The 70,576-nt window shown below is 48.7% G+C and overlaps 4 protein-coding genes and 1 long non-coding RNA gene across 5 annotated transcripts; 3 read left to right on the top strand and 2 right to left on the bottom strand.

Moving 5' to 3' along the window:
• Window positions 1–5,750: 5,750 nt before the first annotated feature.
• LSM14A (LSM14A mRNA processing body assembly factor) lies at window positions 5,751–11,791 on the top strand. Its single transcript, XM_053449654.1, has 10 exons — window positions 5,751–5,988; window positions 8,083–8,246; window positions 8,394–8,526; window positions 8,797–8,916; window positions 9,007–9,168; window positions 9,251–9,325; window positions 9,417–9,596; window positions 10,658–10,838; window positions 11,002–11,248; window positions 11,505–11,791. Exons 1-10 carry the CDS (start codon window positions 5,868–5,870, stop codon window positions 11,526–11,528), a joined length of 1,407 nt encoding a protein of 468 aa, XP_053305629.1. The 5' UTR covers window positions 5,751–5,867; the 3' UTR covers window positions 11,529–11,791.
• Window positions 11,792–15,215: 3,424 nt separating this feature from the next.
• SS18L2 (SS18 like 2) lies at window positions 15,216–18,287 on the top strand. Its single transcript, XM_053449662.1, has 4 exons — window positions 15,216–15,317; window positions 17,223–17,299; window positions 17,531–17,654; window positions 18,099–18,287. The coding sequence occupies exons 1-3, from the start codon at window positions 15,249–15,251 to the stop codon at window positions 17,616–17,618; spliced, it is 234 nt and encodes a 77-aa protein (XP_053305637.1). The 5' UTR covers window positions 15,216–15,248; the 3' UTR covers window positions 17,619–17,654; window positions 18,099–18,287.
• A 3,103-nt stretch (window positions 18,288–21,390) lies between these two features.
• On the bottom strand, window positions 21,391–32,710 carry GARRE1 (granule associated Rac and RHOG effector 1). Its single transcript, XM_053449641.1, has 13 exons — window positions 31,875–32,710; window positions 29,977–30,177; window positions 27,828–27,968; window positions 27,634–27,729; window positions 27,122–27,283; window positions 26,870–27,028; window positions 25,266–25,363; window positions 24,982–25,107; window positions 23,744–24,786; window positions 23,010–23,175; window positions 22,640–22,777; window positions 22,299–22,377; window positions 21,391–22,092 (listed from the first exon to the last, which is right to left on the bottom strand). The coding sequence occupies exons 1-13, from the start codon at window positions 32,364–32,366 to the stop codon at window positions 21,787–21,789; spliced, it is 3,207 nt and encodes a 1,068-aa protein (XP_053305616.1). The 5' UTR covers window positions 32,367–32,710; the 3' UTR covers window positions 21,391–21,786.
• Window positions 32,711–32,894: 184 nt separating this feature from the next.
• Window positions 32,895–43,520, bottom strand: LOC128467921 (uncharacterized). The gene is made up of 2 exons (XR_008345770.1): window positions 43,334–43,520; window positions 32,895–33,150 (listed from the first exon to the last, which is right to left on the bottom strand). It is a non-coding gene; the product is annotated as an uncharacterized LOC128467921 (long non-coding RNA).
• Window positions 43,521–46,097: 2,577 nt separating this feature from the next.
• On the top strand, window positions 46,098–55,612 carry GPI (glucose-6-phosphate isomerase). Its single transcript, XM_053449651.1, has 18 exons — window positions 46,098–46,286; window positions 48,228–48,318; window positions 48,543–48,611; window positions 49,518–49,637; window positions 49,884–49,967; window positions 50,051–50,197; window positions 50,952–51,023; window positions 51,799–51,843; window positions 51,933–51,986; window positions 52,516–52,576; window positions 52,810–52,853; window positions 53,368–53,520; window positions 53,611–53,740; window positions 53,962–54,038; window positions 54,251–54,379; window positions 54,671–54,746; window positions 54,832–54,898; window positions 55,154–55,612. The coding sequence occupies exons 1-18, from the start codon at window positions 46,168–46,170 to the stop codon at window positions 55,275–55,277; spliced, it is 1,662 nt and encodes a 553-aa protein (XP_053305626.1). The 5' UTR covers window positions 46,098–46,167; the 3' UTR covers window positions 55,278–55,612.
• Window positions 55,613–70,576: the final 14,964 nt, after the last annotated feature.

Below are 70,576 nucleotides of genomic sequence, written 5' to 3'. Positions count from 1 at the left end.
TTAATTTTGACAATAAATATTTATATATTGAGCAGCCCATTTTTATTAAAAAAACATATGTACATACATATACATAATACTTGGTCATTCAACATGGGAATTCTGAAGCCGCAATTTAGTACAACTAATCCTTTAAATAATTATAGAGTAAATAACACAATATCTTATCCACTAAATGATTTCAGGGCCTTGAATGATTTGTCCACTGAAGTCACTACAAAGTCAGGAGGGCATTTTATCTCTGGATAAGTAAAAATTAAATAGTTCCTACTGTAAATTAAGGAAACAGATAACCAAACACACCAGGACAGGCGCTGCCACACCAACACCCAAACACACACCAGGACAGCATCTGCCACACCGACACCCAAACACACCCCAGGACAGGCTCTGCCACACTGACACCCAAACACATCAGGACATGCTCTGCCACACTGACACCCAGACACACACCAGGATAAGGCTCTGGACAGGCACACCAACACCCAAACACAGACACACCAGGACAGGCTCTGCTACACTGACACTGACACCCACACACCAGGACAGGCTCTGCCACACCGACACCCAAACACACACATCAGGACAGGCTCTACCACAGAGATCAAAACACACACCAGGACAGGCTCTCCCACACAGACATCCAAACACACACCAGGACAGGCTCTACCACACAGAGATCAAAACACACACACCAGGACAGGCTCTCCCACACCGACACCCAAACACACACCAGGACAGGCTCTGCCACACCGACACCCAAACACACACACCAGGACAGTTAAAAAAAATAAAAAAATAAAAAAATTAAGAAATGGTTCAGCACTCAACTCCCAGGAAGCTGGGAGCTAGCAGGAAAAAAGGGCAAAACAAAATCAGAAAGCATAACAAAAATAGCAACGTTTGGCCGAAACGTCGCTTTTTTGTTTTGCTTTCTTTGTATAAAGTAACCTAAGGATTGGAAGCGGATTATAGTGCTGGGGTTCTTTTCTGTGTTCGTACACACAAGAACAGGCTCTGCCACACCAACACCCAAACACACCCCAGGATAGGCTCTGCCACACTGACACCCAAACACATCAGGACATGCTCTGCCACACTGACACCCAGACACACACACCAGGATAAGGCTCTGGACAGGCACACCGACACCCAAACACACACACACCAGGACATGCTCTGCTACACTGACACCGACACACCAGGACAGGCTCTGCCACACAGACACACACACCAGGACAGGCTCTGCCACACCGACACCCAAACACACACACACACAACAGGACAGGCTCTGCCACACTGACACCCAAACACCAGGACAGGCTTTGCCACACTGACACCCGCATCCGGAGGGTTTCCACGGACGGTTTCCACGGACGGTTTCACGCAGCCTGCCTGTGGCATCTTTGCCACCAAAACAGCCTGCCTGTGGCATCTCTGCCACCAAAACAGCCTGCCTGTGGCATCTCTGCCACCAAAACAGCCTGCCTGTGGCATCTTTGCCCCCCTTAAACATCCATGCTATCACACTCCCATATTCATTCACTCGTTCACAAATATTTATTCACTAATTCACAGATATTCATTCATACATTGATACTCATTAATTCCCTCATTCAGATACTCATTAACTCCCTCATTCAGATACTCATTTACATATACTCATTCACAAACATTCATTCACTCCTTCACAGATAGTCATTAATTCACCCTTTCATTCAATCTCACATACTCCATACAGCCTCCCTCACCCCCTTACCCGAACTGATGTACGCGCCGCTCACAGACTTCCGCAGATCTGCACAGGAGAAGCAGACGCGCAACAGGATCATGTGACGTACGTCTCATGGCTCCTTTGGATTCCTGCGTCCCCCTGGGCCCTGCCCGGTGTGTCCGATGGCCAGTACGGGCCTGTTTGTAAGAGGTACCAAAACTGGACGCTACTTCATTCAGGTGTTTTTGTAGGAGAGAAGGGCAGGTGAGAAGAGAAGCTGAGAAAGATAAAGAGATATAGGAGGGCAGAATGCAGAAGAGAAAGGCAGGTGAGAAGAGAAGCTGAGAAGGATAAAGAGATACAGGAGGGCACAGTGTAGTAGAGAAGGGCAGCTGAGGAGTGACGCTGAGAAGGATAAAGAGATACAGGAGGGCACAGTGTAGGAGAGAAGGGCAGGTGAGAAGAGAAGCTGAGAAGGATAAAGAGATACAGGAGGGCACAGTGTAGGAGAGAAGGGCAGGTATTGTCACGGACCAGGTGAGCAGGTCTAATAGGAGCCCAAGTGCAGGGGATACAAGGGGCTCTGTCTATACCCCACAATACATGATGGTTTGGGGTTGGTACAGACAGGCGCAGGAAATACATCAAAGACAGAAGATGGTACAACATATAAACAAGGAAAGTCTCTTGGCTGGAAGCCCTCTGGATGGGGAAGGTTGCCCACTTGCAGCGCACTCAACTTGGGAGTCCACTAGCGGGGTGCAGGCTGCAACACAGGAGCCACTCAGGAACCAAAACAGGCAGCCCTCTAACATTAACGCCAAAGACCAGACTGAAGGGCTGGGCAGGTTTATAAAGTCTGTGTAATCCAGGAAATAAGGTGCACCTGGACATGGCAATCAAGTCTGAGTGCAGCTGGACTTGTCAATCAGGTCTGAGTGCTGCAGAGTGACAAGGGCGGCCACTAGTGGTTGGTAAAGATAATGAATTCCAGAGAGAGAGAAAAAAAAGAGTGAAAAGAGAGTGAAAGCAGTGTGTAGCAGGGATGCGAGGGGTATTCTGTGCAGGATGGAGGAGATGGAGGACGATGAAGTGTGTAATTGAACTTCATATACTCTGGGCCACAAATGCACTGTAATAAATAATGGCTTGCTATCCTATCACTCAGAATGAGGGGCACAGGTTATTGTGGACACGGACCCCAAGAGCATAACTTTTAGTTCCGTATATTGCCATTCAAATACCGACTGCTGTTATACTTTAAAATAGCAAAACTGGGTGTAATATGCCAATAAGTTGTAGCAGAGCTATCGGTGTCCGCGCAGGCCCACGTACATTAATATTCATGGGGTATTTAATGACATCCGTGTCCTGAGTCTGAACATTATTTCAGTCACCGGAACAGAAGAATGGGATATTTTTGATTTTAGCTGAACACAACAGGTGCCCATAACTGAGCTCGTCCACACAGATCAGAACAATTTGCTTCATCTGTCAGTCTTGACTGGAGGGAGGCCTGCGGCTGACAGACCAAGAAGAGAGAAGATTTCCTTGTTTCCCTCGGCGCATTTTAATGGCCTCGGACTGGAATCAGACACAAACTTTTCAACAAAAAAAAATAATAATAACTACTGCTCAGACTTTATTTCAGATGTTTTAGTTCATTTTGATCTTGCGGAGAATGCGTTGTAGATGTTTCTATGGAAAACATACTTTTCCAGCAAAAAAAATGTCCGGCTACACTGGGTCTGTTGCAGATGTTGGTGACATTTAACATACTTTTTGCTTTCTTTTTTCTTCCGTAAATATAGCGTAGATGTTGGAGCCGTTAGCCGAGGACCACCTGACCACAGAAGAGCCCTGTGGACCTTAAGACCCCTGAGCATGTCGTTATCTGCTGCGGAGGTGGGAGAAACTCATTGGAAGGAATAAGTGTCCTGATCTGCTGCCGGTGAGGTTAGGACTCGGAATGTTGTGGTCCTCTAGAATACTCCAATCAAGATTATAATCACCCACTTCCCAGAAGTAACTTGTCAGCCTTTTGTCCCGTGTCCCACAAACGTGGCCAACAACCTCAAAATGTCCTTTCTAGCAACATTATATTTGGAACATGAACCTTCAACTATCAGAATCCGTTGGCCATGTCAAGGTTGCCGACTTGCAACCAGGGTCCTTTTGTTGAAGTAGCTTTGCAGCTTAGTAGCATCCATGGAAAGCTATAGGTGGTAACAGCTCACTACTTGACCTTTCCAGATCTTCCAGACGGATTCCCGTCTCCTGGAACCGTCTGATTGCCTTGGGTTTCTCAGCTGCTTGCTATGGACCTTTGGACTACAAGGTTGGTTCCCAAACTCCCTAGATCTTCCTGGTAGGTTTCTCCTGATAATAGAAACCATTCCTTGGTGGTCTAATCCCTATAAGCCGTTCTGAGGACTCCCCAGGATGCTAGGGAATTATCCGCTCCAACAAGATGAACTCAACTGAGCCCAAAGTGCCACATGGGCAGTATGGTGTCACCGGGGGGGCAGTTAGGACATGACACAAGCGCCATGGTTAGGTTAACCCCAAAGCAGCACTTTAGTCTCCCATGGTTGTTGAACATAATCATTGTGTTTCTTCCCGAATTATTTCCAGATTCAAACAAAAAGAAAAAGAAAGGAATATGAAAAAAATAAATAAACTCTTCTGTTCTGCATCCGGCGTGATTCCGCCACGTTCTACGCGCCCCATCAACCAAAATATCTGCGTGGTTTTTATTTGCATTGGCCAATTTTCAATGTGTCTAAATCCAGATGACTGAGAAGAATTAAATTATTGAAGGTGTTGCTTTTCAAATTTAATAATGCCTAACAGGGATATATATATATATATATATATATATATATTTATGTTTCTACCCCGTAGTCAATGGGAAGATACAAAAGGCAGTTAAAGTGACAGCCCCTTGAGTTCCGACAGGATGGAGAAACATGGCAAATTGGGGATGGGGGGGAATTTCTGTCAATTATACATTTGCTGAGAGACAATTCGGGCTGCACAGACCGGTCCATGCGCAGCATGCAAAACAGCTGTTTGTTTCGGCTCCGCTTTGATCGCTCACCGAGATGAACGTTAAACAACGTGTATCTCAGACAAGGACCAAAAGCGATTGTTCTGTACGGAGTAACATAATATTTGTCGTTATGAATCGGTTCTGCTAAACATAGCGGTTACGGAGGCTGCGGGAAAACAAACGTCTTGTTCTGTAATAAAACCGATTGAAGGGCTCATAACGGCTGATAAAGGAATAGAAGTGCGTTTTGCTGTTGAAAGGAGTGATGTGAGATATTGGAGTTATTCACGGAACCCCGAGTGTTAATGCAGGGCTGTCTAACGGCTAGCACCTTAGGGGGTTATAGCCCCCGTACCCCGTAGATAGCTTTAGGTCAGAACAGACTTGTTTTGGGTAATTGTATCGGGCAGGCTGGTATCTGCCAAAAGTATGTATTCCGCACAGGAAGCTGAGACGTTCAACAGGTATTGGTCATTCCTGTTCCATGTACTTGCTTTCACCCATTGACTTCATTGAAATGTCATAGAAGGATAACAGTAAGGACCCAATCATGGTGGAAATGCTGCCTAAAAGCTAGTAAGGCACATAAGAATCCACAGGACTCTAGGATGACACCAAATTAGATATCTGCGTGAGGAACCTCAAGGCGGAAGAGTTTTAGGTGCAAACCTGGATCGTGTCACCTGGGGACGTAAAATGACATTGGACGAGGAACGTTAATGACACTCGGGGCCCCAGCATGTAACAGCTTGAATGAGAAATGTACTGGGGACGAGATGTGTCTAGGGGTATTTGGAACCACCAGTCTTGTGGTGATGATTCTGTGTTTTTACACATAACAGGGATGACTGTAAGAATCACAGTAAGAAAGGGTGTTGTTCTCCTTTAACAACGGTGGTTGGCAAAGCGTGAACAGCGAGCGCCAACCAACCAGCAGATCTCGCGAGACAGCCCTCCCGGCATCCCCAGCGGAGGAAGATGAAGGCGGGGGCGGCCATGTTATTTTAGGCCCGTCGGCGGAGAGCGCAGGCTGCGATATAGGGAGGAGGAAGGGAGGATCCGGGCGCCCGCAATCCGAATCCATCCGGCCTGCGAGACACCATGAGCGGGGGGACGCCGTACATCGGCAGCAAGATCAGCCTGATCTCCAAAGCCGAGATAAGATATGAAGGCATATTATACACTATCGACACCGAGAACTCTACTGTGGCCCTGGCCAAAGGTAAGGAAAGGCCGAGGAGGTGGCTGCGGCCTGGGCTGCCCGAGAAAGGGGAGGCAGGTTAAGCGGACGGGGAGCTGAGTCTTGATGGGAAGGGAGCTGGGGCCTGCTGGCGGATCCTGGACAACAACAAAGATGGAGGCAGCCGGCCCCTGGCAGGCAGCTGTAGTAGGTGCAGTGCGTAGCTTTCCGGTGCTGGTTATCTTTTGCACCTGTGCACCGAGGCAGGCTCAGCTCCGGGCACCTGGGAAGCTGTGACTTAACGCCGTAAACGGTCGAGCCCTTGGGGCATTTCATCTTGGATGCTCGGGGTATCGAGGGCCCCAGGGCTTTGTGATGGGGGCTGCATATAGTTAGGAGCCTCTAATGGGCTCTTTCATAGGGAGTCAGGGGCACCCGTGGTGGGTACATGCCGGCGCTGCGCTCGGTGCTGTCATCGATATCCTGCGCGTCGCTATTTAGGAATATGGACGCTTTGTTTGTTTTTTCTTGGAATTAACCGCTTTTATTTAAACTCTGAAGGTGTCGGTGAGAGCCGCTGTAGGAAGAAGCCCGCCGGTGCAGTGGGAGAGCTGCAGTCCCAGCCTGGGCACCTGTGTTAAAGCAGGGGAGGCTTAAAGGAGCGCTAGTCCCCTGTTTCCCCCCCCTCTGCTGCCCCGTTGTATACTATGCTGACATTGGGCACTCGGGGTACTCTGAGCTGACGTCGGATGCCGTGGAGCCTGGGTCTCCTGGAGAGATCCGGAGGCTCGTCTGGATCATGGATAAATTATAACACATCCTACAGTAAATGTTACGATTAAAATATATTCTTCCAACATAAATTTCCTACAGCGGCACGACTATAATTGTGTGTCGAGTATGGCGGGAGTTCTCCATTAAAGCTGCTGGCCGCCGGGGGCCAGAAGTGGGTTTGCTAGGATGGGCAGCGCTCCGGAATATGATGGTGCTATATAAAATAACGGCGGTTACACCAGTGGGAGAGACTGCCGGTGTTGGCGTGGTAATGACGGGGTCACGTCGGGTGCGTGCCGACATATACTGTCCGGTCTTTGGGTACCGGGGGTTACAGCGCTTGTTATAAGGGGCCAAAGTAATCAGTAATTGGGCGAGGGGTTGTTTAACGGCCAGGTGTGGGCTGCTCCCTTGTTACTTTATTAATTAGGTCGTTAAAAAGGTGTGGGGTGTAATTTGGAAGCTGTTACTCAGTATGAGGCCCAAAGAGCTGTCAGTGGAAGTAAAGAAGGGGTTAGAGGAGGTGTATCTGAGCTGCTTTACACTTTACACTGTGTCTGGGGGGGTTATTCACTAAGGAGAGCTGTGGTTCTAACTCATGCTTCACTACTCACGTTTCTCCTGTCATTGGCTGAGCCGCCCTGTATAATGCATGAGTTAATGTGAGAAGAAACCTTGCTGAATAAAGTATACAGTACACAGGGCCAGCCAGGTGCTTCCTGCAGCTGAATTTAAGAAACTGAAACCACGACTCCTACAAACTATCCTGGCAACGCTCCCTTTAGTGAATAAACCCCTGTGGTGGCAGTAGCCGTGTCCCGGGCCAGCTTTGAGACCCTGATTGTTGTGTTTGGGCCGAAGGATGCGATCGGTCTGAATATTCTGATGGTAAAGGGGTGTAGATACTATGCTCCTGTGACTCCTCCCCACTGCATTGACTCCTCCCCAGCTGCCTGTACTGAAATCAGAGTGTATACCTTGGTATGCTTTTTGCACATGTCAAGTAGAGCTTTTTTACTCAAAAGAGTAACGGCAGCCAATCACATGTGCTGCCTGAAGAGCGAGTAACGAGCAGCCAATCACATGTGCTGCCTGAAAAGCGAGTAACGAGCAGCCAATCACACGTACACTCAGCAGGCCGTTGTTGGCTTCTTCCTGGTTTCGGTAGAGGCAGCTGGGGAAGGACGTTATTAAAGTCTGGTTATAACGTAAAGAAGCGCGGTGGGGCAGACTGTTTCCAGTCAGGGTGTAGAGTGGCTTTAGCCCCCTGATCAGTGAGGGGGGTACATTAAATAAGGTGGAATGTCCCGGATCCTGGGTTCTCCACAGCTGGCGATTTAACGTATCTTTTCTTTATTTCAGTGCGTTCGTTTGGAACGGAGGACAGACCGACAGAGAGACCAATACCGCCCCGTGAAGAAGTCTTCGAGTATATTATATTCCGAGGCAGTGATATCAAGGACCTTACAGTATGCGAGCCTCCGAAGCCGCAGTGCTCGCTGCCTCAGGACCCGGCCATTGTGCAGGTATCTGTGTGACGAATATGTAATAATAATGTTCTGGTCTCCATTCTCACATGTCTACAGTTCTGTGTTCTCCCGGCGGTGGCCGCCGCTGTAGATGTAATACATGCTGTAGGCTTGCTTTGTGTGTGATGCACATGTTCTCTTCAGTCTTCTTTAGGCTCCCCTTCAGCCTCTTCATTCCAGTCCGTTAGCTCGTATGGGCCGTTTGGAAGAATGCCGTCTTACAGCCAGTTCACTCCCAGCCCGCTGGTTGGGCAGCAGTTCGGAGCTGTCGGAGTCGGTAAGCTCTTCCGTGCTTGTTTTGTCGTTCCTGGTCCTGGAGAATAGATAAAGTGATGGTCTCAATGTCTGTGCCCCTCAGCCAGTCCTGTTTTGGCTGTAAATCTCCTTACCCAGCCCTGTGGCTGTTTATTTTAGATTTTGAAGGCTCTTTCCGTCCTGAAGTCTCGTTATTCTGAGTATATTAGATAATGTTTTGTGTAATCTGTGTCTGTCTGGCCTTATAGTCGCAGTTTGATCCCTTTAAATGTATTCTTGTCTATGGCTGCAGGGAGTCCTTTGACTTCTTTCGGTGCGGACCCCGCGAGTAGCGCTCCTCTGCCGCCGAGCAGCGCCGTGGGTTCATCTTTCACTCAGGAGCCACGGACTATGAAGACACAGCTTCCCCAAGGTTGGTTTGGAAGTGGCAGCTTTGCCGCCGTGTTTGTATGAATGCTCTTTGTTACGGGATGACTTATCTCGCACACCCTTCTCCCTGCAGGACGTTCCAGCCCTCATTTAGATCCCTCACGGAAGAGTCCCACTCTCGAGCAGGGCGTGCAGACCGCCGTGGCCGGAGCCCCTGCGAGGAGAAGTCCAGTAACCTCCAGGCCGCTGCCGCTCACAAACCAAAACGCTTTGGAAAGTCCAGAACAAAGAAAAGGTAAGCGTGCGACCGGTTACCGGCGTCAGAACAACGCACAGCGCGGCATTAAAAGCTCACGCTGTCCTATCCGCTTCCGTAGCTGATGCACAAAGAGCGCTGAGGCCTGACGTGGACCACCTCAGGAACGATAAAGATTCCAGCAAGAGGCAGGCGGGTAAGGCAGACGAGGGAGAATGCTTATTTCTCGGGATTCTGACATCTCGCCCCGTAAGGCTGGTTTTTAGTGGTCGATGTGATTTTCGCAGGACCTGGAGCTCCTCAGGCTAGAAGGGGACGCGGGGGACATAGAGGCGGCCGTGGAAGATTTGGCGTTCGACGAGATGGACCCATGAAGTTTGAGAAGGATTTTGACTTTGAAAGTGCGAACGCACAGTTCAACAAGGAGGAGATTGATCGAGAATTTCACAACAAGCTAAAGATAAAAGGTGATTGTATGACGCGTGCCGCTCGGATCTTGGCGTGATGTTATGTGCCGTCTATAAATGCAGAGTAGAGATCTGTGATATACTTCCACAGTAACGCCCGTTCTTTGTCTCTCGCTCTGACACGTCGGCATGCTGCTCCTATTTGCTAATCCAGTAGAGCGCGTCGGTCGGTTCCTGTTAGAGGTGCTGTTCCACATAGATGTTTATAGTATGTACCAATATATAGAATGCATCTTTAAGCGGATTCCTTTTTTTAATTCCAGCCGGGCGTTTGTATTTCTGTAACAGTATTTCAATTCACTTTTTAAACCCTTCAATCCCCTTAGGGACATATATTGATACATCTTGAAAACCTGTGGCAAAAAGCCCATTAGGATGCACGGGTACGCCCTGAATTTGCTGCAGGGACATCTCCCTGAACCGCAATTTTTTTTTGTGTGATCAGCACAAACCGATTAGGATGAGGAGAGGGCCTGCAATAGCTTCTCCCGTTTCAAAAGAAATTTAAAAATATATAAATGATTGGGAGTCCAGCACTATCACCGTGACGTCGCTGGCATAGAATATGTATGAGATGCCCAAAGGGGAAGCAGTGCAAAAACAAAGATGTAAATACAATCACCACCCCAAACCCCTTAAGACGATATAATTTAATATGTAATATGTAAAGCAATGTGGTACATACATGTATGTGGGGTATGGCTGTAGTCAGGAGATGTTGCTCAACTTAAATTGGGTCATTTTCAGCTGTAGCACTCGGTATAGAAGAAAATCTAAGACTGCAGTGTGTTAACGTATTAAATGACATATTTTGTATAGTTTATCATCACTTATGTATTTATGGTTTTAAAAAGTATCTACTTTTGATCTAAACTATATATAATTAACAAACACATGGTAACAATGTATAAATATTTTGGTCTTTTGGTTATGAAAACCCCCTGAAGCGGTTAGAGAACCAAAGTCATGGCTTTTACTTCTCTCTACTTGATGCAGGACTTATCTGGGGATATTTTATGGGGAACAGTCCCTTTAAACATTTCCTCTTTTCTTATTTTTAGATGACAAACCCGAGAAGCCGGTGAATGGGGAGGACAAAGCTGACTCTGGGGTAGATACGCAGAACAGTGAAGGGAATGCAGAGGAGGAAGAGGTGGCAGCTGCCGCGTCACTCGCTGCTGCAAGCTGCTATTACGATAAAACCAAATCTTTCTTTGATAACATCTCCTGCGATGATAACAGGTAAAGTACCTTTTATACGTTGAGGATAAAAACTGGCATGCTTAAGGTCTTGAAAACAAGCAATAGATTCCGCCAAGTCACCGAGCGTGTCACTGAAGTTCTGTGCGACGAAGGCATTTTCCGCGTTCTGATTTTAACCGTTGCTTTTTCTGTCATATGGTAGAGACAGAAGACAAACTTGGGCTGAGGAGAGGAGAATGAACGCAGAGACATTTGGACTTCCTTTGCGCTCCAATCGAGGTCGCGGGGGATTCAGAGGTCGTGGCGGCGGCATGGGCTTCCGAGGTGGAAGAGGGCGAGGAGAGAGAAGAGGAGGAGCGCCACCGGGCGGCTTTGGAGCACCTCGAGGGTTCCGCGGAGGCTTCAGAGGAGGCCGTGGGGGCAGAGAATTCTCAGACTATGAGTACAGGGTGCGTTATTAGACCTCATTCTGTCTTTGGAGAACGTCTTCCATCAGTATTGTGTAGGATCTCATTCTTCTGAATGTTGTTTGAAGATACTTTCCCCAGTAGCTGCGTAGAAGCTTTTCCAGTCTCAATGTTTAAAGCACGCAGGGGCTTCAGTTTCCCTCCTGTCATTAAAATTTGCACTTACTACTTTCAATATATGAGTGTTCATACTGAATTTTCTTTTTTTTTTTTCTTCTTTGTTTTCTTTCCCATCCAGAAAGACAACAAAGTGGCTGCTTAGGGACGGCTGATGCAGTTTAAAAAAAAAACAAAACAAAAAAACGGATTTTTCTTTTGACTCGGCCTTTGTGAAGAATGGAGATACTTGCTGTACACCTTGTCACCAGCACTGGGGGTTGACTGCCTAACTTTAGTGCTGTGGGGTCTCAATCGCGTGGCTTTCTGGTGCCGTTTGAGGGTCCCTGCAACACTAAACAAGATGGAATGGGATTTCTATATATTTTTCCTTTTTGAAAAAGTTCAGCATTAAAAATGGCAAAAGGAGACTGAATACATAATTTTGGTATGTAGTTTAACAAAATGCAAAAAAAGTACTGCGGTGGATTTTCAGTCATTTTTCTTGAACGATGAGGATTTTTCGTACCCGTGACAAGTGATGCAACATTCAGAAAGCCGTTGATACTGTGAGGTCTGATCTGATGAAGGCTTTATTTTTAAAAGTTAATTTAATTTTTTGGTTTTTTTGGGGATGGAGGGACCACCTGAAAAAGGGGGACCTCCTAAACATTATCAGCACAGGAGAGCAAGAAAGTGTACATTTTTTCTTACATTTCTGTGTGCGCGGGGGGAGTAAAACCACGGCTTCGTCAAAAAATACAGTTTCTTAGGCAAAGGACAATTTTATAGAGTTGTAAATTCCAATATATTCCTGCTGCCAAAGAAACGCATAGCTTTGTACAGCTGTAAAAAAACAAACCTTTGTAGTCGGAACATCTAATGGTTTATGCAAGTTGGTATTGAAATATAAGCTCTTCTTGGGCTGGTTATTTTTCCATTAGATTTACACTTTATAGAAAGAAATAAGAAAAAAAGTGTTCCATAATTTTAAGGTTGGATCTAGTTTTCTGCTACGGTCTTTTGTAGTTTATACGTATGTGACTAGTGGCCAAATTTCTGCTGACCTTCAATATCCAGTTGGCTTTAGTTCTGGTTAATAGAAATGTTCGATTCCAAAATGTTTTTTTTTTTCTTCCCCCTTTTATTCTTGAAATAGAAAAGTCTGAGCTCTCGTTGGGTTTCACAGACTGATAATACATGGGTCTTGTACTTGTTCTCTGCTTCTTGAGAGAATGTAGCAGCTGAGAGAATATTTGCCACAGATAACTACCAAATGTTAATGCTTGTATGTTAAATAGCTTTGTTGCCACCAGCACTTCTGTGTCCCTGTTAAATTATCGACAAACCCGGGGGCAGCTTTGTATGAGTATGTTAAGCAAAGGGCTCCAAAGGCCTTGGTATGTGGGATTTTTTTAGAAACATAACTTGATGACTTGTGCATTAGTGAAAAGTTTGAATAAAAATGCACTGTTTAGTGAAAACCAGATCCGGTAGGACAGACGTGAGTGTTTCTATCTCATTTCTAGTGCTCTGTATGTGCTTTTGAGGGTTACATTCCCAGTGAAGCTGTGGTCAGCCCACCCTGTAAAGCAAACGGGTTCAAGGCTAGTCTACGATTGCTACAGCTTGGGGTAATCTCTGACCATGCAGGGGTATGAGCTTTGACATACTGATTTATTTAGGATATGTTAATTATCAGAGGTCTAGTCGAATGAGATTCCCTTTTATTCTACTGAAGCACAAGTTTCACCTACTGCCGCTCCACAGCGGGACTCATGGGAACGGCATCCCACTTCTAACCAATCCATGCCCAGCTTAATAGTAAGTATTGAGTCCTTATGTATGTTACTCCTTTGGGCACATGGTTCAGTCAACCAATAGAAAAAACCCCCATGTAGGAACCAAGTACAGTATAAGCACAAGCTCCAGATGATTGTAACTTAACGATAAGCCTGCTGGGAGATGTTTGACATGCTTTCAGGTGATATGTTTTTGTGGCAGTAAAGTTTTCCTTGACCTTTAGACCTCTCCATCATTCTGATGCCCAATGAATGATGGAGAGTTCTCTGGATCTTACCTATTGTAACTTGAGACACATTGCAGAGGTTGTTATGCCCCACTACAACATTCAGAATGCTCAGCCAGCATTTTGCAGGCATACATTGTTGAAAGCTTGAGAATGGGTTGCATGTTAGTCCCCTGTACAACCCACATTAATTTACGTCTAAACTGGCAATGGGTGAGTCTCGCTGTTACTGAATGGTGCACAATGAGTAGTCAACACTGATTTGGGGCCCATCATTACGTTCAATGCAGAAACTGCTACGTTGTGTCCTGGAATCTAACCGGCCTATAAATCTGTTGTAATTATAATGTTGGGGGTGCTGGAGTCTTTGGTTTATCAGGGTGGTTACATTTTTTTTTGTACTTGTACAACAAACTACATTGAATTTCTTTTTTGGAATATCCTACTCATGAAAAGTAAAAGTGTTTTTATTCTAAAGCAGAATAAAAGTTCAATAAAACGCCTTCAGAAGTGTGTTGTGTTTTGTCTTTTCTCGCCGGGTGCGTGCCTTCATAAAGGGTTAGAGAAATATCTAATGGTCATATTTCATGCTCACTTAGTGTCATTGCGTCAATACACTCTGTACAAAACCTAGCGAGCAAGACATGATTATAAAGAACGGTAGCCGCTGCAGCACAAATGCCACTATCATTGTACATATTAGCACAAACACATAAATACTACATAATCGTGTTATATGCAGGGTACCTCAGTCTGTGACGTGGCGGTAGCTTCTGCCGTTTGAATCTCTCCGACTGGTCCTTCATCTTGCGCATCCGTGGCTTCAGTCACGCCGTTCTGGGCATCTGTGTCAACAAGCACGTAAATGTAGCAGATTTTGCGATTTCTATGTATGTAGTACACTAAATATGCATGGCTTTAACAGTGGTAACTTACACAGGGGTTGGGTAAGTACGGTATAGTTTGGTTCATCTATGTTCATCACAGATACCTAGCAAATAAAGGGGACAATCACTATACCACCCACTCCTTACCTCTGTTCTGCGCAGGAGATGACTTTGGGTAATGGCAGGCAAGTAGGTCTCCTTGCAGCACAACATACAGAAACATGCCTCTTACCAGTGGGATGGGGGGGGTATGCTGGGAGGCAGCTGTCAGTCCAACCCCCCTGTGTATGTAATGGGCATGAGGGGGTGATTATTGTGCCCTCTTTTTAATGTGTTGGGGCCAATGGGCTAGGGCGCCATTTATGAGGGTCAGCAGATTAGTCTACCCCCCCAAACAGTAATGTGTTTGGAGCCAAGGGTGATTGTATATATATTTTTTTTTTTTGCTAGCCTGCCAGGGGGTGCCATGTTATGGTGAATAACACCCTTCTCTCTGCAGTGTGTTGAGAGCAGGGGCTGGGATGGTTTTTGCCCTAGCCTCTCTGGTAGTGTAATCCACGAGGAACCATGGTGGGGCAGGAGGGGGTCTCTTTGCGCCTTCTGTTATGGAGCAGGGGAGAGGGCAGAAAGGGACACTTTGCTCCTCTGTTTTGCGGTAGGGGTTACCCTTTTGTGGAGGAGCAAAAGGGGGCTAATTTGTTACACGGTAATGGAAGGTTGTGCGTATTGTTTTCGTTTTTACACCCGGCTATGGAGTGGGTATGCAGTGGGTGAGGGAGGGTGTTCTATGCGCCCTGTATGAGGCCGGAGGAGCGGTTTGCTTCCTTTTCCCAGTAGAGGGGGCTGCACGGCGTATTCTGAGTGAAAAGTGGCGGTAAATGGAGCAGCTGCAGCCGTGTGACGCGCGCTGACGCGTATAGTACGGGCCGGAAGTGCGCTGTGCGCCGGAAGCGCTAAAAGCGTTATAAGGATGTCGGTGGTGTTCGTGCCGGAGAGGCTGCGGGGGAGAACGCCTACAAACGAAGAGACAATCCAGAGGGTGAGAGAGAGAAAGAGAGAGAGGCTTGCGGGCAGAAATAGATGGGGGGTGAATGCGGATTCGGGTACTGAGGGGGCAGATGATGCGGAGTGAATGCGGATTTGGGTACTGAGTACCCGGCAGATGATGCGGGGTGAATGCGAATTTGGGTACTGAGATGGCAGACGATGCGGGGTGAATGCGGATTCGGGTACTGAGGGGGCAGACGATGCGGGGTGAATGCGGATTCGGGTACTGAGGGGGCAGACGATGCGGGGTGAATGCGGATTCGGGTACTGAGGGGGCAGGCGATGCGGGGTGAATGGGGATTCGGGTACTGAGATGGCAGACGATGCGGGGTGAATGCGGATTCGGGTACTGAGATGGCAGACGATGCGGGGTGAATGCGGATTCGGGTACTGAGATGGGGGGTGATGCAGGGTGAATGCGGATTCGGGTACTGAGATGGCGGGTGATGCGGGGTGAATGCGGATTCGGGTACTGAGATGGCAGACGATGCGGGGTGAATGCGGATTCGGGTACTGAGATGGCAGACGATGCGGGGTGAATGCGGTTTCGGGTACGGTGATGCGGGGTGAATGCGGATTCGGGTACTGGGATGGGGGGTGATGCGGGGTGAATGCGGATTTTGGTACTGAGATGGCGGGTGATGCGGGGTGAATGCGGATTCGGGTACTGAGATGGCGGGTGATGCGGGGTGAATGCGGATTCGGGTACTGAGATGGCAGACGATGCGGGGTGAATTCGAATTCGGGTACTGAGATGGCAGACGATGCGGGGTGAATGCGGATTCGGGTACTGAGATGGCAGACGATGCGGGGTGAATGCGGATTCGGGTACTGAGATGGCAGACGATGCGGGGTGAATGCGGATTCGGGTACTGAGATGGGGGGTGATGCGGGGTGAATGCGGATTCGGGTACTGAGATGGCAGACGATGCGGGGTGAATGCGGATTCGGGTACTGAGATGGCAGACGATGCGGGGTGAATGCGGATTCGGGTACGGTGATGCGGGGTGAATGCGGATTTTGGTACTGAGATGGCGGGTGATGCGGGGTGAATGCGGATTCGGGTACGGTGATGCGGGGTGAATGCGGATTCGGGTACTGGGATGGGGGGTGATGCGGGGTGAATGCGGATTTTGGTACTGAGATGGCGGGTGATGCGGGGTGAATGCGGATTCGGGTACTGAGATGGCGGGTGATGCGGGGTGAATGCGGATTCGGGTACTGAGATGGCAGACGATGCGGGGTGAATTCGAATTCGGGTACTGAGATGGCAGACGATGCGGGGTGAATGCGGATTCGGGTACTGAGATGGCAGACGATGCGGGGTGAATGCGGATTCGGGTACTGAGATGGCAGACGATGCGGGGTGAATGCGGATTCGGGTACTGAGATGGGGGGTGATGCGGGGTGAATGCGGATTCGGGTACTGAGATGGCAGACGATGCGGGGTGAATGCGGATTCGGGTACTGAGATGGGGGGTGATGCGGGGTGAATGCGGATTCGGGTACTGAGGGGGCAGACGATGCGGGGTGAATGCGGATTCGGGTACTGAGATGGGGGGTGATGCGGGGTGAATGCGGATTCGGGTACTGAGATGGCAGACGATGCGGGGTGAATGCGGATTCGGGTACTGAGGGGGCAGACGATGCGGGGTGAATGCGGATTCGGGTACTGAGATGGGGGGTGATGCGGGGTGAATGCGGATTCGGGTACTGAGATGGCAGACGATGCGGGGTGAATGCGGATTCGGGTACTGAGGGGGCAGACGATGCGGGGTGAATGCGGATTCGGGTACTGAGATGGGGGGTGATGCGGGGTGAATGCGGATTCGGGTATTGTGAGGGTGGGTAATGATCAATGCCACCGGTGTTAATTATGACTTAATTGTATTAACAGCTGTTGGAAGAAAACGACCAGCTCATCAAATGCATCGTTGAATATCAGAACACGGGCAGAGCTACAGAATGCTTCCAGTGAGTGATATAAAGCTTTGCGGGATATACCTGTGTAATATATAGCATGTAATATGTAACACATGGGATCGGGTGTAACACATGGGGGATACTCCTTGTATTATAATTTGTATATTTAACTTTTTGATGACCTAGAGAAGTAATCCATGCCTGTTTCTAGCAGTACAGAGACTGACTTCAGGTGATGAATCCGCTGCAGTTGATCTTAATTGCCCATTTTGTTTGTTTCAGGTACCAGCAAATATTGCACAGAAATCTCATTTATTTGGCTACGCTGGCAGATTCTGGTTCTGTTACTGCTTCAAAACCAACGACCTGAGCAGACTTGCATCAAACCGCTGCCACTGATCGAGAGGTGAGTCGCGGTCATTCGCTGCTGCTAAACAGTTTGGGGGTCAATTAGAAATGTTCTGGCTTTTGGAAGATAAGCACATTTTCCCTTATTAAAATAACATGAAGTAGATCAGAAATCCAGCAGACGATGTTAATGTTGCTGGAAACGAATTATTTTTAATTATCTTGATAGGCGTGCATCACTCCCATCACTCATGTATTCCAGTGGCACGTTGTGTTCACTAATACACGCTTAAGTGGCTAATGGATCTTTACAAAACCCTTGTGCAATTATGTTACAGCTAGAAACGTCCTGGTTTTCCATGAAAACAACTCTGTGACCTAAACGTTTGAATAGTCGCGTTTGTGTGTGCTGTTTTTTTTTTTTTTTTGAAGGGTTGTAGGATGGAGTTACAACTGTCTTTAACCCCATCTAGCTCCAGTGACTTTTTTTTTTTCTTTTTAGATCTTTAATTTGATGGCGACGTTCTGAGTGATCAGCGGCTGCTCTGGCCAGCAGATGGTGCCAACTTCTCATCAGATCTAAACGCGCGTCCCGTGGGCCTCGTTTTATCCCTCTTGTTCTCTGTGATGAAGTCACTGTTTTGTATTATTGCAGTTTGTTTAGAGGTATTATAAAATTCCTGAAAATAAAGCCTGTGTTAAGGTGTTTACATATTGCAGCGTGTTCAGCGACCTCCAACAAAAGATTAGCTTGACAGAATACATTTTTTTGTGGATGCGCTACAGTGCAGCTTCTTCACTCTCTTCCTTACGGTATAAAGAATGCCAGGTTTGAACTGGTCATCCAAAAGGGGCCATCAGCTGATAGGTCTGGGTTAAAGCTAAAGTAAGCATGAGCTTATGCATGTTACATGGTTAACTAAACATGACCCGGGGTCAATTGTGGCAGGTCTTGTCCATGAATATCATTGACGTTACTTCTCTGCAGCCCATATTTCTATCAAATAAGGGAGTTCCTCCACCCAGAATAGATTCCATGTATCTTTACCCCTCTCAGGCAAGTTTTAACCCTTATGGGGGGAAAAGAAATCACGCAAATTAAACTTATATCTTTAATAAAGCAAATTCTTTTACTTACAGATGCTTTTGAAGTAAAATACAAATGTACAGTTCCAGTTTGTGTTTGCAAATTACCCAAAAACCCTTTGCAAGTGAGGGAGATGCTCACACAGCAGCGTCTGTTACCCAGTGAAATCGGATGGTGAGATTTCATAACCCCCTTTAGCAGCTTGGAGGGCATCGTCCACCCCCCCCCCTCGCGCCGCTAAACGGTCTATAACCAGCGTCGCAGCGTTCGGAAGCTGGAAACGCAGTAGCACCTGCCTGGTCAAAACATCAACGTATACAAAAAAGCTTTCAGGTTTTAGTTTCCACTTTGTTTAATTTAGAAGACTCCAAAATACAAGTAAAAAAAAAAAAGATATATACATATATATTGAACCTGCTTTAACATTGTTGGCACTTTGCGACATCGGTTTTAGTAGAAATATAGAAGTCTATCCAATTATAAGACCTTTTTTTTTTCTCTCTGATAAAATACGGAACGATAAGTGCAAAGGGGGGGTAGTGGGAAAAGTTAGTAATGATTTATGGACTCAAGTTCTGTCTGTAACCGCTGGAGACTAAAAGAAAACCATTGGTTAATCTTAAAATCATCACTATATTAACTTTTTTTTGTTTTTTATAGCAGATCAAAAGAAATAGTACAGAACGTTTGTTTTTCTGACCACTGACAAACAAAAGAGCAACACACCGCCAAAGCACATCACTTGAAAGGTCTATATACAGCAAAAAAAAAATACGTTTTTTGTAAACATGTATAAGGATGAGGACTCGTTAATATATAAATAAGAGGCATCGTGGCTTTTTCACACAGCTCAAAAAAAAAAGTCAATGTTCCAGGCCGACGCGCGAACCCAGTAACTAAAATGGAAACACAAAAGTGGGCTTTAAACGCTCCCGTTATGTATTTTTTTTTTCTTTAAATAGTTTAGTGTTATGTATATATTTGGTATAATTAGATAAACATTTACGTCTTTAAGAAAAGAATAAAATAAAAGACATAAAAAAACAAAATGAAACGAAAAGAAACGCAACTCGCCTGTCATTTAGGAAAACAGTGTTACTCCGAGGAATGAGTCAACGTAATATCCGTGATCGAACGATTTAAGAAAAAATACAAAAATAAGATTAATACTGTCGATACTTTTTCATACTAGAAAATATGGGATTCTCTCTCTCCTTTTTTTTTCTATTTTTTTTTTGTGAACGGTTAAAGTTTTCTTTGTAAAAGATGAAATGACGTTTTAAATACATAGAAACTATATAAAGAATATTTTGTAGCTTCAATTTAGGATACAAGGGGGGTTTGTCTGTACATATATCAGACCCTAATTACCCCAGAGGCGGGGGTCTAAGGCTTTTTGCCCACCCTGACCCCACCCTGCAGATTAGGGTCCGGTTAGTTCTTCAGCACCATTTAAATGTCCTGCAAGCCACTTTGGTTGGAAGAATATTCCTACTTTATGTGAACCAGCTGGCATAGCGCATACCATCTAAGTGACATTATGCTCAGGTTATTTTTTTTTTATTTTTACATTAAAAATATAATTTTTATTATCTAGTTGCTACTTTTTAATTTAACTATGTCTGAGCCAGCTCACGTTTTCCATGTTTACTCTTAAAGTACACATATTATATATATATATAATTTTTTTTAATTTTTTGTTTTCTTTTTAAAGACCGGAAGCCTTTGGCTCTCCCCAGGTATATGCGGCAGGAGGTGCGTGTGCATAATGCCTTTGGCCGTATAGAACAATATCAAAGTTATCAAAATGAGTTAGAAAGAGTCACAAAAAATGAGGGTTAGGTGACCTTACCCCCCCTCTAAACCCACACGGGAGGTACTGAATATAGAACGTGAGCAGGAATGCTTACCGGGTTGGCGTTAAACTCTGCATCGCACATTTCTTAAGAAATTCAGTTTTAGTACAAGACACGAGAGGCTTTATTTGTTACGGTTGCATTTTTTTTTTCCATTCCACAAGAAATACATAAAGAACATGCCTCCCCGTGCCTGTCACAGGAACGCTACCGAGACACTCGCAGAAAGCGAGACTTGGCGGACATGTGCCCTTTAGAAAGGCTCTTCTAATGCTTTATATGTGCCCCTCGTCCTCGGGGTCCAGAAGTCCCATTCTGTGCAACTTTTAAAAAGGGACTAAAACTAAACAGTGCTACAAATACATCATCTGGCATTCCAGAGTTTGTCAATGCAAAAAAAAAATTTTTTTTGATGCAAAGTGGTCCCTATTGCCATGGCAACCAATGGAACAGTCCAATAAACCGTAACATTCCACTGGCTACTATAGCAATACGACGACTTTTAAACTTAAATCTCTCCCAAATTACTGTTTTTTTAGATCTCTTCCACCAATATCATTGATATAACGTCCAACCCTTTTCTTGTATACCCAACAAACCCAGCAGTTGGCGACCTCCCTTCCAATAAATTGCGGCCATAAATGTATTATCTTTACACCGCTCCCTGCCAAAAAGAGATCCAATATAGGGGCTTAACGTATCACTGCACCCGGCAATGCACTTATATCTGTATAAATGTATAGAGTCCCGCGGGACAGACCACTAAGCCGTCAGAATCAGCCAGACCCAGCGTGTGGGGTCATGCAAACTGCAGTCTTCTCCGACAACAATTCCCATTATCCAGAAGACTGCAGTTCAATTGCCAACTCAAGCTGACGGACCGCACGTTCCTCAACAAGATCAGGAATAACGAGTCATGCTGAGCACAAATGAGATCCATTCGCAGCTGGAAATGCACATTTTTGGAAAATATAAACCAAAAACAAACAAAAAATGACATATATAATATGTAGGGCGATCCACTCGAAACCTCAACGCCAAAACTATAATGAAATTCTCACTCGTATAAAGGATGCAGAGTTACCACTGACCTGGTTTCTTACTCGAATAGCATCACAACCAAAATAAAAATCACCCCAACCATCACGTTACCGACAAACGAGCCAAAGGAAAAACTTTTTCGCTTTCTTTTTTTCCCCCACTCTTTAGATGAAGCGGCGCACTTTTCTAGAAGGATCCGCCGCCGGTCAGAAGGGATGCAGGTATGAGGGTCTGCGCTCGTGTTTCATCGGGAAGGATTTAAAGCCCTTGTTTGACTGCTGCGATTGCTGCTGCTGCTGCGAGTAGGCAAAAGTGGAGGAGATCCCCGCAGGAGGCGCACAGTCGCCGGCCGTCGACCAAACCGGGGACGGTAGGATTTGCATTGTGTCGTTCCACTGGCTCACAGGGTTACTCATCTGGTACAGAGAAGAGCTCTGGCCGGGCAGTGTGTTGGTGAGAGGGGATGAGTGCTGCCATGGTGCTTTTGGCGGCCATGTTTTGGTTTTGTTCTCCTGAGGCAGGACATAAAGTTCTTTGTCAGGTCCTCATTCATAACCTCATGATACCAACTATTTCTATACAGTAGCTTCGATAGCCAATCGTAATTTGCGGTTTAAAATTATTTAAGCCCAATCTCCAAATAAAATAATATATATACACACACATTCACACACACAATACACAAAGTACGATCCACATGCTTATGTCAGGCCCTCACCTGATTGAGATCGTCTACTGTAGAAAGCAGAGGGGGTGACGGCAGCGTGCTTGTGTCTTGTTCACCGCTACTGTGTTTTCTGTCAGAAGAAATGAATGAACAAGCTAAGAGATGGCCAAGGCATACTCTTTCATCCATTTCATTCTACGCAACGTGGACCAGATGCACTTCAGATATGAGAACTGTGCACAGGGACAGTCCAAGCAGGTAGCCGGACACCTAGTCCATTTTCTGGATGGCCGTGGTAGGGAACTACGCCAGCAGACTTGGCCAGGGTGCCGGGTATGAGAACACCAAAATAGGGCAAAGGGAAATATACGGAAAATGAATCTTCCACTCACCTTCTCTGTTTGACAGCAGCCACAAGGTCCGGCCCTGAGAACATAGAGAACAAGCTGTCTCCGTTAGCGGAGGAGGCCTCGTCGCTCGAGCTGGCAGAGTCTCCCTGAGTACCTGACCAGTTACTGTTTAGAACATCCCTGGAAGACAAGACGTCGCCATTTATTATTATCGTTTCATTTCTATGGCGCCGACAATTCAGCCAGCGCTTCTTACAGTCCCTACACTCAAAAGGTCTGACAAAACCAGAACGGTCAGACTCGGACGATACGTTAAGTAGAGACGGCCCGGCTGACTGGGGGTCAGAGCGATAAGCAAACACTCCGACGGGGCTGGAATAAATGATGTTTGCTATGTAAGAAGTGGTCTCACCCTTCCATGAAATACTCGGGAAAGGGCCACGTTCTGTGAGCGTCGTCGGGATGAGGCCAGTTGCTGCGCGTGTTGCCTGGACGTCGAACATGCTGTGCTTGTCTTTTCTGTTGCATAGCTTGATTGACCCCAGCCACGTAGCGGGCAAACTCAGGATCAGACCCCACTAGAGATGTGCAGAGGGGGGCAAGAAAACAAAGACAGAAATCCCACGTCAGTTGCACATTCATTCTGTTACTTGTACTGCGGTTATGCGCATGAATAACCTTTTAAGCTTTACCTCTGAATAAGATACAACAAGTAGACCAAAAGCCGTCCCGTAATAACGGTATTTATGGGATAAAGTCCGGCACATTACCGAATATGTTACGCAAACCCCTCTAAAACCGGACGAGCGTGACCGTGACCTCTGATATCTTTTAGACTTTCAGCCATCAAATAATCGTTTTTTACCTTGGAACGTTCACGCGCTGTTTGCTTTGAATGGTTAGAACATAAGTAAATAGCTATCTTCATGCTGTAAAAACAGCTCGTTAAAAGTGTGGTCTATCCAAAATGGAACAGAGTCCGGAGACTGGCGATACTTTGCTAGACAGGGGGTTATTACGGTAGAGTTAGGTTTAGTTGATCTTAGGGTAAATGTGTAATAATTACATATGATAAATTATAAATACTGTTTGTTCCCCTGAAATTATACCAGCGAAGCAGAACCAAACTGAAAACCGGACAGTCACCTGCAGGATCAAAAGGAAGGATGTCTCCGAGCATCCCGAACACCCCCTCGCTTTGGTCGCGGTTCGGCCACGTGTTATTCCGGGGTCCTTGCGGTTTCTGCCCCAGCATCTCAGACATCATATTGTCCATGAAGCTGCTGACAAGACCCAAACTGTACAGGTCGGGACTTAGATCCGAGACGCCCTGGCCGCTCCACTGGCTCATCTGACCAAGAGACAGCCCGCTCCCCACCGCCTGCGAGGACTGCTGCGCGGGGCTGTTCAGCCACTTCCCGGGAGCGTGCTGCTGCGGAGGCGGCTGTTGCTGCTGCGGAGGCGGCTGCTGCTGCTGCTGTCCCATTGGCTGGAACAGATGCTGATAATACGGCACCTGCTGTTTCTGCGACAGCTGCAGCGGTTGCGGCGGCGGAGGTTGTTGCTGTTGCAGCAGCCCCTGCGCGGCAGCGTGCAGCGACGCATGCGACACTGTTTGCGACTGCGGTTTCACAGTCCCTTGCTTCTGCTCGGTCGCCCCAGAGGACGTAGCGGAGTTCCTTCTCTTGACCACAGGTGATGTCTGTTGGGATTTTCCCATGTTAAATCCCGACAAGAAGTCTATGACATCCTGCATCTCCTGATCGGTGGGCAAATTCATTCCTTTCTCATCCTTTGGATCGTCTCCTTTAAAGAAATCGTCCCTCCGGTCGGTCAGAAGCCCGTTTACCAACTGGGAGTTTGTGCTCTGGTTTGAGTGGGTCGCGTCCATCGACCTGGGGAATGTTCCGATGGTCAGGATGCTCTGCAACTTGGAGTCTGCGTTACTGGGCCCTTTCGTCTTCTCCTCCGAGTGGTTAGTGGTTAAGACGTGTTTGGAAGGCGTGTGAGGGACAGAATAGCTCCCGCTACATGAAGCTTTCTTGGTGAAGCGGGAGGTCAGTTTGGAGAAGGTCTTCTGCAGTCCTCCTGCCGATTTGCTGCAGTTCCCGTGCGGGAGATCCGTCTGATTTCCGAACTCCGAGATTTCCCTCTGTAACTGGATCTGAATAATAGGCAACGCCTGTTCCCTGCGAAGCAAAAAATACAATGGTTTGTAAAACAAACAAAAAAAAAAAAAACACAGGATGACCGTATGTCCCTACCATCACGTGACCAGCGGTATACGAAATCTCTTGCGACGTGAACAGGGACCTTGAAAAGTCAGGCCGCGTAGCTTCCTACACACGAGGACGTCCGTAGGACGTAAAAGTGACGATACTCACCTACCCTCCTTCCACCGCGTTATATCAAACACGGCGGTGTACAAAACGTCAACCAGCCCTAGCGTTTTCTCGGGGTCAAGGCTTCTTTGCAGCAGAGACATCGTCGCAGGGTCTTCCTTCAAACACCTGGAGGAAACGACGACATTCAGCAGAGACATTAAAGGCAAATTCATGGACACAACTGGAGCGTTGAATGAAAACAATCGGCTAAACGTAACGGGAGTTGCGTAAAAGGTTCTGGTGGGAAATAATTGATCATTCATAATCCTAAACAGATTTTGTACCAAGTAGATGGGACCTGCACGACGATCCTGGAACCTTCCACGCTGATCTGCGGTGCGTATGCTTCCTTGTTCTCAATCTGCGCCGTATCGACCACCACCTGGTTCCAGAGCAGACAAAATAAGCATTTTACTTCGGACAGACAGCCCCGAGAGGGGATTTAAACATACATGGGACAGGCATACGGCTCCTGAATCCACAACGAGGAAAAACGAGCGTGAGCAGACTAGAACGGGGCCGAACGGGGCAGATTTGCTATCAAATCCTATATTACTATGTTCTCTATAAAAGCAAAGCCAATTCCTTCCCATCTGCACAGCTCCCAAGCTTCTGTTTGGAGCCCTGATCCAACCGCATGGTGGTTATAACCGATACTTTGGCACGAGCGCAGGAATGAAATACATTCACGCGCAGAGAGGATATTGACTGGTTAACCAAAATTAAGTGGTCTGGACGAGGATACGGAACGTTAATAACACCGACGAATATATGTGAATTCAGATACAATGTCGGAGCATGAAGGAAACGCTGCCGCCGACAGATGAATACATTAAAACTGGGGGGGGGGAGCATTTAGGTCACTGTTCTTCAAAAGCATGCTGATGGACTATCCTTCTTGGATGGCCTCTGAGCAAGACACCGTATGATAAAGTGTTGGAAGTCCAATTCTTAGCAGGAGATCCATCCCGGGAACCATTCCAGTCCTCTGACACTACAAAGCCGCTATCTGGAACATTAAAGTAATTTAATGAAAGCCAGAGAAAGTTTGGATGCCATTAACTACGTACTTAAAATGGCTGATCTTTTTAGGCTTGTAAGGTTATCTGAACTGTTCATTGAAACAGCGAAAGTGTTAAGTTACACGCCTGTGACCTCATGCACGGAATCCAAACGTTAATCTGGCGCTCCCAGCCTAGTGGGCGATGGAGGGGAAACAAGCGATGAGAAAAAACCCGTTTCCCGGCCATGTGGGAGAGGACGGTTGTCAGACAGGTGCTTCCTCTGTTACAGAGAGATGAGTGAAGGAGGAAAGCTGCTCTCGTCAGCGAGACGTCGTATCTGCCAGGAACCCCCGCCGCTCCAAAAGGGAACGAGCGGAAAGCAGAGAGCAGATATCATTGTCTCCTCGCAGCGCAGAAGAACACAGAGTCTGGTTTTATGGGCGAAGAGGACGCGAGCCGCGTGCGTTTATTAACTTTTTACCAGTCGTTCTTTCCATCATCGCCCTGCGAGTCGTAACACGCCACGGAGGGAGTGAGCAGGAAACGTCTGGAGCTTTATGGGTGGCGCAGAGAGGGCTTTTCCCTACCTTGGGTCACAACATACGTGGGATTTTTCCTAGAGCACTAATTAGTGGGGTTCTAACACGTTACAGCTTATAAATAGCCCAAACATAGCCTACGTGTGTAACTATTGCCCAACAAAGACCTGGCAGAGCCGACGGTATATTATGTATATATACAGGCTCATGATGAAGCTGTAATGGCTGAACAAAGTGGACAAAATGTTCTGAAATAATCTATCTGGCCGAATATTCCCGCAAATCTAAATATTAGGGAATCTTTAATAACTTCAGCATGATGTCCCCGTCGGCTGCATCGCTTACCAGTCCAGCCTGGCCAAACAGTAACTGCACTGCAGTTTTACAAGCCCCCCGCCAGGTAGAAGGACACACTTGATTGAGAACTTCCGTCACCGCGGTCTCGTCTCTGTCCGTGACCCCGTTGTGGCCGTCCGCGTCTTTTATCAGCTGCAGCATCGTGTGCTGAAACAGACGAGCGAGGGGCAAGTCAGCGGGTCGCTTTCTTTAAAGCACGCAAAGAAAAAAAAATCAAAACACGGACTTTAAAGGGGATACCGTTTTCAGCTTTAAATTTTCCGCCGTCGACTCGTTGAACGAGGTTCCTTTTAGGAAGTGAGAGCCAATCTGGACAGGCACGGTTGGAAGCTCGCACTGGATCGGCTGAGGTGGTGTCTGCCTCCTTCCTGCTTGTTGTGCTTCTGCTTCGCTACAGCAGCCCTGACGGTACAGAATCGCGATGCCTTATCAAACACCATATTCACTGGAGTCATTATTAACCAACAGGTAGCTGGAGGACGACACTTGGTCTTAAAGAACCAAAATTGCCAGAAATCATACAAACGAGATAAACAAAACCCGCACCAATGATTTGGCTTTGTGATGACCCGCATGGATGGTGATGAAGGAGGTAGGTGCAGGTTGTCCTCGTCAACGCCACCTAAATACCACCGCTGTTACTCACCGCTCAAACAATCCGGCTCTACAAGCTGTAGGAGCCTTGTCTGAATTCCAAACATTACATTACAGACTATAAAAAGCTGTCCAGAGATATATATTTCTCTATCTACCTTCAAACTTTCTTCTATAGCCTTGGGGTTGAGGTGGAAGCCGGCTTTCATCGAATATTCACAGTGACCTAAGCTTTCCAGAGCAATCTTATAAGCCTGTAAAAAAAGCGTCAAGTAGTAATGGGTTAACGACAACACGAACACACGCGGCACCATCCGCAACACGAAGGCCGGGTCTAAAGGAGAAGTCCGACCTGCAGCGTGTTGTCGATCTTCATGTTCAGCTCCTTCAGATGATGCTCAGGAATCGCCAACGTTTGGGAACAGAACAGCTGCTGCACTTCGATCCCCGCCAGACAGCCGTCCACCCCTCTCTCTCTGAGCCGGCTGGTGGCCTGAAATGGTTAAAAAAATAAAAACAGCGGTCAGCAAATCAATAAGCATGGTGGAAAACGGCAGACTTTGTGTCTTTTCTCGTCGGAAATTATGTAATTATCGCGTATTATTTCAGAGGGAAATCAGGGTTGTGTCCAAACAGCCTTCGGGACAAGAAGGACAGTCAAGCATTTGAAACAATGTTCCAAACCGTAACAACGTAACAACATAGGTTACATTGTGTTTATGCTCACGGCCAGCTACATTTCATGTTCATGTACTGTTATGAGATCACATGACCGCCGGGTCAATAGATTTATACAAATACTCGTAAGCCGAGATCCTTGATCACAACGAACCTGCTGCTTACAGAAACGGTACAGTCCCACCGGGTAGGAGATGCGGCTGATTGAGTTCCGTACCGAATACTCTAAGTTGTGGAGGATTCATAATACAGAGAGTCCGGGGGGGGGAAGAAAGGAGGACGCACGAAGACAGGTGGCCGATGGGTTGGTGGAAAACACATAAGGAAAAAATGCAAATTAAGCTAACCGGAACTAGCGAGCTTCGAAACGCCCCAGAGATTTCCACAGAGAAAACAATAAAGAGAAGGGGTTCTGTAATATTTCAGGGTTTTGCTATAAATTAGTAAACTTTGGGGTTTGATGGGACTCTACGCTTCGGAGTACTACATTAAAGAATGCTGAAGAGAGTTAAGGAGCGATCAGGTCCTACAGATGGAGAATACATAGGACGTGGCGTTGTTCTGACGCGGCTCTGGGACACGCCGTTTAGAAGGAGCTCCTGCGACAGCAGCGCCCGTCTTGTGGGAGAAAATCTCTCGCAAGGATCAGGTGCGCTTCCCAAGGGAGGAGTGACACCCGAGGGCACGCGAGACACGCCTGGCAGCCAGATACTCACGCTCTCGCTGTCCATTGAGGCTGGGAAGAAGTAAACATATGATGTAATCAGAGGGGGCAGAGAGGGGGGGGGCAGAGAGGGGGGGGCGGAGGGAGGGTACGACTTCCTAAACGGCTTGGAGGAGGATAGCTAGTGTATCTGCGATGACTGCTGCAAACACAATCACATGCCCGGGCAATCACATGTCACGCTGCATCGGGACGCACGCGTGTGCAAGGGCTGTACAAACCGGCCCTAATTAACCCTTTATGGGTAAAGGAACAATCTGCATGAATTCAACAATTAAAGCTCCCAAGACTGCGCAACAAAAGCGATCTGACCGCTGACACCAATACGCCCATAATCACTCAAATAATCACTCAACGACGACCCAGCAGATCCAGCGGCTCAAAATATAAAGCAACAAACCATAAAAAAAACCTAAAATAATCAGATTCAAGGGTTTTGATCCGGTGCATGTTCATCTAGGACTCACTGCCGCTAGGACGTCATTTAGTTACATTTTCTCAGGAACATGTATAACAGATACAATGTAATATATAATGTAACGTTATTTTTACAGTTAAAAAAAAGACGCACAGAATGACGGACGTTTCGGGAATAGAGGGTCTCGACGAAAGCCAGGAGCGGCTGGCAGATTCCAATCCCGCATTAGAGGCAGGAATTTTTAGGTGGGATACATCTGTTTGTGTTGAAACAGAAGGCAAAGTGCTCTGCGGCGGAGCAACTGTTTACACGTCCCGTCTACCCCCGACCAAGACGGGCCGGATGTTTATTAGGACCACTGTGAGCGATTACAAGGGAAATCTCACTTTAACAGAAAACGGACCCGAAATAATCAGTGGAGTAACGCAGGAACTGATACCAGAGCGACTACCCTCTCCATAGAGACCCCCCACCTACACCATGTGGCTGTTCTTAAAGTAACTGCCCTGCGATTGCCCGCATTACAAGGGGCGGTGTGGCTCCTGGTACCCACTTTGCCCAATCCAGAGCAAGCACTGCCACGCCATGAACATCCCACAGACAGCGGACCCTCGGGGGCCAGCAGCAGACAGCGGACCCTCGGGGGAGAGATACACAGAGAACATTAAAAAACAAGCTCACCTCGGCAGCTCCTCTCCATGACCGCACTGCCCCCTCGTGCTCTCTGCTGGGGCTCATGTCGGACGCTCCGGGGACGTTCCTTCGTTCCTGCGCGATCGCTTCGGCGAAGCACGAATGCGCCACGGGCTGAACCTTCTGCAAAGCTTGAGACAAGAACTGGAAGTGAACCTGCATCACCGTCAGGAAGCAGCGGCCGAGCACCTGCGGAGGACAAAACCATCAACCACAAAAAACACGACGTCACGGCACAAAAACACGACGTCACGGCACAAAAACACGACATCACAGCACAAAAACACGACGTCACGGCACAAAAACACGAAGTCACGGCACAAAAACACGACGTCACGGCACAAAAACGTGGAAAATTACACCCCTTTAACTTTATTCTAGTTGTGACCCCAAATGTCACAGCGGAGTAAGAACGGGTCACCACGAGACAGATGTAGGGGGCATCGTCACCATTAACATGTCAGTCCATTCATTATTTTCTGCCAGTTGGGTGACAAATTCTCATACCAGCTAACTCGGCAAACGCCGACCCATCACGCCGAATGATATAACACGGCCCCGTCATCCGAGATCTGCAGAGCCCGACATGCCAAAAACTAACGCAGAGGAGCAACACAGAGGGGCAAAATCCCACCGTTAGGAGTAACGGTTTGAAGCAACCAATCAATGGCAGCTCTTTGTGTGCATGTAAAATAATATATATAAAAAAAATACAAATGGAAATATCTGTCCTGTAAACTAAAATGTGTTAAATTCCCATTGCCCTGTAAAACTCTTTGCTGTATATATATATATATATAACTATTTTTATTTTTTTAACTAGCAGAGGCAGACATTTCCCGTATATATATATATATATATTTCTTCTAAGTTTGAAGGAAAAGTTTATGAAAAGTTCAAAGCAGTCATAAGTAACACGGGCCACGAAAAGAAAAATATAAAAGTCACTTAACCGCTACTTACTGGAAGCGCAAACGTATAAATGACATATCATAAAACACAGAAGGGCCCCTGGGCCGCGTTTACCGGAGACATGCAGAGCTCCCGACGACTAAATATAATTCATACACAGGGCTGCAAGCTGTATGTTTCAAACTCCTACACAGCCTGCAATGCACCAGATCACGACAAAAAACACCCACCATGTATAAAGAATGCCCTGACTGTCCCCGAGGTCGTGGAGCGAGCTCTCTGTATGGCAATCGGGGAGAAAAAAAGTCAATCCCGTACTATATCTCATATTGCATGCATTAAGATCCAAATTCTAAACCCAACTCCCAGACACACTATGGTAGCTTTTAAACTCCAGGGTTTGTTATTCTGGTTATCCTTCTTATAAAGCATATATATATTTGCTAAACAAAAGTCTGAAGCCCAGGTTAACTAAATGCAGATCAGAGGGTCAGCTTCCCGGTACAACACGCTTGCCGCAGGTCGGGCATATTATTCAGCCACGGAATACATTTGGAGACGGTATAATCCGTAATTCATGTCCGCACACCTCCTGTCACATCACTAAAATCCCCCGGCCGTTAGGAATAAATCAGGCTCTATTCTTCATGTTTGGGATCGATAGTCGTCGTTCTCTGGCGCCTGTTCTAAATATTATCACAGCCCTCAGCCCCTTTTCTCCAAACGCCTCCCACTCCAGGTCTGAAGACAGAAGTCACTGTTCGAGGACATTCATGCGACTCCGCCAACGCCGATCATTTCAGCGCTGCGGGAGGGCAGGGGATACAGGAACGCAACCGTATAATTCCATACCAAACATATATTGCTCAATAAGCCTTCCCTAAATCACCGGCCCCCCGACGCAAAGGTCAGGACGGACGCGTTAAGAGATGAAGGCCGCTAATCAGTTTCTAATAAGCAAAACCGGGACTGACCTCAATGTCCTGCAAGCTGAACTCGTTCTGGTCTTTGAAGTTGGCCGCCCCGGCGCTCAGCTCCATCAACATTTTTGCGATCTCCGGTTTTATTGCTGCCGTGAGTCTGCTGGTGGCCTCCATGACATGGTCCTGCACGTCTTTCAGTTGCATAGCTGCCTTGGAGTAGTGCGAGTTGCGGAAAACGCCGCTGAAAAGGTCCGTGAGAAAAGTGCTGGCTCGGCAGAAGACGTTGAGGGCGTCCAGGTACTTGGAGATGCCCTGCTGAATGTCCGCGATGGGGGTGGTGTGGGCGCAGCCGCCGGCGTTGGCCGAAGAGAGCAGAGACGATGCCGCCGCCGCCGCTGTGGTGGAGGCCAAAGGTGCGCTCAGTGTCCGGCTGAGCTCCGGCATCTGGTAATGCTGGTGTTGCTGCACCTTCTGCTTGGACCCGCCAAGCAAAAACCGCCTCTTGTAGTCCATTTTACTTTCCTGCGCGCTGCAGCAATACATATGTGTCCTCCAAGCCGCGGGCGCTCTATAAACCGGCCGACGGGGCTTCGGAAATACCTTCGGGGTGGCCCGGCTAGGTCAGATAGCAGAGGAGAACAACATACATTGTAGGTTTTGTAAAAGGCATTTCCACAAAGCAAGCGCTGGGTGATCTGTATCAGCGGAGAGAAAGGCAGTGAATGTGCTGAGTGTGCAGTTCGTCGAACTCGGCGCAGCCCCGCTGCAGCTCACAACATGCGCAACCCCAGCCAGCTGAAGCGTCTGCCACGCCGCGCACGTGCCTTCCGCTCGGAAAGTTACTTCTGTTTACGTCTCTCCGGCACCGACGGGAAACCTACGCTGTCGGCTGCGCTTAAAAATAAAAATTAAGGGGGGGGGCTCAGGAAAAAAAATTGTATAATCCTACAAGGAGATCTCCAGAATCCTCAATCACAAAAAAATAACACCACTGATCAACAGCTGGTACTCGCAGAACAAAGACCACTTTGACTGAACAAAGGGGGGGAAATGGTGATATTTCAGCAAATCTTTTCTAGCAGATCCGGCCTGCGGACGGTTTAAGTGTCCTTAATACTGCTTTCCGCGCGGAGTGTCGGTAAATCGGAGACGCGCTCCCGTTCCTCTCTGCTTCTTGAGGTAGTTAGTAACGTCACACGGCGGCGGCGGAAGCGAACGCGGCTTCCGTTATATATTTTTGTCGCTGTTGTCTGTGATAGATTTTGTTCTCGCCCTGGACGGTGCTCGGAATCCACGCGGTGTAACTGTAAGGCCTCTAGGTCATTTCCTACAGAAAAGAAAGAAAAAAAAGTTTAGTACAAATGGCTCTTTTTACAGAATTGTAAATTTGTATATATTTTTTTTTTTTTTATAGCAGAACGACAAGAACGGCAGAAAAAAAAAATTTCACAGGTCCTTCCTAAGGCGCTTAACTGCAACCTCTTCCGGGGGCAAACGGCTACGGAGGAAGATGGCAGCCGGTACCCTAAATCATGCAAACGGTAACGAGCGTCACCCTATAGAAAATGTAACCCGGTGTCGCGTGAGTCTTACATAACCCGCCGCCCCGCGTCCTCAGAACACCCGCGCGTAACGTTAGAGCTCATTAAGGAGGTATTACCAAGCCTGCCGCTAATCCACTTCAACGCTCCAGATAATAACAGCCGTCGGCTACCGGCGCTCATATCCGACACCGACAGCATCCGAAACCCCTGACGCAGGTAACGCACTCGCTGTTTAATTACTGGCGCCAATCGGTCAGGAGGTTCCTGTCCTTATAAACAGCGCGGTATTTTCATAAGAGCGGCGTTACCGTCTCCAGGAATAAAAAGGTCTCCCAGGAGATGCTGCAAAGAACTCTCTCCAGACCCACTCAGACCGACCGGCTTCACAATTTACCCGTAGGGGAAGGGTGACGTTTTGGGGGTCCTTTGAACTGCTCTCTGACCTGTAGACAGTTCCATAAAGTCACGGTGGGAAGAGTTTGGGGTGGAAGAACTTGACCGGCTCCATCAGGAACCGACACCGGCCGTGATCTCTACAGAGAGCGGCCAAGTGACCAAGCCCTCTGCTCAAACATCCCGACTTCGTGCGCGGCCGTCATAAAGCCGAAATAAAACAATTACAGAATATATGTTTTTGGCAGCCCGGTGCTGGGTGATGCTGGGATATATAGATATAGATATAGATAGATAGATATAGATAGATAGATATAGATAGATAGATATAGATATATAGATAGATATAGATAGATATATAGAGAGAGTTAAATAATGAGATGAAGCCGCATTCTGCGTTTATTGTGATGAAAGAGAGATGGGCGAGCGCTGCAACAATAACCCCGAGCCTACTAAAAGCGCAGAACAATGTAAAAATGACTAAAACTAATCGTATTAGGCCGTTCCTGGCACCAAACGCGCATTTTTTATGGATGACAACATGAGCAAACATCAGCCGCTCGTCGTATTAACTCTTCAAACGCCGGAAAGGCGTCCAGTGCTTCGGGAAGCTGGCTGTTCCGCAGAACTTAAAGGGTTAAGAAGCCCATTATATGGACAAAGGACTTAAGGCCAGGCTTTTCTACTTAAACTTAATTCCTGAACTAAAGTTTATCTACAGAGGAAAGCGAGAGCGAGAGAGCGGCAGACAGAGAGAGAGCAAGCCGCAGACAGAGAGAGAGAGCGCAAGAGAGAGCGAGCGGCAGACAGAGAGAGAGAGAGCGCAAGAGAGAGCGAGCGGCAGACAGAGAGAGGCAGACAGAGAGAGAGCGAGCGTTGCACAAAACAATACTTAAAAGGGAAATGAGATACGTAAAACTGTGACTGCCGATAAAATTAGCATCCGATGATGTCATAATGATTCAAAATACAGAAAAGATTGAAATTCTTAGTTTTCAGATACATCTGGCTTGGAGGAGAGAAGAGGGAGGGGGGACATTTGTTTCAAAGGAGGAGAAACAAGAGACCATCATCTCAAACTAGAGATTCGGAGGTTTAGATGGAATGGAAGGAAGCTTTTCTTTACTGAGACGGTGGTAGATAAGTGGAACAGCTTCCCAGCAGAAGTGGTAGAGGGTAATACAGTGAGGGGATTAAACATGAATGGAATAGACATACGGCTCCTGAATCTAAGACGAGACCAACGACTGATTACGGTTTGAGTCGTAGGGCAGACCGGACGGGCCGAATGGGTCTGATCTGCCGTCAGCTCCGTCTCCAGGAAGCAGCGCCGGTGCGATTTACAGGGAAACGAGACGTCGAGACGTCCCAGCTGGATCTGCTCCTGTTTACAGAATAACTATAAACACGGAGGGCCAAACTTAGCATTGTTCTAACCGGCCCTTCATCTCCGCGTCCAAACAGAATTATCTCCAGCGAAACACACGGCAGCGACGCCATCGCACGGCTATTTCCTTCCCAAGAGACACAAAAATAGCTCCTGGAAACGAATGCCTTTCATGCGCGACATACAGAGCCCCGGTAACGGGATTATTAACACACCTAGTTAAAAGCTGATTTTGTAGCGGTAGGTAACGCTTAATGTAAAGACTCCGACCTTAATCAGTCGTTGGTCTTGTCTTAGATTCTGGAACCGTATCCCTATTCCACGCATGTTTAAATCCCCTCACTGTACTAGCCTCTACCACTTCTGCTGGGACGCTGCTGCACTTATCTATCACTCCTTCAGTAAAATCAAACTTCCTTACATTCCATCTAAACCTCTGACCCTCTGATGTTAGATTACGGCCTCTCCTCGTGTTAAATCCCTTTAATGTATGTAAATCACATCCCCTTGTTATCTGGTGGGGGTGAGTTTAGTGAATAGTTAAGCGTGGAGGTACGCCTCGATGCCCTCCGGATGTGTGTCAGGTGACAGCGTGTGTACGGGCCGGCCCCGCGCCCAGGGCAGGGGGCCACAAAAGATATGTTTAATGTAAACTAATGTAAAGAATTCTTTACAAAGGTGAGGCCAAGTACAACCCGACGAGTGGGACGGGAGCCGAATAAACCGGGCTTAACGGATTTCTACCGTAGGATTAAACGGGACACCGGCCGGAATCTTCTCTCAATCTAAGAAGCCCCCCCGGAATAACACTTAGAGGGGCAGTAACACAATTACACAGAAGAACACAAACCGCGCATGTTTACTCTTACAATCTACTAAACAGAGAGCGATCGCTCACATCTCACGAAGCCTCGGGATCCTCATCGTCTTCAAAAAGTCAGAGAACTAAAGGATGTCCGACGGAGCCAGGGATACAACCAGCAAGATAACCATACAGCCCCCCCATAAGATGATGACCATACAGCCCCCCCCACAAGATGATGACCATACAGCCCCCCATAAGATGATGACCATACGGCCCCCCTGTAAGGAGCATTGCCGCCATCTCCGGGGGGCGGTGGTGGGGGGTTCTCTTTCATACCCCCTCTAGCTATCGTTTCGGGAGGGGGCTGTATACTTTACGCGGACCCCGTTGGAGAACCCGCTGGATTCAGCTGTTACAAACAGGTGACACATTTACAACAACTGCCTTTTAACCCTTGCGGACCCGGAGGGCGGTCTGCGTTACATGCAGCTGACACTTCAAAGATTTCCCCGGGATGAAGAAGCTGATCCGGCCCCCCATACAAACAAACCGAAGTACAACAACAGCGGGACCACCTCTCTCGTCTCACAGGGACCACGCTGGATGTAAAACCCCGATCTGGCAATGTTTACAGCTCATTATTACATAATAAATAAATTAATTTTATTAAAACTAATGTTTGATTAAAGAAAATCCACTGACTGTACCCGTTTCTGGATTGTTTTTATTTATCTTTCCAATGGATGTAGGGTTCCGGAGATCACGTGATCCCAGAGGATGTTTACCAATATGATTCTGACAAACAAATCGTGGAAATAAATCCAACATACATCCCTGTTCTGTGCCCCCCCCCACACAGATGACAGGTTCGCTTTATCATTTTCTATTATTTTTAAACATTCCTTGTCCCTTCGGCCCGCCGGCGCGTCTTAAATTCTTAAATCCTTCTGTCTACGGAATGTTTTCGGAAAGAATTCTTGTCAAAACATGAGAGCCGCTCTTTCCGGAGCCTAAAAGTCTTTGTATAAAAGAACAAAATACAATAAAAAATTATATATTTTCTTTTTCCTGTAATCTATGTGCTTGAAGAAGGGGAAATGCAGCATGTTTGGGTTTCGAGAGCTCCTTCCTTTTAAACTCGAATATCGTGCCAATAAAAAGCGTCCAGAAAGGAAGCTTTAGAGAAGAAAACAATGAGAATGAGGGCGACGAGTCAGCTGTGTGTTCTGGATTATTATTATTATTATCATCTTTTATTTATTATTATTATTATTTTATTTATTATTATTATCTTTTATTTATTATTATTATTATTGTATTTTATTTATTTAGCGCCAACAATTCACGCAGCGCTCAATACAATCCATATATTCAAGGGGTCCGACAAGCCAAGAACTGACAGACGAAGACAAACCGATACATGAGGAGGAGGAGAGAGCCCCAAGAGCTTACAATCTTAAAGGATCTACTAATATAAATAATAATAATAATGTTTTAGAATGGCAGGTGACATGATCTTGGACACACTCTTGTTCCAACTTCCAAACATGACTTTGTAGACATTCCACGGGGGCCGCGTCTGCATGTCTCCTCTATTAGTAATAACAATTGCCCCGTCCTCCGGCGTTCTCTGCGGAAGGAGGAGCGGCCGGAGGATAAAAGCCCCTTTGTCACGGAAAAGGACGAGGCGTCGCTGGGAATGTCGTGATGAGGACCGGCGGGAGCCGGCGATATACTCAGACGCGAGCGGAGCATTCCCGAGCTAAAGTCCGGGGCAAAAGCTACAAAAAATCCACTTCTCTCCGACGCATCAAACACCAAAACATTAATAACCGACCCCCCCAAACATTAGGGGAAACATTATATCCAATAATAACGTATTATTCTTTATTTAATAAACAGATTCCGCAGCGCTGCACAACGTAAACAGAATACGTAACAAATATTTTGATTATATTTACAGATATAACTGGAGTGGAGGGCCTTGCCCAAGAGCTTACGATCTACCTCTTTCATACAAAGTTCCTGGCGTGAAGGGTGGGCTTCTGAGGACCCCACTCGCGAGCTTACATTCTACATCATACATAGATTAGTTATAAAAAAAAAACGCACGTGGCCAATGAGAGATGGCAACCCCGGCGCGCTGGCCTCCTATTGGCTGCGGGATGTCGTAAATGAAACTGCGGGAAAGTTTTTGAGTGGTCCACAGTTTAAGCGAGAGGTGCCAACAGGCACAGAAATCACACGGAGGGGGAGGAATAAAGGCAGATAAGGGGGATTAAAGCACTGGAAAGGTGAGCAGTCTTTCTTGGCACTCAGAGGGTTAAAGGCTCACCTGTCACTCATTCCTTCCAACCATAACATCAGGGCTGTGACTGCTAACAATGGCCATGTGATGAGCGGGTCATCCTCCTCGAAGCGATCCGATTGGATTAAGATTAGCCAATCGGAACGCCCGAGAAGCAGCTGAGAAGGTAAATGATTGAAAGGAGGCGAGAAGCGGCGATGGGGATTAAAGCGAGATTTCCGCGAGTCACAAAAGGAAAGTAAGAAGCCGTCGGAAGCTCGGAAAACCAGCAGCGGCCAAAACGTCACACGGCAGCAAAGGGCCTGGGAAGCAGAGTTCCGGAGGTCTGCGGAGACCACCCACGCGTAACAACATCAAGCCAGCGGCACGGCCCGTAGGCCACGAGAGCCCCGGAAATATACCCCAAGCCTTGTCTACACGGCGCGATATTAAATAATAAAGCCGACGCAACACCAATCCATGCCCCTCGCCGGTAAAGCGGCCATTCACGCGTTACGGTACTGACCCCTGACCGGCCGTTTATACATACAGCGTGTGTAAATACATGATTTATATTCTAGTCCCAGAAAACCTCACGCTAAATCTCTTGGGGGATAAACATAGGAACTTCCCGATACTCCCACGCCTCATCAGGAGTATCCGGAGAAGAATGATTATATATATACACATGCAAATAATATTCACGCGCTGCGTGACTTCACACGGCACCGAGCTAATATTAGTGCCGCTTACTCCTGATAAGCGATGGGAGGTATGTGGACTCGCCGCAAGAAGGGGCTCCGAGACAAGAGCTGGCGGGTATGCTTACAGTACACACCGTTTAGGTGACCGTACCCCACTGTACATCGATACGGAATTTGATGGCGCTATATAAAACAATAAATAATAATAAGAAGAAAAATCCTGCCGCGGCCAATAACTAAATGGCATGTGTACGGAAAACAGCTGAAGGGGCAGGTTAGTAACCTTTAGTCTGTAAGAGCTCCGGTAAGCAAAAGTTCAGCGGCTACATGATGAAAGGATAAACACTCGCTGCCATGTTCCCTTCGCATTATTCAACAGCAGATGTTTCTCTTCATTCCGGCCCGGAACCCGCAAGAATGCACGATTTCCCAAAAAAACTAAACTAAAAAAAAAAAAAGGAAAAGAATCCCCTGTGCGCGTTAGCGGTTTGCAGAGATCTCCGCGGCTTACGTGCTGCCAATCGCTTTCCTTCAACAAAACGACACATTTCAGTTCTCATTCCTGAAACGTTACCGCTAGGGGTTAAACCGGTCAAAAAAAACACATAAAAGTACATACTTGCTTGCTTGGGGTTAATAAAGGACATGGCTGTATATCGGATCCCTGTAAATATAACGTCTCACCCGTTGAGAGGGGGGGGTCTCACCGGTTCACCCGTTGAGAGGGGGGGTCTCACCGGTTTGCCCGTTGAGAGGGGGGGTCTCACCGGTTCGCCCGTTGAGAGGGGGGGGTCTCACCGGTTCGCCCGTTGAGTGCTACAATGTAGCACGCGGCTTCGGTAATCCGATGAGCGGTGGGAGCTAAAAAAGCATTTAGCGTCCCAATTCTGCCTAAGGTCAGACATATTTCAAATAGCAGACAAAGCCCCGAGAGCCTTTAAAGGGACAGGAAAGAGGGGGGCTTTATTAACCACGTCCCAGCTGGACTGTATTAAGAACGGCCGGCCTCCCGAGCGAAGGGATTTCCACGGGACGGGCGTAGAAGTTCAGCCCGGACATTCCAATTCGCGAAGGAACGCAGGAAAAGAGACTCTCGAAAACATCTAAAAACGGCTGTCAAACCTGTTTGTGGTCCGGCCGTCCCTTTGAAAGGCACTCGGCAGCTGGAGCTCACTTCATGGCTCGGCTGCTGCCTGGATTTTACAAAGAGGTCGACGAAAGAGACGTAGAGAGCCGCCGAGAACGCAAGCGTTCAACGGAAAGAGCTCGGATCTCGCGCATCCAGAAGACGGCATCGAAGCCCATAGCGTTCCGGGGGAAAAAAAAAAAAAAAGAATAAAACAGCTCATGAGTAGGGCCTAATTATGCAAAACCCGCTCCAATTGGTGTCGACGTTACCATAGCAACTGGCAGAGACCTGTCACTTTTACAAATCAATAGGGGGGGACAAACAAACAAACAAACAAAAAACTTCTTCCCGCTGAGCACGGAGTTGCGTTTGTGATTTCGGCCCCCTGTCGAAGCGGAGATGGATTAATGGACCGGCACAGCGCCCCCCTCACCCCGGCACAGCGCCCTCCTCACCCCGGCACAGCGCCCTCCTCACCCCGGCACAGCGCCCTCCTCACCCCGGCACAGCGCCCCCCTCACCCCGGCACAGCGCCCCCCTCACCCCGGTCATTCGCCAGTAAATAAAGAGAAATATTCATTCTGGAAGCCGGCAGAAGGAAATTTACCTATGCAAATAGTAATACAAACAGAGGCAAGAAGCAGGCATGAGCGAGGGAATGTCAGGAACGCAAGCAGCGCGGCCGGCGCTATTACCCCGAATAACAGCAATTTAGGGAAATCTGATGATTTCAGCGTAAAGACCCGGCCGGGCTTCACAGCGTCACACCTCGCGATCACAACCCGGCGGCCCGTTAGAAATAAGTCGCTCCACTTAAATCCCTGGAAGCAGCGAGTCGCCGGGGGATCCGTCGGCCGGAGGATCCGCTGGAGAATGGAAACGGGCTCAGCGGAGGAAATCTCTCATCTCTGACAAGGAAACCGCACGGTTTCCGGCCTTTGTAACACCCTGGTCATCGGCAAACAGAAAAGGCATTTTATCCGGAACATTCCGATGCCCCCCCCGTCTATGAAATCATTCCCAAAAGCCGTCGGACTTCTCATCCCTGCAAACCAAGAACTTCGAGAGGACAACAAAGAGCTGCCGATACCAGGAAACGAGAGGCGAACCCTCGGCACGCTAAGGGTTAATGGCAACAACTCCCATCAACAAGCGGTTATCAAACCCAACGCGTGAGAGATTTATACAGCATTAAACACGGATCTGCACACGCGTGACTTCTATCAGAGCAATGAGACATCTCGGAGCGGCTTATGGAGGAGACTCCTGAGCCTCACAGCGACCGACTCTATACATATACACATTACACACATACATTACACACATACATATATACATTACACGCACACATACATACACTGTATATATAAAAAGATTTCCTGCTCATCAGAGTCCCCGGACCTGTGACACAAGCTGTTACATACCAAACCGAACGCGAAAGTGTTTATTGTGTAAATAATGTTTTGTTTCACAATCTTTCTAGAAACGTGGAATTTTGTGAATGGTTATTTATAAACAGCCTGCCCGGAATGTGCACATTATATGAGGCTCGCACGTTACATCTACATGTATGTTTCTGGCCGGAGCCAATGAAGTGGAATTCAGAAATACATCTATATAAAAGAATGAGTATGTATGTGTGTATGAATGCATGCATGCGTGTGTGTATGAATGCGTTTTCATATGTACACATAATGTATTACTCAGAAAGTGGCGTCTAGCTGCAGAGAAGCCCCGGAATCAGTATGTTCACCCCGTGGGTCAGGCGTAAAAGGAGCGACAGACTGATCTACAATTCCTAGAAACATTCCGGCATCAGGGAATCTCCACAAGATCACAGAGAAGATCACAGCTCGACGGCAACTTAACCCGACAGCAAACAGAGAACCCCGGAGTCCCATACTATATATGTGTGTGTCTGTGTATGCATGCGTATATGTGTGTGTATATATGTATGTGTGTGTATATATGTATGTGTGTGTGTGTGTGTGTGTGTATATGTGTGCGTGTGTGTATATGTATGTGTGTGTGTGTGTGTATATGTGTGTGTATATGTATGTGTGTGTGTATATATGTATGTGTGTGTGCGTGTGTATATGTGTGCGTGTGTGTATATGTATGTGTGTGTATATGTGTGCGTGTGTGTATATGTATGTGTGTGTATGTGTGCGTGTGTGTAGCAGTAGCAGCCAGGATGCCAAGGAGATGATGGCAGATTGTAGAACAGACACAGCCAGATGCTGGGCACCTACCTGCATGTGATCACCGCCTTAATGCCAATTAAAAGAATGCGGCTTTACAGCGATCAGAATGGCAGAGCAGGGAGGGGGGGGTCTCCGGGGGGGGGCACCAGCCCAGATGAAGCAGTGTGCCCGGTGCCAGGGGCAAGAATCTGCGGCTCCGGCCCCCGTGTCGGGATGAGATCCGCTCCGCTGGGTGTCACAGCCCTGCACTGGGGATCACTATTTGGCAGGAAGGGTGCGCTGGAATTCGCGCATGCGCGGTAGGCCGGGTTTCACCGAAACTCTCCCTGCAGCTCCGAGCGATCACTATCTGGCAGGTCCTTTAAACTATCCAGATGCCGGGGCTGCCCCTCATCTAACCCCCCCTTGCCACTTTGGTGCAATCACCCTGCGCCGTGCTAGATAGGAGCTGAGGGGAGAGGCTGGGGCGTCGGATCCCGATTACCCGGTAAATCCCGGGCCCTCTGTGCACATTAGAGGGAGGGGATTCCCAAATACCACCGAAAACTGCCACCCATTCCTTAAATACCCCCATCACAGCTTCCCTCCCATCACCACGAAGAACCCCCACCCACTCTCCGGAAATAATCCCACAAATCAAAGCCAATTCCCTGAATAGACGGAAGACTCTCAGATCATCCCGAAACAGCCCCGGACTCACCCCCGGAACAGCGGCAGATAGACACAGTACCCCCCCCCCTGCATTCCATAACCCGCAGCTCTTCCTCTGCACCCCCTCCCCTGCGATCTCCGGCACCCCAAAGCACTGCCACCCTGCCCCCCCCAGCCCCCGGTTACATGACCCCCCCAGATCTGACAGCCCCCAGTGACATGCCCCCCCCCCGATCTGACTGCCCCCGTCACATGCCCCCCTCCTCCCCAGCACCGACTGCCCCCGTCCATTCCACCCAGTCTGAGGGCAGTCAGGCCTCCCCCTCGCATTCCGCATCATCCCCTCTCAGTGGACGGGTGTTGAGTCTACCCCGATCTCCGTGACCCCTTCCCCCTCCGCACTCACCGGTCAGGTCGCCCTGGAGCCGCTCTCCATCCAGTACCGAGGAGCTCCCCACTCGCCCGGCCAGGCAGCCTGTGTACAGCGGAAGTGACGCAGGAGCTGAGAGGCAGCAGCAACAGCAGCACTGACCGGCAGAGGCAGGGTTAAATCAAAGGGCTGCATGGGCACACTGCACATAATTCACTGTAAATCACACTGCACCTCACTCACACTGCACCTCACTCACACTGCCTGGGCACTGCACCTTATTCACACTGCACCTCACACTGCCTGGGCACTGCACCTCACTCACACTGCACTTCACACTGCCTGGGCACTGCACCTCACTCACACTGCACCTCACACTGCCTGGGCACTGCACCTCACTCACACTAAACCTCACACTGCCTGGGCACTGCACCTCACTCACACTGCACTTCAATGACACTGCCTGGGCACTACTCGCACTACAAGGTCACTGGCCAGCAGTCACACTGCACATGAGGGACAGTACATGGGCGCTGCACATTAATCTCACTGCCCGCAGCATTATCACTGCATGGACAGTGTGAGACATCGGTGACCACCGCACTCCAGTCTCCCCTATATGTTTATTCAACACAGTTCAGTAGCATAACCTGTATTAACATTCATCTGACGGCCCCCCGGATCCCCCCGGCTGCCAGGGCCCCGACACTTCTCTGGTTACAGACCAGGGAAAGGGGCCAAAACTTACAGATGACATCATGTTCCAGCAGTGACCCCAGAATAACCCCATCTCTCCCCAACCAGCGCAGGAAACCGGCGTCTGCAGATCAGGACCCCGAGGACCCCCGGTCTCCAACTTCGCGATTTAACCCCCCCCCAGTCACCACTCTGCGGAATCTCCACTAATTCATGGAATAAACACTCCGTTTCTCCAAAGTGGGAAAACATGGAGGGATTTTGGTACGGAAAGTGATTCTGATGCCTTATCGCCATGGAAACCAGTGGAATGGACCGATCTACAAGAACATTCTATTGGTTGCTATGGCGACAACACCAGTTTCCAAACTCCTAGAGCCCCAGCAATGCTTTTTTTGGCGTTTCGCTCGAACGCTCTCATGGGCTCTCGCTCGGACCCCTTTTGTTCTCGTTTCCTGCGCTCTCCGGCCCGTTCCAGGCTGTGTTTTTTGTTAGTTTGTGGAGTATGACTCACTCCAGATCCTTTTTCACATGTCGGAGTCGTGAGGAATTAGACTGTAAAACCACAAAAATGCAGTTTGCGGCCGCGGCAGACGAGGGAGAAAAATGAAGGTGGTTTGGGGCTTTTATAAACATGGCATTTTTCTGTGATCCTCGGAACGTTAAACGATTTAAAGTCACAGATTTTTCTGGTTGTTTCTGCACCGTGAGCTACCTCCCCCCGTTGCGATGGTGGTGGTATGGTCCATGCGGTGTCCAGAACTCTACAATAAGAGCATTTATTGTCAGTTTGGCCAATTATTTCGGAATTTGGAGATTACAGAGGTGTGCGGGGTGTCCAAAGGGGGGTAAAACAAAAAAAGAGATTAACGTTCAGATGTAGGGTTCAGCTTATCTTCCTAGGACGTCGAAGCTTCTGAGGAGATGTTGGTGGCCTGGTAGCCATATTCCATGGTTTATTAAATAGTTCCAAACTACTAATTTTGCGAAGCTATGTTCTCATAAGATTCAACTCTTTTTGGGTCGGGTGGACGTGGCTATTATTGTTAGAAGTCTATAAAGCCATAGGGGTTAAAAGGGCACCCATTTTTACTAGATTTTTACCATTTTTGGGGCATGCCCCACACATTTTTAAGGCTCCATCCCAATTTTTAAGCCGTAAAGATCTTTGGCCATGCGCAGGGGAGGTACTCTGAGGACAGGCCTACAGGTTCCGCTTATGGAATTTCTGAAAAGTCTTTATTGTGGGCACAGTCTTTTTATTTCCCCCCCAGTTCTAGGTCTCACTGCGCCATAGGTAGGATTACGGGTGCCTATGTTTAATACGCGAGTCATAGTTTCTATAGATTATAGAATGGTTTCATTTTTGTACTTGCAAGAATAATGATGTTTTTTTTTTTTTTTATAGATTTCCATAAAATGGTTATGTGATCATGAAACCCTCTAGATGACAAACCTGCAAGCTGTACGAAGTGCTGCGGTGCTTATAAACAAAAGAATAAAAATAATAACAATAATAATAATTATGATATGGAAACTAGCAACAAAATCGTTACAATGACAATTACAGTTCACAGTCTGCCACCTAGTGGACAGGATATGTCACTGCGCCCGCAGGACTTCATACTCATTCTAACTACACAAAATAACAGATTTATATAAAGAGGAATTCCAGGGTAACATAACAAACGGCTATTTTATCAGTTTCCATGGCGACCGTACCACACTTGTGGAATATATATATATATATATATATATACATAGGCTAAAAATAACCAATAACCTCCTGCTCAGGTGTTACTTTGTATCTATTCTTTGTGTAATATAGTGCAATACAGTCCTATGACGTCACTTTATTAATAACCCAGCTCTTTGAACCCTGATGACAGCCTCCTGCACACAGCAAGCCAGAGATGGACAAAATGGCCGCCCCCTAGAACGTCACTGCCAGGAAGTGGGCGGGGGATAGGCAAACAGAGGAGAAAGGGGGCGGGAGTGAGACGAAGCTTGCCACTGGCTGCACTGTGAGCACGTGTTGGGCAGCAGGTGGGTGTGTCTGCCTGCTCCAGCCCTTCTAGTTAAATCCCTATAAGAACGGTGTGTCTCCGCCGCGCTCCTTCAGCCCAGGCACTCTCTGCACGTCTCCAGCCCAGCTCTGCCTATTCCCAGCAGCCATGGCACTCACCAGTGACCCGGTCTACCAGAAACTGGCCCAGTGGTATCAGGCCAACCATGCCAACCTCAACATGAGGCAGATGTTTGAGGCTGACAAGGACAGGCACAGCAAATTCAGGTAAAAAGAGGGGCTGTGTTACCTAACCTGCTGTGCCAACCTAGAGGGGCACACAGGTGCACTTTTAACTCCTTAAGAGCCAAGAGGTCTGGTGCCTTGCCTCTGGCACTTAATAGGTTAAATGGGTAGGGTGATCTCCATAAGATTTCCATATCTGATGAGGTTAGTAGGTGTTGTTTGTTCTTTCCTCTCCTGTAAAGGGTTAATCTCTGACAGCTTGCCTTTGCTGGGTGATATGGATGGGCGAGTCTGAATCTCAAAGCCTTTCTGTCATAGATTTAACCCATGCGACGCTGAGGTTTGGCATGCAGGGATTAAATGGTTAATCTGCGTAGTATGAAGCATAGGCATAGGAAGGGTATATATCCCAGAAGGTGGGTGTCACTTTGACATTGTACCCCAAAAATCTGCATCTCTGATGGCATTGGCTGCAGCCGGTGTCAGTGGGTTTGCCCTTCATTCATCCTTGTGGTTTAGTACGTGCATCGGGGCACATCACAGCTATGACATCATATTTAGGGCTCACTCAGGAATTCCCGTACAGTCACTACTCAGATCTCTGGCCTGCGAGGCAAGTGAAACCCCTTTGTTAATGTCGGTGTCCTTGGGCAGGTCATAGCCATCCCTGTAACTCGCACGTTGTCCGTAGATTGCAAGCTCTGCAGATCACAGCGAATGTGCATCTTATTCAACCTCACAGGATGCAGGAATCTTTTGTATCGTTGTATCGTTAAAAGCAACGTATAGCGGTACTGAGAATGTCGCCATATGTGCCAAACGGGAGTTGGAATGTTGCGCATGTACAAACTGTTGCCCCACTCTCTGGGTTGCGGGGAGGCTTTAGCAAGCGGCGGTTTATTTCTGCACGTTTCCTTGGGGTAACGCAATGAATCGCTTGCTGGGAAGCTGCCTCCTTGCCCCCTCCTTTGTTAGCTCTCCACACCCTCCAGTCTTCATTACTATTGCAAAACAAACGCAATTTGTTTCCTGAACTTATAACCAGGTTTTATTCCGCCCCGAGGCGATATCCAGGGGTGTTTCCCGATCACGTTACAGCGCGGGGGTCCAAATAGCTGGTGCAAGCTATAGATAACGTGCGAGTGACCGCCGACACGTAACTAATCAATGGACTGCCCCGCTGCGCTCCTCGTTATTTAATGTTTACCCTTTCCTGCCCAGAACCCGCACGACTTGACAGAGGAAATGTCTTTTTTTGCAATTCTGCCCTTTGCTTTCTCAATAGATTGCTTGGGTGGGACGTTTCCCAACAGTATGTAATGCAGAAGTGGCCCCCTGTGGCAATATCAAGGGAGAGGCGCGGGAGTGAACCGCGTTGGCGCCTTCATCATTTAACGTGTCTTGTTCAGGGCTACCTCCTGCGGCACTGAAAGGGTTAAGCAGGTGAAACCGTTGCAGTCTGATCGCTTTATGGAAAATCTGACTCTTTAATGTAAACGCTCATCCAGCCCCTCTCCTAAAATATAGGTTTAAGTCTTCTTTTGAGTGGTGTGAGGCACATTGGGGGTTAAACAAAAAAAACTACCGTAAACTGTTCTCAGTTCTGAGGACAAAGTCTCCATTAATTTGGAGCGGTGACCCGTCTCGGTGAGACCGCTGCTTGGCGCGCGGACCTTGTTTCTTATTTCTAATGCGTTAACCCCTGTTTTGCTGGAGGATATTACAATTCATCACAGAGCTCCTATTTTTTGGTCTTGAAGTATTATTCTTTAAGGTTCTGCAGAGGGAGTAAATGCCGTGTGCGGCGTCCAATCAATTCACGTGACTATGGCCGGGGTAAGGATGCACACGCGTGTATGCATCACGAAAATGGGGGGGGGGTAACACACGGGCGCTCTTCGTGTTGTTTAATCCAAAAATGTCATTGTATCTTCATCTTGAGAAGACTGCGGGCTTCACGGTCCTCTTCTGTGTTCTCCACAGTAAAACCCTTCAGACCGGCGAGGGCGACATCCTGGTGGATTATTCCAAAAACCTCATCACCGAGGATGTTCTTAAGATGCTTCTGGACCTGGTAAGTACTGATCTGCTACCCCGACTCAGGTCTACAGACTGCCATCATAGTCCACTCGGTAACGCCTTGCCGCCTCCGCGAGATGCCTTATGTATCCCGTCTGGCTGATAATGTTTATTTTATAATCCTAACCAAACCAATAATCTATGTTCCTGTAGAGAAGTCTCCTTTTGAGACGTCCTCGTTGGTGCTGTTCATTAAAAGTTTATTTATAATCCTTGCAGGCCTGCTCTCGAGGTGTTGAAAGCGCCAGGCAGCGCATGTTCTCCGCTGAGAAGATTAACTTCACCGAGGTACGCCCCACTGCCGTGTAAAGCGGTCTCCTGTCTGCGTCTTCGCTCCGTAGCGCTTTATCCGGGCAGCGAGCCGGGGAAACATTGTTTCTGTGGAGCGTTCTTCTTCTCTGCGAATAGAATGCTAGAGCTCCAGGGTAGTCCTTTTTGTAACGGCGCTCTTCAGTCTGTCCATTGCCTGATAAGAAGCAAATGCCTGCGGAAGCGGTCTGATTGTGTTTACCGCTTGCCGACGTGGAATCCTTGTATACTCTGGGGTATGATGACAGTATGTCTCTTGTCCTTGTTGTCATCTCCAGTGCTGACCGCTGGCTGACCAGTTTTGTGTTAGCGTGTGTGTTAGGACGTTTATGTTTTATTATTATGATGATGATGGGTCTGATCCAAAAAGACTTTCTACTTGGTGTTTCCTCTAAATTCTGTCCTTCACCTGGTCAGCTTTGGTTCTGAATGAATGCCGTATCATCGTTCCTGCACACTCATGCTTACCGTGGGTTTTTCGGCGGGACGGTTGGCTTCAAGCGATGAATTTGCAGAAGTCTTTTATGTTGCAAAGAGGGTGAGGTCTGGAATGTGAAAGCGCTTGGCAGGAGTTGTAGAAATCTGAAGGTGCATCTGAGGTAGAGCATTATATGATGTGCGATAACGTTATAGGGTGTGTTTTTATTTAATTTGTATTGAGATGGAAGCCAAACCATAGAATATTTGGAAAAGACACGAGCCTCTGTGCCGAAAGAGAGTTTAGACCTTCGTTGGGAGGCTTGGAAAATGGTCACATCCCCAAAAACTTTTTTTGGGTGACGCAGAAGGCTTTCACTACAAGAAGTCCAGTGTTCCGTTGGGTGGGTTCTAGAATGGAGGAGAACGTGCTGCCCCGTAACACCAATGTCTTCTCCCTACCTCTAGGACCGAGCTGTCCTACATGTTGCTCTGCGCAATCGCTCCAACACCCCAATCCTGTTGGAAGGAAAAGACGTAATGCCAGAAGTCAATGCCGTACTGGAGAAGATGAAGGCTTTTTGCCAGGTATTTATTTTTATTCTTAATTATTTGGGATTAATAAAAGGGAATTAAATATTTAGGATTAGGGCCAAATAACAGAGCGGTGTTTTGCCGCTTCTATGTTGACGTGCCAGTAGCATAGCGCAGGCTGGGGAGCTACGGTACGCATGAATGTGATGGGGGAACCATGGGAGCTGTTAAAGGCTCCCCGGGAATAGTCTGTGGCCCTGAATTCCGTGGCTTTCTTTGATGTTCTTGGCTCTCTTGTAGAAAGTCCGCAGTGGTGACTGGAAGGGATACTCTGGAAAGGCCATCGCTGACGTGGTTAACATTGGAATTGGCGGTTCCGACCTGGTAAGTTCTGCGGTTCGATGAGTGACGCAGAGCCGGTGTCGCGTGACTCCACAGTAATAATAAATAATACTGCTGTATTTTAGGGACCTCTGATGGTAACCGAAGCCCTCAAGCCGTATTCCAAAGGAGGACCTCGCGTATGGTTTGTGTCCAACATCGACGGGACTCACATTGCCAAAACGCTGGCGGAACTGAACCCCGAGACCACCCTCTTCATCATTGCATCTAAGGTAGCTCTTAACTACCCTCTGGAGTAAAGGTGTAGGGCAACTTGTTGGATTTTGAAGTCCATGTTCTTCTGGCAACCCATTAGCCTGGCAGGACTGAACAGGCAAGCGGGTGGCATTTGAATGGAGGCAGATTGACTCTCCCAGGGTGTGTATAGTTTGCAGAGGTCGGTGCCGTTTGCTTAGCAGATGTAAATACCCTGCGTCTTCCAGTTGCCCCGCCGGGTTCTTTGCTCACATGCCTCTTTGCTGGGGATTTAGTGGTTTACTTTTTGGCTTTCCCAATGCTAAAGCCGGCAGACTTTATGCAAACATTTCTAGTTGCCCTCATTCGACTCCAATGTGTGCCTTCGGACCCCGGAGGCCCTTCTCCCGCGGGGGGGGGGCAGAATGTCCGTTCGCTGTTTATGGCTGGATAGGTCTGAATGGTCTAGAATCACAGCCTTACTCCTACATACCCTAACCTGTATAGGGAAGGAAAAAAATACCCTCCATGAACATATTTTCTGGATGGGATGCGTGAAAACTTAGAAACCTGGTCCTATAACCGTGACCCCAAATGGAATGGCCCAATCAGCAGGAAATATTCACTATCTATGGTAATAAGACCACTTTTCAGACTTTGTGCAAGGATCCCTTTTTATCTGTAATACATTTTTTCCTCTTCATGCCATTGCATTGAGGTAACTGTTTTTAAATGTCCTTGGAATGAAACCCCAGTTTCATGTTTTTGCCTTTTTCTTTTCTTTTTAAATAGACATTTACGACCCAGGAGACCATCACCAACGCAGAGACCGCCAAGGAGTGGTTCCTGAATACCGCTAAAGACGTACGTATATAACTAAACCTCATTTTATAGTTTTATTCATCTTTATTGCCTTTTGATAGTCTAAAGGTTTTAGCGGGTGCTGCGAACCGTCATCTCCTACCGATTATAGTCACTTGGGGCAGAAATCCTGCCCTGCTTGGTGGGGGGGGGGGTTTATGGGCAGTACCAGACATGGCACACAATTTATTAATAAAACATTATTTTAGAAATGGTGATCTTATTACCATATCGAAGGAATGTTTAAATCACCAGGAACATTCCAATGGCTTCTATTGTGATAAGATCACTTTTTAAACATAAAATATATTTTTGCCCATCTGAGACATTATGTGCATTAACTGTATAATGAGCAGGGGGGGTGATCAATCAAATCAATTGCTTAAAAGTCTAGAGAATGCACAGTGGGTTTTATTTTTGCTAAGTGCACTCGATCTGCCCCGGTGAGGGCGGACGCAGGGTCCGCAGCCACGACGCATTACATGTCCTCTGCGGATTAGTTCACCTCTGCTATTAATAACCTGGCATCTGCCGCTAGCGTCACCTTAGTTTGACCTATACACTGAAACGGCGCCGCTTCAACCCGGATCCGAATATTTAATGAGTCTCCACGTTTGCATCAAAATCCCTCTTTATACATAATGCCGATGTGGTCTCATCACCATGGCACCTGCCGATTTGTACTGTTTTGTTGGTTACTTAGATGATCAGGGCCACTTGCGCTTTATACGTTATCTGCTTCCGTTATGATCCATAAATTATTCCCATCTCCTTCCAGCCGTCCGCAGTGGCCAAGCACTTTGTCGCCCTGTCCACCAATGCTGTAAGTACCACACGCTTTCTTTTTCCACTTAGCCGTTCAGCTCGTTGTTAACCTGTATTTAATCCGTTTCTTTTTTCCTTTTTTTTCAGCCGAAAGTGAAGGATTTTGGAATCGACACAGCCAACATGTTTGGTTTCTGGGACGTAAGTTTCATGATATCTGTATCCTAACAGGTCAGCTTCAATCGGATATAAATGTTCCCCCCAAATTCACTTAAAAGGAATGAAATACTCTGTCGATGCTCTAGATTTGAATGTAATGCATCCGGTCACTATAGATTTGTATAGAATGTAGCATATGGCTGGCTACTTTGTGTCGGTTATAAGGGTTAAGTGTCTTTCGGTTTTACTTGTAAGATACCGTTATGTGCATCCGTCGCTGTAGCATATAAGTCCTTGGCTCCATCGGTTCTCGGAGCGCTGCTGTGAGGCTGCCCCGGGCGTTGCGTCCCATCGCACAGACAGGTGGCCGGTAACATGAGCAAACGTCTTAGCCCCCGGCTGACTGTTTATTCTCAGCACTGACCTTTTTCCCGTTCTGCGCTACTGTATGCAGTAAAGGTCAAGTGTCAACGCACTGTATTCTTAGTCTTGCCTTTACATGGCCTGCTACATATTTAATACACATCTGTGCATTTATTTTTTATTTTTTTTATTTTTCTCCCCGTTGTAGTGGGTCGGTGGTCGCTACTCTCTTTGGTCAGCCATTGGCCTCTCCATTGCCCTTCACATCGGTTGGTATCCAAGAATGGTTCTCTGTATTTCATTTCTAGGCCATCTCCGACCTCCTTAGCTTCATAGTCTGGCCTTTGCTAGCTTATAATATATATCCACATTGTCAAAGATGGAAGCTATGGGTTTAAGAGGGTTAAGGGTCATGGGGGGGTCGCCACCAGCATCAACTACAAGAGAAACCTCGATAAAATAATTTCTTCTTAAATTGTGCATAAACATTTTTTTATTTTAGGTTTTGATAACTTTGAGAAACTTCTGGCTGGTGCTCACTGGATGGTAAGAATACAGTTATTTGCCCCATTCCTGTGTCTCGTTCTGCTGACATCTGGTTCAGGAATGTCTGACTTGGATCACTTGCTTCTGTTTAGTTTGCTTCTAAATGCGGTCCCGGGGGCCTTGTGTATGTGACACGTCGCCCTGTCTCTTCTGGAGAGGGTGAAGCTGGTAACTGGCGACTATTTATAGAGACGGGGCACCAGAGAGACCTGCGATGAACCTTTTGAAAGTGAACGATTGGGAGGGAGTGCGAGCACTGATTCGAGAATATTTAGGCTTACAATGGCATTTAAATCATTTCAGCTGTGCTGCTTTTCACCTCTTATTCCATGACCCGAAATCGTCAGTCCTTCTCCAGGGGTCATACGTCCAAACTGGTTTGGTATCAAAAACCAATCCTGACCGCTTATCAATGTATTTTCTCCTTTTTTGTTTAAAATTCAAAACCAATAACTTGTCTGCATCTTCTGGTTGTATGTGAAGTCCAAGAATCTTGTCGTCGTTTTTTTTGTAGGACAATCACTTCTGCAACACCCCGCTAGAGAACAATGTTCCGGTTCTTCTTGCCATGTTGGGAGTTTGGTACATTAACTTCTACGGATGTGAGACTCATGCCCTGCTGCCTTATGACCAGTACATGCACCGCTTTGCAGCCTACTTCCAGCAGGTCAGTGGTGCAAGACCTTGGTAAACGGCAGCCTAGAATGATCCAGACCCTAGATAGGATGTTCTAGATCGCTGTCTTGTTTTCTTGCAGGGAGACATGGAATCCAATGGGAAGTACATCACAAAGACCGGGGCTCGTGTCAATTACAATACCGGACCTGTGGTTTGGGGGGAGCCCGGAACGAACGGCCAGCACGCGTTCTATCAGCTCATTCACCAAGGTACGGCTGGCATTGAAAGTTCCAATTATTCCAATTAGAATGTTATAAAGCAGATATTCAATAAAGTAAAAAGGAAAAAAAACACCAGTTATAATTCATAAAAATGTAGACCTGGTTTAAAAGTACAGCGTGCATGTAAACCTAAGACAAGTTGTCACAGTGTGCTAGACTTTTTCTAGAATACTGCAGGTTATGTTTTGTGTCACCTGTTTTTTTTGCAGGAACCCGCAAGATTCCGTGCGACTTCCTGATCCCCATACAGACTCAGCACCCAATCAGAAAAGGCCTGCATCACAAGGTATGGCGGCAGCTCCAGATAGTGCTGACAGTGCCCTCTAACAGGTAAAGGTGTGCGATAACTTGCAGCACCTTCGCTGTGCCATTTCTCCACCTTTTTGGCTCGAAGTTGGGACAATTTGTCCTCTTACTGGGTGCTATCAGTAGATGGGGGTCGGGCATCAAGGTTTGGTTCCAGACCCACTTGGTAATTTTGTTAATCTTGGATTCTAGATACTTCTGTCAAACTTTCTTGCCCAAACTGAGGCTTTGATGAAGGGGAAGTCGACTGAAGAGGCTAAAAAGGAGCTACAGGCGACCGGGCTGAGCGGAGAAGCCCTAGAAAAGCTGCTTCCTCACAAGGTACAGTGTGTTTTAAATGATTATGACACAAAATTTAAGCATTTAAAGAACTTGAGGACAATGTGCGTTATCCTTAAAATACGAGAATATATTTATGCTAGTTCTTCTTCCTAAAACCTATTTATCAAGCTCTGCACATTAACACATTTGCTCCATTGAATGCCAAATGTGATAAAGCAGCCCTGAATCTTTTACATGTAACCAAAGCTAATTCATTAAGAATTTTTCTGCACAAATAGCCCTTGTATATGACGAGTCATCCCATTTATTGCTTTCTTTGTCTTTTTTTAGGTTTTTGAAGGAAACAGACCAACCAACTCTATTGTGTTCACCAAACTTAACCCTTTTATTCTTGGAGCTTTAATTGGTATGTGTCCTGCCATCACTATGTATATACATATAAAGGTTTCCATTGCCTATGTGTTGCCCTAAATGCATTTCTTTTCCCCCAGCTATGTATGAACACAAGATCTTTGTACAAGGGGTTGTTTGGGATATTAACAGCTATGACCAGTGGGGGTAAGTATTTATTTATTACTCCGCTTACTTGCGCCAGAAGGTTTTTTAGACTCGGTAAGAAAAAATAATGTATGTTTGATTCCCCTCCATAACCCCTCCAACTCTTTTTCTTTAATGTATTTACATGCATTATTTTTCAGTGGCTTGGCTTCATATGTAAAAATGTATTCACCATTTTATGAAATGTCTGGATTAGGTCCAGAGAATCTGGTTTTGTTGGATGTTAAATTCAAACCTACCGTCTTTCAAATGTAGCGTTGAGCTGGGAAAGCAGTTGGCGAAAAAGATTGAACCGGAGCTGGAGTCTGATGCTGAAGTCACGTCCCATGACTGCTCCACAAATGGCCTCATCAACTTCATCAAGAAACACCGGGGCTAAACTGGCCGTGCGGACACTTTGTCCACCGAAAACTGCACACCAAATCTCCTTTGTCCTCTTCTCGGCTTTCAGCAAGAAAAAAAAGGCACTTTCCTGACTGTAGTCTGTCCTTGTAATTGTGAAAATGTTGTGTGTCTTATGGTTAAAATAGTCCTGGGGAAGGTGCCACGACCTGGTTTGGGAGCACCGATATCTGCTCTGTAGCCACGGCTGTCTCGAGTCGAGCGGAATCCATGTTCTGTCTGATCACCTCTCTCCCAGACACAGTTTTTATTTTGCACTTATGGTTTTCTGTGCAGGTATCTGTTTACAGAATAAAAAAAAAATCGCAATCATTTCACTGAAATATTTGCTTGTGCAATTTGTTCTGCGAAAGATGACATTTATTCCTGGCATACTCGAAGGTACCTTTTCGAGGCAGTGTGTCTGCAAAACGGTGATACATTAGAGGCCGAGGGGATGCTTAAGGAAAGAGGTCCATTAGACTTAATGTCTGTCTTAAGTCACGGTTCGTAAGCCACAAATCATCGATCCCGCTGCAGCATTGAAAGTAACTAAAAATATTCATAGGTAGCTTTGGAACATGCAGCGATCACATCCAATCGCCAAAGCTACTTGGCTGTAAACACTGCTACACTATTAAGCTCAAGCTGTCCATAAATAATTATTGCTCCTCTGTACTATTAAGTAAAGAATCAGGAGGACCACAGTGGGTGAACCATCATCTGCCTGTTGTACTGCCACACAGCGACCACTAGATGGAGAAAACAGATGCATAATTTAAACTTTTACTTGAAATTCGTTATTGTACTTTTTTTTCTATTCTGATTACATTTTCATTGCCGTTCCTGCTACTTAAGTGAACTTTAATCATGAAGATAAGTGTGGATCACTCACCCTGTATCCTTAACTTTTTAATACTGATACATTGCTTTCAAGATGTAACATGGGGGGTCAGGGGTAGCTGTAAATGGGGCAATTGTGTGTTTTATTATTATCATTTAGATATAAACACAAAGGGGTCAAATTATTTGTATAAATGTGTATATCTGGTGGGTGGGTTTTTTACGTTTAAGCACAGTGGGCACCTAGTTTCAGGATTGCAAGCCCCTCTATCTAGTGGCCATAGTTGTATGTTCTCAGATCCAATGGAGAGATATGTTAATACATTCTAACATTACACTCGATGAGGCGATAATCTCATATCCATCCGAGGCCTTTGGCTGCTCGACACACAGGTGCAGACAGCACAGGAATTGTGCCCAAGTTAATGTTGAGTCGTGGTGGTCTTCTGAAACGACCCCACACCGCTGTGTGGTTAAACAGAGGCCATTGTTGGTGTTCTATTTGATATAATCTCTACATCAAGGCCATTGAAAGATGGACATACTCAGCTTTTCCCCCTGACCTGCTGAGTTACGCCATCAGATGGTGGAGCCACCTACAAAGGTCTGAGAGTCTGAGTATTGTGAGAAGCCCAGGAGATGTCCACCATGAGCTCTAAACATTATTCCGGTCTAGCTGCGGTGTCCATTCACACATTCAAAGCTCTTTGAAGACCCTTAACATGGAGATCAAAGCCTTCAGATTAGCAAGAACTTTTGAGTGAGGAAGGATCAGGTCAGAATAAAGGCTGATATGAGGAGAACTAAAATGAGTAGGTAGAGCAAGACTGTGTAATCTTATATTTTGAAACCAAAAAGGCCTCAGCATAAACTGTCTTTTTAGTAAAAGCTTATGTGATGTAACGAAGTTAATTAATGGTTTCCTTGTCTGAAAAAGCAGACGTTAAATGTTCCCCCAATACATTTTAATCCACGAGCAAAGTTATCGATGAAAGTGGGGTATATGTCACTGTGTCACATGTGTTGATTGATAAAGAATGGGCTGGGGTATAGTATATAAGCAGAACCCACCAGTGAAAGATGTGCCTAGATACAGTACGCCGGTAAAGCCCTAAGCCGCGATATCCGGTTCTTCTAGGGTTATTAACGCTCTTATCCAGAAGCTACAGAACAGAGAACATGTAATAAGGGGAGGTGTGCAATACTCACACCCGTACTCTGTACATACAAACAAAAACATGCTAACACTTACACACTAACATATTCACAGTCATATACATACATACTAACTTAAATACAAACATAGTAGCATGCATGCAGTTACATACTTACACGTATACACACTAACACACACGTAGTATACTTATACTTACAGTAGCATACATACATGCAGTAACTTACTCATATACACTGACATAAGTAACACATGCAGTAACATATATACTAACCTACAGTAACAGTAATAACACACATACAGTAACATACACTAACATACAGAAACACATACACTAACATACAGTAATACCACATATACAGTAACATATACAGTAACATACAGTAATAAACATACAGTAACATATACAGTAACATACAGTAATAACACATACAGTAACATACAGTAATAACACATATACAGTAACATACAGTAATAACACACATACAGTAACATCACACATACAGTAACATACACTAGCCTACAGTATCATATACAGTATCATATACAGTATCATATGCAATAATAACACACCAGCCTATCCTTCCTTTCTGCTCCCTCAGGAATCTCGCGCCACTCTGTCTGAGCGCCGAGAAATGACGTCATATCCGGCGCTCAGACTCCGCCCGCTGGGATTGGGGTATCGCTGACCTTCCGGCTCCAAGGGGTCGCAGAAGCCGGTGTTGGGGGGGCCCTTGCTGCTCAGGGGGCCCCAGGTACGCCACCGGCTACTGGACAGGCCCTCGCACAACTTAATGAACTTATCAGACCCGGTAGCTGCAGTTCCCCAAATCTGACAGTAGAGGGCAATGTGGACCATGCAGGCCCGGTAATACCGAGAGTAAATTAACTCAAAACCGGCCGTGAAACGGCACATATTTTCCAGTGACCGATTACAGGCCGATTATTATACATATACACATTTAACCCCCTCGGTCCAAGCCTCTGTATTACCCTCCTTGCTATGCCAGCTTTACGGACTCTGCCGGCGCCATATAAACAAATATAACGTGCGTCACAGGTGAGTGTCATTAACTCAGGTGCAATCCCACACAGCTGAGCTCCTAATACCTCATCCGCCCTCGGCTCAGTCATGTGTTACCCTGCGAGAGGGCCACTTCGGAGCCTGGATGCCCTGCTACAAATAATAACTTACAAAGCATATATTTATGCCACGTTATGTGAGACAGACTTTTACCTGAGACATTAAAGGTAAATGAGACAGACGCTTACCTGAGGCACTAAAGGCAGATGAGACAGACACTTACCTGAGATATTAAAGTTAAATGAAACAGACATTTACCTGAGATATTAAAGATAAATGAAACAGACACTTACCTGAGATATTAAAGTTAAATGAAACAGACACTTACCTGAGATATTAAAGTTAAATGAAACAGACATTTACCTGAGATATTAAAGTTAAATGAAACAGACTTTTACCTGAGATATTAAAGTTAAATGAAACAGACACTTACCTGAGATATTAAAGTTAAATGAGACAGAAAGAGGCATTGGGGTCAGCTATTCCCTCTAAACAAAATGCACCAAACTGTGAGAAATGCCCTTAAAATAATATATATTCACAGAAAACCGCTTAGATTTTCAGCTCCTCAGTCAAGGCCTCAGCAGTCTTTGCCCACTTCCATCCGTCTCCTATGAACGCCTTTCTGATTGTTCTATATTCGGATAATAACGAAATCCCACAGTAATAGTAACCATAACCTTTCCTAATCACAGACGTGTTACTGATTGACCCCCGGCCCTGAGCTCAGCGCACCGAGGCACCTCGGACGTTGAAGGACCCTCGGAATCCGAAACACCTCGGACTTTTCTGAAAGCTGCAGAAACGTGAGTACGAGAACTTATTTATTTTTTATTTATTTTTATGGGGAACCCATCAGTTGTTTTTATTCCCCGGAAAACCTACAAAACATAAACAAAAATGGTGTTTGCCCTAAGTTTTAACCCCTACCCAGCTGGAGGGGAGCTGAGTAATAAGACCCCCAGAAATGTAAGAAGCTTGTGATAACCCCTCTCAGATCATCTTCCAAATCCTTTCATACATGGTAAGGGAGGTGTGCGAGAAACATGCCACACAGGGAGGCAGAGAATGGCCGACATTCCTCGCTAATAAAGTCTATTGATGGATAAGACGTCTAATTCATACAGGGTATTGTTGCGTCCTGAGCAAAGGGGGCTTTGAAGTCTGACAGCCTTTTCATTCTTCGTTTATTCATTCGCTTTTATTTATCTTTTTGTACTGTATGGGATTTAAATTAAACAAACTACTGTATGCATGTTTATGTCATTGCTTTGCACCGGGCCGGTGATCTGCAAATCCACATCCATGTCCAATTTACACGTCTTTAATAATAAGTGGTGAAATATGATGTCAAGAACTTGGATCGTTAAGCTGGGGTCTGGTGTAGCCAAGGTGGGCTTCAGAGTGCTCAGGTGTACATGAATGACATGTCATAATTGTTTATATTCGGCGGGTATTGTGAAATATTGAAATATCTCTGACGCTTTGTGTGTGAAATGATATGATGCTATGATATGATATGATATAATATGATGCTACTGCTTCCTGCTCTATCCATATTATATGAGTAAATGTCAGTGTAATATGTTTGAATTCCAGGACATTCCTTTACCCTATTAATGATATGAGTTCTGCCTCTGAGGTTTCATGATGACCTCAGAGGAGCAGGTCTCGCTCCCTGTACTCCTCTTATGGGGGCAGGAACCTGTATTGGAGAATAATTAAATGCACGTGGTGGGTAGCAAGCTGGCTGTCATCCAAGTATAAATAAATCCTCTTTCTGGTTATTGTAACTTTGTATCATAAGTCTCAAGTTCTAGGCTTCCTCAATCTGCGGTTTTATCCCTGTCGGGTGTTGTTGATGCGGCTATGACACTGGTTTTATTCTAGATGCTGATGGTTTTTGGTTCACGCGGTTGTTGGAACCATCCTAAGATGACATTGCGATACTTGGTAAAAGTCCTGAGAAGCCCCGGTGCATGGGGACTCAGAAATGATGTATAATGAAACGTAATTGTCAGCGTGTTGGTTGTGGAATGATTTCTTCATGTAAAAGTTGAGTAAAACCAGGCGGCGTGTGTTCGACAGATCGGGCAGACTATGTTTTTCAGCGAGAGAATGTGAGAATTGATGGTTGCTGAGTCTTGGAGCGGTTCCCTTGGGTACTTGGCAGTGCTGTACTGCGTGACTCACCCAAATGCCACGCAGCACCATTAGGGAAAGATTGACGGTCTGATAGCAGGTGAGAGTTATCTCATGCTCGTGGGGTTTCTGTGAGGACGGAGGAGAGAGGAGGGCAAAGCAATAGGGCAGAATAGAGGATGGAAGAGAGGGGAAGCATGGAGGCGAGAAGTGCACACGCGTAGGCCACTGCTGGCGCCCACCCACACGCGTAGGCCACTGCTGGCGCCCACCCACACGCGTAGGCCACTGCTGGCGCCCACCCACACGCGTAGGCCACTGCTGGCGCCCACCCACACGCGTAGGCCACTGCTGGCGCCCACCCACACGCGTAGGCCACTGCTGGCGCCCACCCACACGCGTAGGCCACTGCTGGCGCCCACCCACACGCGTAGGCCACTGCTGGCGCCCACCCACACGCCTAGGCCACTGCTGGCGCCCACCCACACGCCTAGGCCACTGCTGGCGCCCACCCACACGCCTAGGCCACTGCTGGCGCCCACCCACACGCCTAGGCCACTGCTGGCGCCCACCCACACGCCTAGGCCACTGCTGGCGCCCACCCACACGCCTAGGCCACTGCTGGCGCCCACCCACACGCCTAGGCCACTGCTGGCGCCCACCCACACGCCTAGGCCACTGCTGGCGCCCACCCACACGCCTAGGCCACTGCTGGCGCCCACCCACACGCCTAGGCCACTGCTGGCGCCCACCCACACGCCTAGGCCACTGCTGGCGCCCACCCACACGCCTAGGCCACTGCTGGCGCCCACCCACACGCCTAGGCCACTGCTGGCGCCCACCCACACGCCTAGGCCACTGCTGGCGCCCACCCACACGCCTAGGCCACTGCTGGCGCCCACCCACACGCCTAGGCCACTGCTGGCGCCCACCCACACGCCTAGGCCACTGCTGGCGCCCACCCACACGCCTAGGCCACTGCTGGCGCCCACCCACACGCCTAGGCCACTGCTGGCGCCCACCCACACGCCTAGGCCACTGCTGGCGCCCACCCACACGCCTAGGCCACTGCTGGCGCCCACCCACACGCCTAGGCCACTGCTGGCGCCCACCCACACGCCTAGGCCACTGCTGGCGCCCACCCACACGCCTAGGCCACTGCTGGCGCCCACCCACACGCCTAGGCCACTGCTGGCGCCCACCCACACGCCTAGGCCACTGCTGGCGCCCACCCACACGCCTAGGCCACTGCTGGCGCCCACCCACACGCCTAGGCCACTGCTGGCGCCCACCCACACGCCTAGGCCACTGCTGGCGCCCACCCACACGCCTAGGCCACTGCTGGCGCCCACCCACACGCCTAGGCCACTGCTGGCGCCCACCCACACGCCTAGGCCACTGCTGGCGCCCACCCACACGCCTAGGCCACTGCTGGCGCCCACCCACACGCCTAGGCCACTGCTGGCGCCCACCCACACGCCTAGGCCACTGCTGGCGCCCACCCACACGCCTAGGCCACTGCTGGCGCCCACCCACACGCCTAGGCCACTGCTGGGGCCCACCCACACGCCTAGGCCACTGCTGGCGCCCACCCACACGCCTAGGCCACTGCTGGGGCCCACCCACACGCCTAGGCCACTGCTGGCGCCCACCCACACGCCTAGGCCACTGCTGGCGCCCACCCACACGCCTAGGCCACTGCTGGCGCCCACCCACACGCCTAGGCCACTGCTGGCGCCCACCCACACGCCTAGGCCACTGCTGGCGCCCACCCACACGCCTAGGCCACTGCTGGCGCCCACCCACACGCCTAGGCCACTGCTGGCGCCCACCCACACGCCTAGGCCACTGCTGGCGCCCACCCACACGCCTAGGCCACTGCTGGCGCCCACCCACACGCCTAGGCCACTGCTGGCGCCCACCCACACGCCTAGGCCACTGCTGGCGCCCACCCACACGCCTAGGCCACTGCTGGCGCCCACCCACACGCCTAGGCCACTGCTGGCGCCCACCCACACGCCTAGGCCACTGCTGGCGCCCACCCACACGCCTAGGCCACTGCTGGCGCCCACCCACACGCCTAGGCCACTGCTGGCGCCCACCCACACGCCTAGGCCACTGCTGGCGCCCACCCACACGCCTAGGCCACTGCTGGCGCCCACCCACACGCCTAGGCCACTGCTGGCGCCCACCCACACGCCTAGGCCACTGCTGGCGCCCACCCACACGCCTAGGCCACTGCTGGCGCCCACCCACACGCCTAGGCCACTGCTGGCGCCCACCCACACGCCTAGGCCACTGCTGGCGCCCACCCACACGCCTAGGCCACTGCTGGCGCCCACCCACACGCCTAGGCCACTGCTGGCGCCCACCCACACGCCTAGGCCACTGCTGGCGCCCACCCACACGCCTAGGCCACTGCTGGCGCCCACCCACACGCCTAGGCCACTGCTGGCGCCCACCCACACGCCTAGGCCACTGCTGGCGCCCACCCACACGCCTAGGCCACTGCTGGCGCCCACCCACACGCCTAGGCCACTGCTGGCGCCCACCCACACGCCTAGGCCACTGCTGGCGCCCACCCACACGCCTAGGCCACTGCTGGCGCCCACCCACACGCCTAGGCCACTGCTGGCGCCCACCCACACGCCTAGGCCACTGCTGGCGCCCACCCACACGCCTAGGCCACTGCTGGCGCCCACCCACACGCCTAGGCCACTGCTGGCGCCCACCCACACGCCTAGGCCACCGCTGGCGCCCACCCACACGCCTAGGCCACCGCTGGCGCCCACCCACACGCCTAGGCCACCGCTGGCGCCCACCCACACGCCTAGGCCACCGCTGGCGCCCACCCACACGCCTAGGCCACCGCTGGCGCCCACCCACACGCCTAGGCCACCGCTGGCGCCCACCCACACGCCTAGGCCACCGCTGGCGCCCACCCACACGCCTAGGCCACCGCTGGCGCCCACCCACACGCCTAGGCCACCGCTGGCGGCCACCCACACGCCTAGGCCACCGCTGGCGGCCACCCACACGCCTAGGCCACCGCTGGCGGCCACCCACACGCCTAGGCCACCGCTGGCGGCCACCCACACGCCTAGGCCACCGCTGGCGGCCACCCACACGCCTAGGCCACCGCTGGCGGCCACCCACACGCCTAGGCCACCGCTGGCGGCCACCCACACGCCTAGGCCACCGCTGGCGGCCACCCACACGCCTAGGCCACCGCTGGCGGCCACCCACACGCCTAGGCCACCGCTGGCGGCCACCCACACGCCTAGGCCACCGCTGGCGGCCACCCACACGCCTAGGCCACCGCTGGCGGCCACCCACACGCCTAGGCCACCGCTGGCGGCCACCCACACGCCTAGGCCACCGCTGGCGGCCACCCACACGCCTAGGCCACCGCTGGCGGCCACCCACACGCCTAGGCCACCGCTGGCGGCCACCCACACGCCTAGGCCACCGCTGGCGGCCACCCACACGCCTAGGCCACCGCTGGCGGCCACCCACACGCCTAGGCCACCGCTGGCGGCCACCCACACGCCTAGGCCACCGCTGGCGGCCACCCACACGCCTAGGCCACCGCTGGCGGCCACCCACACGCCTAGGCCACCGCTGGCGGCCACCCACACGCCTAGGCCACCGCTGGCGGCCACCCACACGCCTAGGCCACCGCTGGCGGCCACCCACACGCCTAGGCCACCGCTGGCGGCCACCCACACGCCTAGGCCACCGCTGGCGGCCACCCACACGCCTAGGCCACCGCTGGCGGCCACCCACACGCCTAGGCCACCGCTGGCGGCCACCCACACGCCTAGGCCACCGCTGGCGCCCACCCACACGCGTAGGCCACCGCTGGCGCCCACCCACACGCGTAGGCCACCGCTGGCGCCCACCCACACGCGTAGGCCACCGCTGGCGCCCACCCACACGCGTAGGCCACCGCTGGCGCCCACCCACACGCGTAGGCCACCGCTGGCGCCCACCCACACGCGTAGGCCACCGCTGGCGCCCACCCACACGCGTAGGCCACCGCTGGCGCCCACCCACACGCGTAGGCCACCGCTGGCGCCCACCCACACGCGTAGGCCACCGCTGGCGCCCACCCACACGCGTAGGCCACCGCTGGCGCCCACCCACACGCGTAGGCCACCGCTGGCGCCCACCCACACGCGTAGGCCACCGCTGGCGCCCACCCACACGCGTAGGCCACCGCTGGCGCCCACCCACACGCGTAGGCCACCGCTGGCGCCCACCCACACGCGTAGGCCTCCGCTGGCGCCCACCCACACGCGTAGGCCTCCGCTGGCGCCCACCCACACGCGTAGGCCTCCGCTGGCGCCCACCCACACGCGTAGGCCTCCGCTGGCGCCCACCCACACGCGTAGGCCTCCGCTGGCGCCCACCCACACGCGTAGGCCTCCGCTGGCGCCCACCCACACGCGTAGGCCTCCGCTGGCGCCCACCCACACGCGTAGGCCACTGCTGGCGCCCACCCACACGCGTAGGCCACTGCTGGCGCCCACCCACACGCGTAGGCCACTGCTGGCGCCCCAGATCATTTTCTCCAGCGAATGTGCCGGCCAGAAACAGAGGTTGTCTACGCACATTGTGCAGACGCTCACCAGCTGCCCCTACTAGACACCAAGGAGTCTGGAGCACGGGGGTGTAAGTCTGGGGGGGACATATAAAGGGCACAGTGGTATATAGGGGGTTATAAGTCACATCGGAGGGGGCACTGTGGCATATAGGAGGTATAAGGCATATTTGGGGGGCATAAGGCATATCAGGCGGCATATTTGGGGGCAGAGTGGCATATCAGGGGGTATAAGGCATATCAAGGAGATATATAGGGTATATAAGGCATATCTGGGGGGTATAAGGTATATCAGGGGATATATAGGGTATATAAGGCATATCTGGGAGTATAAGGCATATCAGGTGGTATAAGGCATATAGGGTGTATAAGGCATATCAGGGGGTACAGTGCCATATCAGGGGGTATACGGTATATAAGGCATATCAGGGGGTATAAGGCATATGTGGGGGGGGGGGAGTGGCATATGTAGGAGGCATGTAGCATATGTGGGAGGCAGTGTGGAAAGCCTGGGCTCAAATGTGCATATCTGGGGGGGGGCAGGTTCAGAAATAATAACAAGAAATGCATTTTTATCAGTTTTTTATTCTGCTGTTTATTTTTAACATCCTGTTTGTTTGTTAAATTATTTTAAATAAATGAAAATAATCGTTAGTTACAGCCCTTCCTGCTTACCCATACACAAACGTGTACCCCGGCAGTCACATCACACCGACATGCATACACTAACTGATACTAACATACACATACTCAGACAGACACACAAACATGCATAACAGGTGGAAAACACAAACATGCATGCTCAGACACTAAGATGCATACACTAACAGACGCTAACATACATACCCAGACACAAACTGACATACACACGCTTGCATATTGCATACCCAGGCAGTCACATGCTAACGTGGATACCGAGGCAGACGCATAGTAACATGCACACACTAACAAACATAGCCAGACACACACACATACTAAAATACACAGGCAGAGATAAAATAACATGCACACACTAACATACATACCCAGATACAATCTTTAATACCCAGGCAGTCACACAATGACATGCATACCCTGACACACAGTAAGATACAGACACACACTAAAATACCCAGGGGAACACACACATATACTTAGTCTGCCCGGGTGTGCATGTTACTGTGATGCGTCTGCCCGGGTGTGCATGTTACTGTGGTGCGTCTACCCGGGTGTGCATGTTACTGTGATGCGTCTACCCGGGTGTGCATGTTACTGTGATGCGTCTACCCGGGTGTGCATGTTACTGTGATGCGTCTACCCGGTTGTGCATGTTACTGTGATGCGTCTGCCCGGGTGTGCATGTTACTGTGATGCGTCTGCCCGCGTGTGCATGTTACTGTGATGCGTATGCCCGGGTGTGCATGTTACTGTGATGCGTCTGCCCGGGTGTGCATGTTACTGTGATGCGTCTGTCCGGGTGTGCATGTTACTGTGATGCGTCTGTCCGGGTGTGCATGTTACTGTGCTGCGTCCGCCCGGGTGTGCATGTTACTGTGATGCGTCCGCCCGGGTGTGCATGTTACTGTGATGCGTCCGCCCGGGTGTGCATGTTACTGTGATGCGTCCGCCCGGGTGTGCATGTTACTGTGATGCGTCTGCCCGTGTATGCATGTTACTGTGATGCGTCCACCCGGTTGTGCATGTTACTGTGATGCGTCCGCCCGGGTGTTCATGTTACTGTGATGCGTTTGCCCGGGTATGCATGTTACTGTGATGCGTCTGCCCGGGTATGCATGTTACTGTGATGCGTTTGCCCGGGTATGCATGTTACTGTGATGCGTCTGCCCGGGTATGCCTGTTACTGTGATGCGTTTGCCCGGGTATGCCTGTTACTGTGATGCGTCTGCCCGGGTATGCATGTTACTGTGATGCGTCTGCCCGGGTATGCATGTTACTGTGATGCGTCTGCCCGGGTATGCCTGTTACTGTGATGCGTTTGCCCGGGTATGCATGTTACTGTGATGCGTCTGCCCGGGTATGCATGTTACTGTGATGCGTCTGCCCGGGTGTGCAGAGGAGTCCAGATGTCAGGACTTACCTCTTCATCCCTACTGCTGGAGCAAAGGGGACTGAGTCGGTGAATAAAACATTAATTTGTTAGGTCATAAAGCACATTCAATGTTTAAATATTTAAGATAATGCTGTAGGATTTCATTGTGAAACATTATATCCAGTAATAAAAAATGCTAGGTGAGTGAGGTTCTAATTGGGTGAACAGAGCTCTGCAATGGGGTGCATTGTGCTCCCAGGATCTATGTACCCCTTTTTACTTCATGGGTTTCCATGGCGATTGCTTGACATGTGTTACTTTGATTCAGAATTTTTCTTTTCACATAACCCCTATGTGTTAAATGCTTAAAACACAATTTTGTGAGATTTTGTGTCAGACAGCGACACTAGGGCACAGGAATTGGAGTGCTCCTGCCCCTCAGAAAAATGTCACTTCTCGGAAAGGTGGACAGCGAGACACCCATAGCATGGTGAGTTTGTCAAGAGACAGACAACAGTAATGTTCCAGATTTCCTTTTGTATGTGTGAATAACAGGATTTCAAGTTTATGGCTTGTTATATTTTGTTCCCACGATGACAGTAACAGGTTCATTGTGGTGGATGAGGGGGACCTTGCTTTGTCTTGATGGAATGGAGTGAGTTGTTGATAGCTGGAGAGGACTCATAGACTTGCCTACCATTGAGCGAAGTCCTCTCTCAGACCGTGCTAGTTGGTTGTGTTAACAGGCTGTGAAGTTTGTGGTCATTATCTGCACTTTCCCCAAATGTCTGTATGTCTTAATTAACACCCTTCATCCGTGACGCTCAGGCGCCTTGCTGGGTGAGACGCTGCATATACATACTTGCCTTAACTTGCATCCAACGACATGCTTCAAAAACCAATGCATGTACTCTTAACTACTTAAATACCGTATTATACTTGTGCACGCCGAGCAAAATCGATTCAAGCTAAATTTTCGTTTGGTTTTTGCCATGTTCGTTTTCGAGCAGTGACCTTTATTTACGACAATTCGATTTGGACCATTTTGTGGTAAAAATGCTGGGCAGTCTTCAACACTTTTCAAACAGCTTTGACAGCCGACACTGCCCATCGGTTGGAATAGCTACCCTTACCCCCCGGTGTATGCGTGCGGTCCTCGTCCTCCAAATATTTACAGCTCGGCCTTCAACAATGATGCACAAAGGGAGGGCATTACAGTCCTGCTGAAGGTGGTGCGACAGGTGAGATGGTAGTAGGGAGCGAGAGCCTCTAGCAGCTGCCTAAAGGCCTCCCCTTCAATCCTGGAGAAGGAAGCACCACCAACAGCGATAAGCTTCCCCTCCCCTCCCTCTCTCAGTTGGGGTACCCCACAGCTCTGTTCTAGGACCCCTTCTTTTCTCTCTTTACACTTTGCTTGGCAAACTAATCTCATCCTTTGGCTTCCAATATACCACCTGTATGCTGATAACACCCAGATCTATCTATCCTCCCCTGATCTCTCTCCCTCTGTCTTAGATCGTGTAACTAACTGTCTTGCATCTGTCTCTACCTGGATGTCTGCACGTTTCTTGAAACTCAAACTCTCCAAAACTGAACTCCTCATCTTCCCTCCCATCTATCTCCCTCAATGGTGCTATCATCTCCCCATCTACTCAATGCACGCTGTCTTGGTGTCACCCTTGACTGCGACCTTTCGTTCACACCCCATATTCAGTCTGTCTCTAAAAACTGTCGTCTCCATCTTAAAAACATTGCCCGCATCCATCCCTTCCTAACACAGAATGCCACCAAGGCTCTTGTCCATGCCCTGATTATCTCCCGTCTTGACTACTGTAACTCTGTCTTAGCCATCTCCCTCTTAACCATCTCACACACTATGACGTTGCCCACCAGACGAGGTAGCAGTGGCGCTAGTGTTTTTTTGTTTTTTCATCATCTCCCAGGCAGTCACTCAGCTGCTGAGGAGTGATGCTGTCTGCATCCCCTCCATGGTGCTCCTGCTGCCGCCTGGCCGATGTGCCGGATACACCATGTCCCAGGCACTCGCTCAGCCGCTGGGGAATGATGCCGCCTGCATCCCCTCTCTGGTGCTCCTGCTGCCACTGGGGAGATGTTCCAGCTGCATCCCCTCTCTGGTGCTCCTGCTGCCTCTTGGGAGATGCGCCGGCTACACCATCTGCCAGGTACTCACTGAGCCGCTGGAGAGTTATACTGCCTGTATCCCCTCCCTGGTGTTGTAGCTGCCGCTTGGGATAGGCCGGCTGCCACATCTCCCTGGATCCCTGTAGCCGTTGCAGGTGCAGGGCAGAGGCCAGCGGCCATCACTTCAGCTAGGGCTGAGGGATCTGTTATGTCAGCCTGCTTCTGGGCAGGCAGGACAGTTTCCTTAGCTCCCTGAATTGTGATCTGCTGTTGGGGAGGTAGGACAGGTTCCTTGTGAGCTACAGCTGGGGAGATGGGTCGGCTGCCACATCTCCCCTGATCCCTGTCGCAGATGTAGGTGCGGGTTAGAGGACAGCGCTTCAGTTGGGAGTAGAGGATCCGCTGACTCCGGTGTCATAATGCCTTCCAACAGATGCAAGTAGTTCATCTCCAGATACCCTGTAGACCAGCCTTTCCAATGCGGCTGCCAGGCTCAGATCCTATGTGAGCACCAGCATTTCATCGCGGTCTGCGTACAGATCCCAGAATCTATCGCTCTCTGAGCTACCGTAGTCGTCTTCAAAAGCCTCCCAATTCATGTCATGGCCTCCGAAGTCCTCACCTTCTGGAGAACAGGGACTTTCCAACCTCGACTCCTGCAGGCCTGCAGCCCAATACAATGCTCGGTATAGGTCCCTGAGCTGGAGTTCCTTCTGGTGTGGGCAGGATCTTGCCTCCATTCCAGATGTACTTCTTCTGGAATTGGACCTCCTCCTATCGCCAGGACGACCTTGACTTACCTCTGAAAGCCACATACCAGAGCTTCCCACTTTTAATCGTGAGCTTCCCGTCTCACATTCCTTGGTAGATCCACATCCCAGGTGATCTGTCTCTCCATCTCGCTCACCGTCCTCTAAACTGCTTCGCTGCATGTGGAGGCTCCTTAGATTACCAACCTTCTCTGCAGTCTGTTGTGGAACTTCTCTGCTACCTCTTCTTGACATCGGCTCATTTCTTCTGCCATAGCTGCCGCTGATGGTGTCGCATCTCCTCAATAAGCAGGCCTGTTATTCCTGGTGGTGGTTTGAACATTCCCTTTGGAATGCCACCAGTGTGACGGGACTGACCATACCCTGACTGGGTACACCCGCTTCCCTCTCCCCATAGCCACCAGGAATACAAGACTTCAATCGTCAGGTAGAGCTAGTGTGGAAGACAGCAGGAAACCCCGATCCTCAGGACCCTCGGTGACACTGTAAAGTAGCAATATAGTACTTTAC

The sequence above is a fragment of the Spea bombifrons genome, chromosome 10 (genome assembly GCF_027358695.1).
Source record: "Spea bombifrons isolate aSpeBom1 chromosome 10, aSpeBom1.2.pri, whole genome shotgun sequence".
Taxonomy (NCBI): domain Eukaryota; kingdom Metazoa; phylum Chordata; class Amphibia; order Anura; family Pelobatidae; genus Spea; species Spea bombifrons.
The sequence above is the reverse complement of the archived record's forward strand: the minus strand, read 5'-3'. Positions and strand labels throughout refer to the sequence as shown.

Excerpts from the sequence above, each read along its gene's own strand:
- LSM14A (XM_053449654.1), top strand. The coding sequence starts at position 5,868 with ATGAGCGGGGGGACGCCGTACATCGGCAGCAAGATCAGCCTGATCTCC. Across the intron at positions 8,247-8,393 it reads AGGACCCGGCCATTGTGCAG|TCTTCTTTAGGCTCCCCTTC; the intron begins GTATCTGTGTGA and ends TGTTCTCTTCAG. Across the intron at positions 9,597-10,657 it reads CAACAAGCTAAAGATAAAAG|ATGACAAACCCGAGAAGCCG; the intron begins GTGATTGTATGA and ends TCTTATTTTTAG.
- SS18L2 (XM_053449662.1), top strand. The coding sequence starts at position 15,249 with ATGTCGGTGGTGTTCGTGCCGGAGAGGCTGCGGGGGAGAACGCCTACA. Across the intron at positions 15,318-17,222 it reads ACGAAGAGACAATCCAGAGG|CTGTTGGAAGAAAACGACCA; the intron begins GTGAGAGAGAGA and ends TTGTATTAACAG. Across the intron at positions 17,300-17,530 it reads AGAGCTACAGAATGCTTCCA|GTACCAGCAAATATTGCACA; the intron begins GTGAGTGATATA and ends TGTTTGTTTCAG.
- GARRE1 (XM_053449641.1), bottom strand. The coding sequence starts at position 32,366 with ATGTATTGCTGCAGCGCGCAGGAAAGTAAAATGGACTACAAGAGGCGG. Across the intron at positions 27,284-27,633 it reads CTATAGAAGAAAGTTTGAAG|GGCTGCTGTAGCGAAGCAGA; the intron begins GTAGATAGAGAA and ends CTGTACCGTCAG. Across the intron at positions 22,093-22,298 it reads CAGTAGACGATCTCAATCAG|GAGAACAAAACCAAAACATG; the intron begins GTGAGGGCCTGA and ends GTCCTGCCTCAG.
- GPI (XM_053449651.1), top strand. The coding sequence starts at position 46,168 with ATGGCACTCACCAGTGACCCGGTCTACCAGAAACTGGCCCAGTGGTAT. Across the intron at positions 48,319-48,542 it reads TTAAGATGCTTCTGGACCTG|GCCTGCTCTCGAGGTGTTGA; the intron begins GTAAGTACTGAT and ends TAATCCTTGCAG. Across the intron at positions 51,024-51,798 it reads TCCTGAATACCGCTAAAGAC|CCGTCCGCAGTGGCCAAGCA; the intron begins GTACGTATATAA and ends ATCTCCTTCCAG.